Source organism: Centroberyx affinis, unplaced genomic scaffold (assembly GCF_046629955.1).
Source record: "Centroberyx affinis isolate AG114_WGS23_722 - 3 ecotype Tasmania unplaced genomic scaffold, CSIRO-AGI_Caff_v1 ptg000532l_1, whole genome shotgun sequence".
NCBI classification, from domain to species: Eukaryota; Metazoa; Chordata; class Actinopteri; order Beryciformes; family Berycidae; genus Centroberyx; species Centroberyx affinis.
Window position 1 is genome coordinate 239,850 of NW_027279180.1, and position 71,384 is coordinate 311,233.

The 71,384-nt window shown below is 40.5% G+C and overlaps 4 protein-coding genes across 5 annotated transcripts in view; 1 reads left to right on the forward strand and 3 right to left on the reverse strand.

Annotated features, from left to right (window-relative positions):
• Nucleotides 1-9,694: 9,694 nt before the first annotated feature.
• micall2a (mical-like 2a) lies at nt 9,695-21,252 on the reverse strand. Its single transcript, XM_071517859.1, has 17 exons — nt 21,110-21,252; nt 20,425-20,473; nt 18,984-19,125; nt 18,644-18,810; nt 18,266-18,396; nt 17,684-18,181; nt 17,350-17,534; nt 16,378-16,438; nt 15,280-15,488; nt 14,467-14,589; nt 14,212-14,276; nt 13,913-14,036; nt 10,882-10,984; nt 10,325-10,398; nt 10,120-10,234; nt 9,876-9,922; nt 9,695-9,774 (listed from the first exon to the last, which is right to left on the reverse strand). The coding sequence occupies exons 1-17, from the start codon at nt 21,250-21,252 to the stop codon at nt 9,695-9,697; spliced, it is 2,316 nt and encodes a 771-aa protein (XP_071373960.1).
• Nucleotides 21,253-25,713: 4,461 nt separating this feature from the next.
• Nucleotides 25,714-26,991, reverse strand: LOC139642829 (visual system homeobox 2). The gene is made up of 3 exons (XM_071517861.1): nt 26,736-26,991; nt 26,254-26,411; nt 25,714-26,130 (listed from the first exon to the last, which is right to left on the reverse strand). Exons 1-3 carry the CDS (start codon nt 26,974-26,976, stop codon nt 25,714-25,716), a joined length of 816 nt encoding a protein of 271 aa, XP_071373962.1. The 5' UTR covers nt 26,977-26,991.
• A 7,033-nt stretch (nt 26,992-34,024) lies between these two features.
• Nucleotides 34,025-60,009, reverse strand: ints1 (integrator complex subunit 1). Of its 2 annotated transcripts, none has more exons than XM_071517855.1 (48): nt 59,930-60,009; nt 59,383-59,517; nt 58,970-59,260; nt 58,567-58,763; nt 57,819-57,956; nt 57,537-57,696; nt 57,333-57,438; nt 56,614-56,800; nt 55,968-56,113; nt 55,715-55,856; nt 55,310-55,486; nt 55,107-55,215; nt 54,895-55,015; nt 54,700-54,777; nt 54,424-54,581; nt 53,822-53,918; nt 53,641-53,732; nt 53,476-53,536; nt 53,194-53,391; nt 52,479-52,608; nt 51,421-51,600; nt 50,971-51,120; nt 50,711-50,890; nt 50,470-50,574; nt 49,659-49,826; nt 49,057-49,168; nt 48,804-48,962; nt 48,538-48,684; nt 48,356-48,454; nt 47,905-48,029; nt 46,453-46,707; nt 46,172-46,331; nt 45,955-46,086; nt 45,357-45,525; nt 43,666-43,789; nt 43,426-43,541; nt 43,163-43,250; nt 42,777-43,024; nt 41,056-41,185; nt 38,088-38,221; nt 37,747-37,939; nt 37,485-37,609; nt 37,223-37,332; nt 36,883-36,996; nt 36,722-36,792; nt 36,530-36,621; nt 35,944-36,053; nt 34,025-35,679 (listed from the first exon to the last, which is right to left on the reverse strand). In XM_071517855.1, exons 2-48 carry the CDS (start codon nt 59,435-59,437, stop codon nt 35,564-35,566), a joined length of 6,555 nt encoding a protein of 2,184 aa, XP_071373956.1. In that variant the 5' UTR covers nt 59,438-59,517; nt 59,930-60,009; the 3' UTR covers nt 34,025-35,563. The 2 variants fall into 2 exon arrangements, with proteins under 2 accessions (XP_071373956.1, XP_071373955.1); XM_071517854.1 differs by having other exon boundaries at nt 43,666-43,792.
• A 6,018-nt stretch (nt 60,010-66,027) lies between these two features.
• mafk (v-maf avian musculoaponeurotic fibrosarcoma oncogene homolog K) overlaps nt 66,028-71,384 on the forward strand; it is an 11,063-nt gene continuing 5,706 nt past the window's right edge. The window contains exon 1 of the mRNA XM_071517858.1: nt 66,028-66,151. The gene's annotated coding sequence lies outside the window, so the exon portion shown is untranslated. The remainder of the gene's footprint in view (nt 66,152-71,384) is intronic.

Consider the following 71,384-nt stretch of genomic DNA (forward strand, 5'->3'; position numbering starts at 1 on the left):
TTGTAAATATATGACTTCCCTTCAATAGAGCTGAAGACAACTTTGTAACATACATAGAACTGATTTATAAATTTACAGCTCATACTGTATTTAGGCCTAAACTGGTTGAATTGCACATTCAGAGCATAAAAGTCACGTCCCCATCATGGTTACAGTGTGTATTCTTACTATCAACTTTTCGCAAAGATTTCACAAAAGAATTTGAAAGAGTCGCACTCTTTCAAATTCTTTGGTCCTGAAACATTCAGCTGATCTGAAAATGTACTAGGAGACCTAGAACAGCATGCAACCGGCAACCGCTCAAAATACATAATATAGAAAGTAATGAAATGAATGCTATAAAAAACTTTTTTTTTTCCAAAATGTAATCTAAATCTATTCTTGAGTCAGTGCAAAGTTTACGCCAGTAATGAACATGCTACACACATTGTCATTATCATATGTTCATGAAAGTTATGAGCATTGCCAAGGAGAATGTTTCTCAAAAGCTGTTTATTTATTTGATTTTTATTCACGACAACTTAATTCTTTTAAAATATTGCCAATTTAATCAAGAATAAAACCCTGGGCTGGGTATGGCTTCTGATGTGTCTGTTGATGTGGAAGAGTGTAGCTGCAAATGGGAAGCCCAAGGGCATGTTTTGAATATTTTGTGCTTTTCCATGGTGTCAGTAGCTAATAGCACATTAGTGAGCTAAGTTGTGGCAAGTGCAATATTGATTTTTGCCAAGTTTAGCAAAGTGATCCAAAAAGCGATGGTTGAATGGTTCTTTATTAACTGCATTGTCTCTGATGTTGTTTGCCTATAATGCCAGTGTGTACAGTTTTACTTACTGCACTTTTAGAAACTTTGAAATCCCATTGTTGAAACGTTTGCGAGAATTTTTATAATGTTGGTATTTTGGTCTCCCAGTGTTATGTCACTTTATTTTGGATACTATCGTCTTTGTATTCAAAAACAAGCCATAGAAAAATTACCCCAACAAACACATCAGTTGTTGTGGGTTAGTAATCTGAGCAGTTGCAATGTATTAATCATAATAAAGTCATGATTTTGAAGAATTATGATTTCAAGTTCATAAATTATAACTGGCAGAATATTGGGTTTTGGTGAGTTAGTGAACATGAATTGACTGATCAAGATTTGTTACTTGCAAGGTGATCTGGCTGGAATATGCCAGTTACTTTTTCATATAATGCAAAGTTACTTGCAGAGTCACATTTCTAGACAAGAGTAATATTTTCAAATCAAATCAAGCTTATGCTGTACATTATTTCCTCACTTTGCCATGACAAAGAAACAAGAAAGAGAACAGCAGTGACATGACATTGCTTAATGTTTTCCTTTTGGGAAGTATATAATGTTACTGGAAGTGAATTGTGGGGAAACAACACAAAAATAACTAAAAAAACCAAAAACATTTTAGTCAAGTGTCCCCTACTTCTCCAAATGATGCCAACATGCCACACACTGACATACAATGGCATGGTTTCAGACTTGAAACACTTTTAACACCAGTAGTACAATGCACATTTTTTCTCTTAAGCCATGAGATTGTTAAGTCAGTTGTTAAAGTCAGCTCTCCCCACTTGAGTCTTGGGCACTTTGCCCAATACATGTTAGTCTTTTTGAAGTCAGACACATACTGTATTGTTTGATTCTGCATTACTGGTAAGTGGGTCATATTATAGGCATCGCCGTGCTTATGCGGTAAAGCCTTCTTGATATTCAAATAGAAGATTATGTCACTGCATGTGATAAATGTCAAGTTACTACATCATTATGTATTTAGACTGATTGTTGAGGACCCAGGGGATCTCACACACACACACACACACACACACCTCCATTCAACACTTCTCACAAGTTGCAGGTAGAAAGCTTGTTCCCAGATTCAGCTTAATGAATTACAGCATCAGTTTAACAGTGATCACTATTTGGCGATATAAAGTTTATTTACCCAATGAGTCTACTGTAAACTAAAGACGATGTAGTGGCTGAGCCAAATATCATCCGTACTGCTAGAGCAGATTTTCCCACTAGCTCTGAAACTTATGTCTCTCTTGCACTGTTGATGCAGATATTCATCCATTACAAGACGGCCACTCTTATGGACTTCTTACAGTCAGTAAAGATGACCGACAAGCACTGGGAACATTAGTTCTGTGCCACAAGTCCCATACATCAACTGTCTAGTGCCGAGTAAGGGAGGGGATCAACATACTCTAAATGAGCAGACATAATCCCACTGAATGTGGAGTTAAGCCATTTCATAATTAGCAGATTTTCTAATGTATGCCAGGCTTTAATGACCTTTGCAAATGAGAATGGTTGTTTGAATTTCCATCCTTCACATCGTTTTATCCCTGCCATATCTGGCTGATAGAATGAGTGCACCAGCTGATGATATGCATAAGCTTAATGAACAAGTGCACACGCTTCTGAATGGAAACTGATGGGCTCAAGCCAGCGAGATTGGGAATGCATTTCCACACCTTGCATATCATCATGACCATAAGTGGTGTTGCTCTGACCCATTAACAATGCATTTCAAGCCTTTTCCTTCAATTAGGCACACTTCTCACTCAAATTTCTCTCATCAAATGGCTATTACCATACTGAAGCATATACATATAGCATATAGGCTACTATAGCACAGCATGGTAACTATGGCAAATTACTAAAAATGTGTATTCTTTCAACAGTGCAGATGGCAATCCAGGAACAGCAGATGAGGGTATTGCCTTCATAGCCAGCTCATATGTTACAGGAAGATGTGAGAGATGTGTTACTTCAAATCAGCTGAAACTATCATACAAAACCAGTACAAGCTCCGACTGGGAACAAGTTGCCACTAACTATTAACAGTGAATATATCTGTTAACCCTGGTTTGAGAAGTGAATTTGAGTTTGGTATAAGATACACAGTCAGTAAGTGTGTCAGGAAGAGTAACACTGGTTTCTTCTGGAAGTTTTACAGTATGCATCTCTGCGGCTGACTAAAAAGAAAGTTTCAATAATTGACAACATGGATGGATTTAATGTTCCGCAGTCACGCTGCCTAAGTCTGCCGTCGTCAGATGCCTGGTAAGAAGCCACGTGGTGGGCTCTGCTAAAAGCCACAGACATTCATCGTGGCTTTAATGCTATCAAACTCTAATCTGTCTGGGATTTCATGTGTGTTAACACAGCTACAAATGCAGAGAGCAAACACTTCAACAACACTACATAAATGTCTCAATATATTAACTAGACAATAAACAACCTATTCAATTCCAGGGATTTGCATGAGAAATGTGAGCATTAGCGAACAGAGACAAGTCTTCTCTCTTTCTGAATCTACTTTGAGGGGAAGGATGGCTTCAAACATGATCCTTTGTGAGAGGGGATAGGGAAGAGGAGTACAGCCCAACACAGACAGACAAGCCTCTCCGTTTTGGCATATCTGGGCTCACAATGCCATAGATTAGTAACAGCCTGACCACAGAGCTGAAATAAGCTAATTGCTTAATTAGCTGACCCAATTCGATAAGCTTCTTTTAGCATATTAACAAGAGCTATGTAACAAATAGTTGTGATTCACAGAGACAGTGTTTATTTATGGAATTACAATAATGAGGATCAAATACAAAACATACGGTCAATGATACTCCTTTTATGGAACCTCCGCTTTAGAAAATGAAAGCATTCTTTTATTTCAGCAATAGTTTGTGGTCCACAAATTTTGTATTCATTTAAAATGGCATGCAGTCTTTGTCCGATCCACATGCAAATGATCCCGGTGCTTATTTGTAATTGACATCAATTTTACGTCCGCTATTCTTCCATGTTTTTGTAGTTCTTTTAAACAATTAGGCTGCTTCGGGGAATGGTTTGACCGCCCTCTCAATAATTCTGGACATTTGAGCAACGAGGGACAAACGAGAGAAGGAAAAAAAAATCTTATTAGATTGAATGATGATTGAAATGGATTAATTTACATTTTCTGCATGCATACTTTACATACATGATCTTTGCTCAGCACAGGGAGTTCTGGGCAAAAGAGCACTATTTGTATGAGATGAACTCATCTATATGCTAATTCATTGGCATGTAGACCTGCTTCATTTCTTCCATTCAGGACTGTTTACCTATTAGCTCTTATAGATGCAAAGGGAATTGGAATATTAAAACCAAAAAGCTAAGGAATACAGAGCATTAGCAGTACATCACCTGTTATTATATTTATATTAGGGTGGCATTCCTGCCCTTTGTTTAAGCTGTAACCAAAAGCCAACTTCCAAGACACTTATTACAAATAAAATAAGCCATCTCTTTCACTTAAGTGAGACTTGTTGCCCCTGACAAAGGCATTGCGGGTTTTCAGAAGTCCTTTAAAGGACCGGGCTAGACTGTTCCCTGCTGAAAACCATCTCAGGTTTAAATGAGGAGCAATCTGAGGCTGAAAGACTGAAAACAACCTTCATTTTTAGGCATTTCACATGCATTTCCCAGGTTTTGAAGCACTATAATATTCTTTTGTACCATACGCTACACAGAGTACGATTCATTGCTGAGTAAAAAAAGAAATGAGTGAAATGTTGCACGGAAACACTAACATGGCCTTATAAGGAGATGTTTGACAGATCGCATTACAAGTGAGGCCTAAATGCTAATGTAATTTCATATGAACCAGGCTGAAAGAGATGCAATCGACCATTCCTGATTCAGACGACTGTTGTGTTTAAGAGGATGACAACCCCTTTCTTATTGTCTATGTAATTCACCAAAATTGCCACTTACAGCCGCTAAGAGTAGGACGTTTCATCTCCAAGCTTCCTCTGGTCTTTGCTACTCATCCCATTTCTACTTCCTCCAAAAGTGCCACCACTTCATTAACCTTGCCAGGCATGAGATAAGAGAGGCAGTGCATCAAAGCTGCCTGCCCACAGAGAGAACAGAGCCCAGTCTCCACTACACAGCAGCCATCACACACACTGGCAGACATACAGTCCACAACCCATCCAACACTCAGAAAGGACCTTTTGTGTTCCAAAACTGTCATTCATAAACGGATTTGTGAGTAGTAGATCATTATGTTTTAAATATGATTCGAAGTGGGGCGAAAACATTTAGTTGTTCCCGAGGTTTTTTATGGGAGGGCTTGATTGGGAAAGAATGCAGAATAATTGGTTTGGGTCAGACTAAATGCAAAACTGTGATGTACTTCTATGTGGTTTCTCATGACACTGTTGTAAGGGGAGTTCAGGTATACAGCTTTGTCATCACTGTGACCTATACACTTAATACCTTGCATAAAAAAAAACACTCAGAGCATCAGAGACAACTTCAGCCAGATGAGTAACAACTTCTGACTTTCTCAAAGCACGAAAGTAGATGGTAGGAAATGTATTAACTGAGTCACAATATTGTTTTACTTGCACCACATACAAATCTCTCTGGTGCATTTAATCCCTCTACCCACAGTTTCTCAGAAAGGAGGATATAAATTATTTTCCTTTGGTGGAAACTGCAAATCCCTGTCTGGATTCTGTTAAAAGGCTTAAAATGTCACTAAATGCCAAGGCTGAGACTCCTGCTAACACGTAGGTCTTTAAGACAAGATGTTAAAGCGTTGAAAGTTACCTGAAATTGATGAGGTTAATATTCTTATCGCAAACTGAAGCTTCTGTGAAAGTGGATATTGAAAATAGCCAGGTAACCCTTCATATTAGAGGCTATCACAGGGATTAACAGTATAAACACCAATTATACATTTAATTGTTTATTGTCATAGTATTTAGAAAACATGTTACAATGCATAAATTAAAAGGATTGGAACACGCAGAGGGAGGCTTGCCACAATATAGTATCACGATAAGTATAAATATCAATGAAGAAGCCGCCTAGGAAACTGTAAAATACCACCGAATGAGAAAACGTCCCCAAAAATAACAAGTCAAACTGCTGAATGCTGTGCTGTAAATGAGTAATTTACCATGAATATCCCTCTCTATCCCTTTACCGCCATATGAATTTCCAAACGACGTTATAGTAGCATGGAGGGGTCTGTCACTGAAATTTGAAATAGAGGACAAAGGGCCACCAAGCAAATAGGTTTTTTAGACGCCAGCCTCTGAGTTCTCTGCCAATGTGAATCAGAGGTAAAATACAGTGCATTAAGTCGACCTCTGAGGCAGCACAGAGGAGGGTAGAGTGAGACATTCTGCTATCTATTAAGACTTGCGTTATGTATATATTGTGTTTGGAAGGAATTTTACTGATCCACAAAACCAGCAGGAACGGATAAGAGTGAGTCCCTAAGACCATGTGGTAAGCAACTGCAGTGCAGAATCTCAGGCAAGTTAAAAGTTGCTGTGCCGTTAAGGAGAAAGTCTGGCAGAATCCTGCATGCCCGCTGATAACATGGTTGGATTAAGGATGTTTAAGGGAAGTGAAAATTATTCATTTGAGATGGATGAAAGCTGCACTTGTCAAGTCTACCAGTCATGCACTTTATACATTTCATTTCCACTAGCCAGCATGCATAATTTCTCCTCAATGCAAATTTCTACACACTGAAATTGTGAGCATATTTACCCCGCTCCCTTAACACATTCTCTGACACAGAAAATGGATCATCTCTATTGAACAGGGAACAAAACAATGCAATTTTGTTTGCAGAGGTGTGAGAATCTAATTTTGTGCAGCGAGATAAAGTCACAAGACTTGGTAGAATACAAACAATAATAACTTTCATTTGAAATCATGCTTAAATCAAAGATCAGAATAAAGGGGCGTCGCTTCGTGCCCTGCTCATCAGAATGACATCTATGGAAATAATTTTAGCACATGCCCAATTATCTCTACAGTCTCCATGTCAGTCCACTATTAGGAGGGTAATTACTGGATTTAAGTCACAAAAGTCTCCTCTCGGCCTCAGTGTTGGTCTAAGAGCCTAGTAACTGAGTATATATATCTGTCTCTCTATACAAATATTATGATCTCTCTGATGAGAATTAAGTCTCCAGCCTGGATGGCCAATAAATTAGAGGCACGCTTCTCGTTTACTCATCAGAGCTAATGAGCCTGATAAAATTACCTCGAGGATCATAATTACAGGCTAGTGGCAGAGAGACTCTGGCACTCGGAATAAGATGACACACACACACACACACACACACACACACACACACACACACACACACACACAGAGAATTTAGATTGTGCAGCAAGTTTCAACACACAACAGCTAACCTACAAGATCACCAAGCGCTCCTGATGTCTTAATAGAATAACAGAAACAATATCAATGTGCACAAGCAAAGATGCATTGTACATTTTCATTTAGATATAAACAATAACAATTTATTCATTTAATCAGAGCTATAGGTTCTACATTGTTTGGCGTCATTACATAAAAAAATTAAAAAAAGACCAGAAATGTTATACTGTGAGGTGCTGAACGATATTACAATTTCCACCTTTCTGTCAGAGCAGTTCAAACAGATTTTTACCACCCTTTCATAAAGATTAAGCACTTCATGGGTAATGGCATATTTTAATGAACGATGGCAGCCTGGACACAAGAGCTCACCTCAGAGGATTCCATTTCATCACACATTCACAGGATGAATTGTTTTACTTATGAATATTAATGTCCCTCTAATTTGAGGCTGTTGTTAATGCTTGTCGCTAGGAGCTTGGCAAATCAGGTCCCATTCCTGTTAAAACCATGTATTAGACACCCCCCTGACACTAAGCCCTCGCCTTTGATTCTTAATTGCAGAAGTGCAAGCATTTGCAGTAGATGGGGCGCAAAGCTTTAATTAACTCTAATATCACACATATTCAGTCTTGACTGTCACCCACATCACGCATGGCATTCTGTACCAATATCATCCCCAGCTCTGCTCAGCTAGAAAGATTGTGTTCCAAGTTCATGATCACAATTTCATGCATCTCAAAATGAGGGATATGTAGTTTATAAGTAGCTGCAATATATTGACGCGAGTAAATTATCTTGATGCCGTCCTTAAAAACCCACATTAAATGCATATATTGATGCAGCTCCGTGAATGATCACTACACGGCTTTGATGCTACGGAGTCCCAACATCGTTGGTCTCTTGCTCAAAGTAAAGTCTGATCTCGGCTGTTGTTGCATCAACAGTCATTGGTGAAGCTTGTAATGTGGTTTATGCAATGATAAAAAGTTCAGAGGCATGTTTAAATTGAAGGAAGTGTGTCAAATGAAACCGTTATTAAGTAAATAATTCAACCTCTCAAACACACTAATCTTCAAAGGATTTATTGGACGACAGAGTATAAGTTTAAAAATATTATAAATAGATACATTAAGTACACACCATTCATTATCACTTCTAAAACGCAATATTACAGTACATTCCTTACAAATAGGGGGAATACCACTTTCACAGATGAGTGACTACGCACGTCAACAATGTTAAATTTAAACATTATAATAGCCCAGGTATGGAGCAATTCTTTAGCAGATATTAGTAAAGAGTAATGTTTAATTAAACCAGGTTCGAAGATAAAGAGCTCAATACAACCTATAGTTTATAAGCCTTCCCTGGCCATAAGCTACTGCTCTACCTAATCCTCTTTCACATAACATTATTGCATCAGCACAGCTGAACATTTTGCAGCATTTATAAAATTAGCAAAGAAATTAACTGTCTGTACTGTGGCAAATTGGATTTTCAAGTTCTTGCCTTCTGATACTGCATACCCAGGCTGCCACCTACAGTACAGCAGGAGAGGAACTACAGTCTGCAACAAGGGAGCTCAACATGTGTGGCTCTGGTATCCATTTTACACTAAAGCCATTCAAACTTAATTGTCAAGGTTTTTTCTCCTGTTAATATCCTTCAAGTAATTTTGTTAAAATCCATTATTAAATAAATATTGAAATAATTTAATTTTGGATCAACAGTATCAAAGGATTACATTGCTAGTGTTTCCCCTGTATATTTTATGACAGTGGTGGTCGAGGGCACTTTCAGATTTTGGCTCCACATCCTTTCTGTTTTTTGACCCAGTGCATGTTGGTTTGCTCAAACTATTAATTCAATGCGTCACTACGATGAAAACAATTCTTCTAAATATTCGCCCCACAATCTTTAAACATTTCCATCAGTAGCGGCAATTTTTCTTGTGGCATGAGCCCACTGCTGTCTAATGAATAAAAGGGAAACACTTGCAGATGCATTTCATTTCTATAATTTTAAACACCTTTTTTTAAACAGTGAAAAACCATGATGTGAAGAAAAAAAAAAGACCTCTGCCAAAAAAGAAATGAAATTAAACATAAGCACAGATGATTGAATCACAACTCCCCATATAACAAATTCTCACTTCACTTAAATAACACCAAACTAAGAATTCAAGGTGAATCTTTAAACCATAACATATTTTACCTAAACATTTATTCAGTCTTAAACATTCTGAAACAATAACCAGAAACAAAGATTTTAAATGAAACACATGATTTGATCCATTACAGTTTGCTTCCTAATTTGACATCTCTCTCCTTGCCATAAAAAGACTTTTCTCGTTAGCACAATATGTACTGCTGTCCTTCCAGATAAAAAGCATTAAAAATGGAAAAAAATAAGATCCACTGTGAATGAGAACATGATTCTCAGGTCCTGCAGCGAGGCGCGGCGGCTCAGTCAAATTCCCCCGAGGATCATTCCACTAGTCTTTTACTTCTTCGCCTGAACAGTTTTGAGATGGAGGATTTCCTCTTATTTTTGGCTCTCTTTACTCCTATTCATAACAAAAAAAAAAGGTTTTTAACAAAGTATTAGAAAGGTTCATCTAATGGGAAAAACTCATCTCAAAAGAAAAGCATTTTAAACAACACTTACCAAGATTCCTCATCATTTCATTCAACTGCTGATCCTCTTCCACCTCCCTGAAATTGATAAAAAAAATAAAATAAACTGTATTCTCACCACAATTAAGCCTTTAGTCTTGTTTTCATCTCAAACTGTTCAAGTGAATAGGGTTAATTGTGCAATCCAAAACTATAGGCTACACATGAATGACTGTTTTGCATTAGCTATCACTCCAGTAATGTAAAAAATGAATTATGAAACGGCACTGTGTTACCTTAACCTGTCTTCATCCAACCCCTCCACAATGGCATTTCTACCATCCACAATCTCCACCAGTCTCTCCATCAGCCTCTTCTCCCGCTGCTGCTCCTCTCTGGACTTTAAATGATCTGTCGCACCAAGTTGACACAGACTTCAGTGTGGGACAAGGAAGTAACGGAGCTGATGGTGCAGGAGCAGGAGAGCCTGTGATCCCTTACCTGGCGTCTCCAGCAGCCTGCGAAGTTCCCCCTCCACACCTGGCTGCTGCTGCTCCAGGTCCTGAGTCCTGGCTCTGCATTCATTAATCATTCATTAATCACGGCTACTTTATGCACTTAAAAACCAGGCACAAAAAAAAGCAAACCCGATTTATTATGTGCATCACGTGAGACATATCCCAAAACTGTAAACAGTCTTGCACAAATCGATTTGGTTTGAGAGTTAATGAATTTGAATTTGTCCAAGTGATGTCACACCGAGGACAATTGCGTGCTGTTAAATATACTTTATTGGAATAATGACAATTGATAGAATGGCCTCCATTCTACTATTGGAAAACATTTCAAGGTAGGAAGTTGTTTATTGTCTATTTTTAATGTTAGGAATAAAAAATCTATCCAATCTAAAGACCATAGTAAATATCTTTCTGGGAGAATCAATTACGCTGGAGGAAGAAACAAAGGAGTTCAGATGTATTACAGATGAAGTGTCCATTTAATAATCTCATTATATATCTGGAATTCAGGTAATAAGCTATAGAGCAAGTAGAACTCACATGTAGACAAGCTCAGATTCCTTCCTAACGTACATCTGCTTCTTTTGGATGAGGTTGAACCAGTCAACCATCAGTGGGTCCATCAATACGTCCCCTTCTCCCTCTGAAACACACACCACCAAGTTTTAAAAAGCAATTAGTGATACATTATTAATGAGATAAGTGATTGCACATAAGGTTTTATTATGGTCAAGTTTGAACATGTGAGCATTGATGTATAGTACACACACTGGATGCTCTGATGGAGATTTAATGAATCAATTGTGATCAGTCTATTTATATTATTATAAATATATTTATATATTTTAGCCAATAACCCTCTGATACCTGTAGATCTTCTACAATTTTCTGAATAAAAGTGCCTTTATTAACCTTACGATGGTTTCTACTCTCTAATGCGACTCAAAAAAATAGACTAACTGCTTTGACTTGTGAGTATATCAGATCCTGTAGTGACACATTAAGCTCCAAGAATGTATTTGAATAGCAATAAAAAAAAAACATAAATACAAATATTTTGGCTCTGTGCTCTTAGGACTTTGGATGATGTTAAAGAACAAGTTGTAGAATAATGTTCAGGGTTTTTTCATCCACGTTAGATAAGGTTAGTTAAGAAAAACAAAATCATTTTACTTAGTACTTCATTTTACTTTCACAAGATTTTTGTCATCACCAGACTGCATTACTTACATGATGATGAAGTTGAATGTGATATCAAATGAAGTTGTTGGCTGATTGGGCTTGTACTGTATGCAGCAGGTTGATGGCAGCCCAGGTTTGTTGAGACAGAGGGTGAGCTCACCTCCTGGGACCCTGTCAAGACTTCACCTAGAGCGCTGCACTTTAATGTAGCCCCAAAACTACTCATCTAAATTATTAACTTTGGGGTAACTTTAACCAGATGGTAAAGCAGCGGTTTAATCCATCTTATTATAAATAAATCACAGAGCCAACATATTGTAGATGGAGACTGTAGGTTATCAATGTTGAAAAATATTGCCTCTTCATTGATAAGTCTGGTTAATTATTAGTTTCACTCACTGCTGAGGAATGTTCAAATAATGTTGCATGCATTTCCAATAGAGAACATGGCAACATTCCTTTATTTTCCCTGAAAGCTCCTGACAATATTTTATTTTGCACTGGGTTCAGTTCAGCATGAGACATATTATTACAGAGAAAACAGAGGAGCTCCAGTATCCATTCCTTATCTAGGGGAGAACAAATTAAGATCAAACAGTTTTGACAAGTTAAATGGCCCCCAAATGTTGTCTAAATATGCAGTTATTAACTAGGACAGAGGCTGTAGAGCAGCTCAGGCTTCAGAACCAAGTGCAGATTGTCATCACAACTTATTTAACGACGACTTAGAGAAACTCCAACAGGGGTTAACTTTACCCTTAACACTTCTTGCACTCTGAAAGGGCAAAGACCATGTCCAAAAAGTACTGTCATTTTTCACTTGATATTGAACACCCAAAGCACAGTGAAGCCGTCTGTACTTTATTTGCCACCCAAAGTAACTAATATATAGATCTAAAATATCAAAAGAGGGCTGCTGTGTAAATATTTTCCTAACTCAGTGTAGATGGTAGTGACTTTTTTGCCCACTACTATGGTATGCACTGCAACACAGTGCTTGTCAGACCCAGGACTCACATGGGTAGTCATGCCAACGGCTTAATTTTCTGCTTCACCAAGTCAGCTCAGAATACCTGAGTAGGTGGATCAATTGATTTTTAGAGTGAATACTTGCCGATACCAATTATTGATAAAAACATCAATAAACACTAACACACACCCAAAACACATTTACAGTGAAGAATGGGTTGGACAGGGACTCAGGACGAGACTGTCCCATCACCAGAAGAAACATCACTTCTTTCTGAATTGAACCCGAGTGCCAAGGTTTAGTTTTACCACTGCAAATTCCAGCTCAGAAGCATTTGATCTCCTAGGTGGTGTGGAATTGATGTCAAATTCTTGGCCAAAAAGACGGTGCGCTCAGGCTTCCAGGGCGGCGCGTGGAAAAGGAGCAAGCAATCGAGCAGAATATATATTACTACGCCCAAGCCATGTTGACCTTGAGCAAAGCAATCAGAGCCCCGACTCCCACTTCCTCAAAAGAGGAAGCAGCATCCCTGTGGGTTGCCTATGCCTCTCACCTCATTTGCTGATAGAAACAGTAATAGAAATAGCTGGTCAACCCCCCCCCCCCCCCCACTCCCCTACCCACCCACCTACCCAACCTCAGGCTGTAGTTGACTGTGTGTATGTGTGTGTGTCCAGGTGAAGTAACCATTTTGCCATGAGAACAACTCGACACCAGAGATACACACAGAAAAATAAAGGTCTGAACTGGAACCGAAAATGCTTCTTAGGAGCGATGCCATAGAAGAACCTTTTCTGGTTCCACAAAGAACCTTTCGGACCAAGGTTCTTTATGCTTGATGTTTTGCCCTCTAGTCTTGTTCACCTGCATTGTGTTTTTGTTTATCTGCCCTGGTATAGCCTCATTTGCAATTGCACAATATATACTATGGAGGCATTTGGTCATTTTCCACCATCCAATAACTGAGAATTAAGAACCTTTTAATATCCCAAAGAACCATATATTCTTTAAAAGGTTCTTGAAAGGTTCTTTGCGGAGCCAGAAATGGTTCTTCTATGGCGTCACTCCAAAGAACCACTTTCGGTTCAAGTTCACACCTTTATTTTTCTGTGTGTACTCGCACTAAAGTAGTAGAGGGACTCAGCTGTTTATACAAATACAATAAAATACTGACAAAGAAGTTTGCGTGGAAGTTGTTCACTGCGTGTCGCCAGGCACAGAGAGGAAAATTAACCATCAAACTCATATTCTGCCTCAGCATCAGTCAGGTTCATTTTCAAAATAGCACGACTTGTTTTTTGACACGTTATGATTCATTTTCTTTGCCCGTTTTGAACGAGGAGGGAGGGAGGAAGAGAGGGGAAAATGGGGAGTTGTGGGGGAGGAGCGATGATGACGCAGAGAGCGCAGGGAAAGTACCTTCCTCACAGCTGCGAAGTTTCTTCTCCAGCTCCACGCCTTCTTTTTCCAAGTCGCTCAAGTTTGTCTCAATATCGCTCAGCTCCTTCACAATCTGATCCGCCGGGATGTGATGAGCCTTAATCTGATTTAAAACAAAAAGAACCGAAGAGTCACAACACATGATAGAGAATTTTTTTTTTTGTTTAACTCCGCTTTGACTTCGGCCACCGAAAAACGTAAAGAAGGTCGAATGTAATGAAAGCATATTTGTATAGCTGTTAATTAATCTCTTAAGAGACTTAATGGAGGGAACTTACAGAGGGTGACCTCATTTCAGTCCTGGAGGCGTTGGTGGGTGACAAATACTTTCCCTTTTTAGCACCTAAGAGGTAGATAAAATAGGATTAGATAGACCTTTTATGGCAGCTTTTCAGCACAGCATTGTCACATATGACTTCACCTGATTTATTTTCAGTTAACGCATTGCTCATAGGAAGAAACTAAAATATCAACAAGAAGACTGAGACCGCGTATCCGGCTTCGGTGATGAATGTAAAAAGCCGAGAGCCAACCTGAGGGACCGCCAGTCAACGGATTCCCATGATTGGCTGGAGCAGTCGTCGAAGAGCCAATAGGCTCCACAGCTGGCCGTCTGGGTGGGGATTTTATAGGCGTGTAACCCGCAGGCTTCAAACCTAAAGCAAGGAAAGGAAAGTTAACATGCTCTAGGTCTGGAATACGTTTAACCTGCAAAGCCCTCTTTGTTTTTTCCCAGTAAAAACAGAATTCAGACAATCACAGAAACACATTTATCACCATTGTGACCTGTCAGGGCAGCATGTGAATCTATATGTGTGTGTTTGTGTGTGTGTGTGTGTGTGTGTGTGTGTGTGTGTGTGTGTGTGTGACATGTGTTAACACCATCATGTTTGTGTGACCCTTTCCTTTGAAACAGCTGCATGATGCTGCTTCATATATTTCTGGTGTTTACAATGTTTTGGCTGGACAAAATTCAGGACTTGATATTTGCTATATTCTTAATTATTTCCACCTCCTCTTGTCATACTGGTGGTTTGGTTCCAATGTAGTCATTCAACATATAGATATGTATAGAGTTCAAGAAGTTGACTTTTACGAGGTTTGGTTGCCTAGACAAGATCACAGGGCAAGTTAAAAAAAAATATTTTAAGCACTATGCACTATACTAGCTAGATCCAACAGTAACGAGGAGTGTAAACCCCAAACACCGGGCTCTTTGGTACCTAAAATGTGTTAAGGAATCACTGATGGGTACATTTTACCCATGTATCAGTCAACATTTGACTGATACAAACTGACTGTATTGGTATAAAAATGTCTCTTTACCATGTAGAGAAAGAACTCACCCAGGTTTCCAGAGGCAGGGAGAGGTTTCTGGGGAGAGACTTCCCTGAACTGTGCAGGATCAAACGGAGGAGAGCCAACTGGAGATGCTACAGGTGTTGGAGCCGAGGGAGACTTTGTTGTACTGAAGGAGACATTAGAGGAAGGCGTGGAGATGAACACGGGGTTATGCTGCTCAGTAGTGGCTGGTCCATCTCCAGCTTCAGGGTTTCTGTAAGAATGACATAATCAAACATAAAGACATAATCAAAGAATGACATGATTGAATTGTTTTTAAACGTGACCATTTAAAAACAGTCTGTATGAATGTTTAGTGTACATCTGACATAATGCACCATTAGGCTGAACATACTACACTACTAGTCAAAAGTTTGGACACACCTGATTGAATGCACTATGTTTTTCATTATCTTAAAGCCATTTTTGATCTAAAGGCTTATGCTTAAATGCTTGAAATTTGCTTTTTAGACAAATGAAGTTGTGACAGTGAAGTTGATGCCTACGTATGAGTTTCTTTCCAAAGCCTTTGCCTTTCCATCAAGGCAAAGGGCAGCTACTTTAAAGAATCTAAAATATAAGAGTTTTGATTTGTTTAACACTTTTTTGGTCACTGCATAATTTCATTTGTGTTATTTCATAGTTTTGATGTCTTTGCTATTATTCTAAAATGTGGAAAATAGTAAAGAAAGAAAAATGTGGTGTGTCCAAACTTTTGGCTAGTAATGTTAATAGAACGCAAATGTACGAAAAGGCCTCACCTTATATTTTGCAATGATAAAAAGGTGGTGAAAACAATGGAGGAATCACCAGGAGGGATTAGAAATTAAGAATCTAGAGTAGGACTAGTTCAGGCGTGGCACTCCTTGGGACTTGTTAAGATGGGGGACAGAGACAGCGGCTGCACTCTGAGCCAGTCAACAATAACAGAGATGGGCGAAGCAGGATGAATCGGCATTCTGGAGAGTGAATAAGCTGAATGGTCAGGGTCTTAAAAAAGCAAACGTTTCAAGCCATTTTCTCCACCTGTGTGACATTGCCCGCTTCCAGTTTAGTGAGTCAGAAAGTGACGGTGATTATAAAGATGGCTGAGCAGACTTTACCTCAGGCCCGGTGCAGTTTGGACAGGTTTGAGCTTCGATCTCCAGTCGTGACGGACTGGATCTGCAGCCAAGGACAAACACATTTAGACAAGTGCTCCAAACAACTGACTGCATGACTAACGAAAATTAAAAGCATGATGGCAACGCTGACTCATTACCATTTCATCTCCTTTACATGCATTCCCCAATTTAAAACCAATGGGAAGCGAGTGCATTCATTTTTATGTCTTGTCCTCTTTAGGGATGAGCTGTGCACTCAAAGCAGTTCTAGGCAGATCAGACATCTGACTGCATGCTAAACACAAAATAAACTCCCTTGACTCTTCTCCTTGCCAATTCCACATACTCACACGAACAGCTGATAATGTGTCCAACTATTGGTTCTGCTGAGACCGTTGTTCATTATTTAACGTCACTCATAACGCTTCACTGTGTAACTCAATTTGAGCTCCACAGCTGCATAAAAAACCCAGAATGATGGCCTAATCCAAGCACTAGACAAATATTTCCTTCAACCCCACAAATACACAACTCCATCTGTACTGACAAGAAGTGATTCTGTTTTCAAAGACATGATAGGTAAAACATTCTGCAAGAGAAGGCTTGCATAAGAATACACTCACATGGTGATAGGAGATTTCTTTCAGAGCCGCTAATGAAGCTGTTTAACACTCAGATTTTAAACCAACAGTTTAGCAGAATTTGTTTCTGTCTGCAAAGCTGCAGCCTGACAGGACATTATACCCAGTGCATGCACATCACTCCCCAAGACGGTGACAGAAGTGAAACTACAAAAGTTTGAAGGGGAAATTAAAATGTCAGTTGCAAGTACAATATCCAACCACTGGCTAACTGCATGCTAGATGCTTTGACAGTAGAAATAGGGCCAACATGACAAAAGTGCTCTGCTTTCTATGAATGCTTGTTAAGGAGCAAAGGAGGAAAAACTGAAATCAATTCAATCACGCTTGCCTTTGGCATTTGTGTATACAGTTGTTGGCCTTGTGCCATCTTTGTTGATGGCCTTCAGACATGGCGGTTCCGTATTGTTGGTCTGGCCGGTGGAGGGCCGTCCTGCCCGGTTTCCTGCTGGGCCTTGGCTGCATTTATCCTGTCTCAAACTGGGGCTGCCAGCTGAATTTGGCTCGTCTCCAAACCTGGGGAGAGAGAAAACCCTCACCATCAGCCTTAATAATGTAATCAACAAAAGTCATTCCAAACCTCGCAGATAGGTGTTAAGACTAGATATATGAAAAAAGGACGATCTATTCAAGGCCACAAAAAGTAGACAACGTGCTACACTCACCTTCTCTCTGCTGATCGGATGGTGAACGGGCGGCTGTTGTTATTGTTGCAGTTTTCCTCTGCTAGTCTCTTGCCAATCGTGGCCCTGGTGCTGCTCTTCTCTTCAGGACGTGGCCTCCCAGACACATCCGAGGGCTCAGAGGGCTTCCTGTTGCCGGTCGGGGCCGGTGCGACCGGAGCAGCGGCCTGGAAGAACCTCTGCCGGGCCGCCTGCGTCTTCTGGGCCGAGGTCGTCCAGGACTTGGAGGTCGGGGTGGGACTGACCGGCTTCAGGAGAATATTCAGCGGGGTTGACAGCGCAGAAGAGGGGAGTAGAGGCGCAGGTTGGGTTTGGCTGGCACCATTTGGCCGCACAACCAAACTGCCAGGTCCGTTTTTGATCACAGCCTCAGAGGAGGAAGGTTTGCAACCGTTCTGGTGGCCGTTACAGATGAAAGTGTCCGGCTCCTTCCCGGCTTTATAGGCTCCAGCATGGAGCGCACCGGAGCATTCACTGCATCTGGTAGTCAAATTTTAACATGCAATTACTAGCACAATATATAACCTGAAAGGAGGACTCATCAAGAGAAGATTAAACTCTTACTTGAAGCAGCTTCTGTGATAGAGCTTCCCATCCACAAAATGCCTCTGAACCAGATGAACGTGGTTCTTGCATGCAACACATTTATTGTTGAGAGTCCCACTTTTATTGGAGTTTTCAGCCAGAACCGCCTTCTGCGAATGGAAGAAAACTCAAACTCAGGTGACCCTCTGTATGAAGGCATATTCTTACATTTTCTTTACCTACTAAAATGAGCCAAAACCTGCTCAGTCTTAAAAAACAACAATTCAGCCACAAATATTGATCAGATGTTACAGTGCAAAACAAATGGGATGTATTGTAAACACAGCCACAGCTATACCTTCAGATGCTGTGATAATATGTGTGATAATATTATGTGCTCTGACATCTAATACTAACCTGAACCGCAGCTCTGGCCAGTTTGGGTGAGGTCTGAGCTCTGAGAGTGGGAGGTAAACGATTCTCAATGGCTGTTTTAGACACAAAGGTTTTGGCAACCACCGGGAGATTCTTCTTCTCTGATGGCTCCTCCTTGGAGCCCTCTGCTGGCCTTTTTACACCTCCCACTGAGGGGGGAAAGTAATATTACTATCAAAACATCACACAGCAGCACAAGAGAGAAACAATAGAACTTCCCTAAACCAGAAATACTTAAGGAAATCACTGAGTAAAATAAGGATGAGGGACTCAGACTAATCTACAAAGTAGCTTAAGACATTTGAGCCAGTCATATTCTCACTGGGAGAGCGTCCGTTGAAGTAATTGTAGTACTGGGAGACGTAGGTAAGAATGCTCAGTCTGTCTGGGATCCTCAAAGCGACCATGTCTTCTGCATCTAGTAAGGCTGGTATCCCCAACTTCTCCTCTGCAACACGAAACGCCTGGGCAGAAGAAGAAAACAAGACATTTAATAGCAGAGTATGATGGACCAAGTAAACCCATTTCAAAGTTGTTTCACTCTAAATAAATATGGAATTCACTGGTCACAGTAACGTTTGCTCCTACAATTACAGTATGTGTAAAAACGTCAGACAATACAACTTCCTATAAATAGAAAAGCAGCACTGCAGTAAGTCTGGACGGCTGTATAACGAATAGCATGTTTCCTGTGCTCTCACACTCAGTGATAAGAAAGAGGATGGAGGGAGCAGGATATCAGGGCATTGTTTAGGATCAGCCTGGACATACTCATTAAAATCACCAGCAAAGCCTTGCTGAATACCAAGTCTGCCAATGTGACAGAAGAGGACAAAAAATAAAGAAGTGTCTGGATTTGTGAGGCGGGACCCTGTCTGAAAGCTAAAGAGGGTTTTTGCTGCAAACATACAAAGAAACAAATTCTTATTTGACAACAACTGAAAGAACCACCTGTAAGAAATATGACACCGTTCATGAAATATAGATGGGTGGGATTGTGGATAATATTACTGCTCACCGCTCACACATGTCTCAGTATAGGGAACATAACAGTTGATTAAAAGTTAAACCCAATCAAACACACTATGCCCTTATGTGTTCTCTTACGACACAAATGCGGTGTAAAATTCCTCTTCTTACATAACCTTCCACATGTATACCATGACACCGTCTAAAAGTGAACCTTTATCATGAGGATCGAGTGGCCGATGACAGTAAGCCTCATTCAAAATGAATAGCCTAGAGAGCCTCTCCTGAGCTCAGGTTCGTCGCCGGCACTGTCAGGATCATCCAGACAACTGGCAAGTACCGGCCTTTCATAGCATTGTGCTGCAGCGCGCTGTGGGGCCTGTAATCCTCAGAGGAAGCCAGGAAAATGGAGGAGGACTAAATAATGGAAAGGTCCCAGCTGTGCTGTTTGGGTCATTTCGGGGTTAACAAAATAAATTAGGTCAAATGGACAGGGGCGGTGTGAAGATTCTGAATATTTCAATTTGAAGAGTCTAGAATTCATTGTGTGAGATGGAGTTTCTTCTTCCTAGACTGCTGTGCTATTAATAATTCAACCAGTCTACTGTATAAAAGCAAGAAAACTTCAGACTTCTTAACAGCAAGTTATCCTGTCCTGAATTTGCCTTCATGCGTCAGTGGTTACTGGACAGGATGTGTTATGCTACATCATTATTTACAGGTGGAGGCTGTTGGCGCTCCACTCAAAATACAACAAGGGTGAAGGTGAAGGGTTCAGCAACTTGCCATCTTACCAAACTGTTGTTCTCAAACACATCCTCTTTACTGAGTGAGTCATAGTCTCTGGGAAGACAAAGAAACACAACAGACATTAGAGAAAATAAGTCAGATAGGCTATATATATATATATTTATAGGTGAAAATTTAATCCCCAAACTGTGTAGATCAGAACTCTTCTGGTGAGCCCAACTATCTGGAAAAAGGTTCAGCTGGCATTAACCAAAACCAGCTACATTTCCTTAGGCATCTTTTTTTTTTTTACATATTTTGCATAAGAAGATGGCAATTAATTTTTTAATTAACTACAGAGGCTTGCCACCGTACTACACAGAAATAGCTACAGTAGGTAATCCTGAAATTGAATTAGAAGGATACTACACACATAACACAGCAAAACTTTAAAATATCATGCTGCTTTTACACGTCAAAAACGATACCACAGAAAAACGTATAGTAATACTATAGGAGATTAGAAAACACAACACACAACAAAAATACGATGAGATCCCTATTGTGCATCACTATAAATCCGAGTAGGAGTAGCCCATTATAGGAATATTATAGTCATTTCTCGTTCGGGACAGCCTGCTGCAACACATTTCACTGTTTATTCGCGATGCCAATCACGTACTAAATCCCAGCAAAACCCCCCCACATAGCTACACTGTGGTAACCAGTCCTCTACGGTTAAACGCTTACATGAGGTCCGGTCTGTACTTGTGGATAAGCGCGCAGAAAGCCAGTCCGCTCCTGAATGAAGTAGTCATGTTGGTGACGGCGACGTCTCGGTAGCCCTCGCACTGCAGTTTGCACCACTGCTCCAAAGCCTTGATGGCAGCCATGCTCCTTCCCGGTGCGACAAATACACACAGCGACCGCCAGCAGACCTACAGTGTGGACGAGCCGGAGGAAAGAGTGATAAAAAAAAAACCAAAAAAAAAAAACCCGTCCGTCTGTCTTCTGGGTTTGACCGTGAACTGCGGCGCTGCCTGCAGCTGCGTCCTGTTTCCTCCTTCCACCTGAAAATGACCAGTGGGCTGCAGGACGCGCTAGCTGCTGGTGTCGTGTGGGTTTCTCGGCTCATTAGACTAATTGACAGTGAGTGCCGATTCGTCATTCACAACAGTTGATTAAAAGTCACCGATCAGCGAGGCGAATGATGTTGGGCGGTGTTCAAAGTTCAGTGTTTAATCCCATAAAGTGAATCCTGCAAAGTTACATCAGCCCAGTCCAGAGTTTCAATGGGGATGGATAGGGTCAAATAATACTCCGTGGTGTTGAGTTTACTGTTACAGCTTGTATGTGGGAAATAGGCATCAAGGGTGTAATCCACCTCAACTCAGTTTAAACTCAGTTTGTAGATTGATATGAACCTTTATGATGTGAAATTCAGAGTATGCACGATAGTAGCCCAACTGGTATCAGACTGGTGTAATTTATAAGAGTATACAGTCCTGAAAAGAAAGAAAAAATGCTTCTCTGAAAATATAATTGATTTCTGTGGTTGGTGGTTGTTTGCCTTATAATGATCAGGGCCTGGAGGTCATATAGTTTACCTGCCTTTTTATTCACCACATCACTGGAAAGAGGCCTATGCTTTAAGCTTACAGCTTTTAGATCTCATCATCTTGAAGTATAAGCATACTCTATTGTACAAATATGTGAAATTGGGATGAACACCCTTCCAAGGATCATAGGCTATGTGAATGCTCATCTTACATTTTAGATCTTATTTGAATTTTTGATCCGTTTCTGTTTGCATTCCGTTAGCAAACATGAAAGATCTATGGAGCAGAAATGACATTAGACTTTAATTGGTCAGAGTTTGGGATTGAAGCTCTGGTATAAATGAGACTAATGTGACCATAATTCTGTATCAGTTCATTACATTATCAAATCCCAATATGGAGGGCAAAACCCTTCACAGGCCTCGAACTGCACACAGTGCCATAAGTGTGCGGGTTTCTCACTCAGCAGCCCCACTATGAAATGTTAATGTCTCTTTAAATTGTCCCTGATTGATTTGATTGATTGATTTGATTGCTCCTTAATTTTTGCTTCTGATTATTAATTACCCCCCCCCCCCCCCCCACACACACACACACACACACACACACACACCCCTCCATGCACACCGCTTTAACCTAGAGCCATCTGGATTTCCTGAAAATGAAATGTAAGTGACTTGTGGCATCCATATGGCCACAGTCAATCAATTTGAGAGTGAAAAATGTCTCTATAATCCTATGTTGTTGTTTTTTTTTACCTCTTTGTTCATGCTGATATTCCAGACTAGGGCTTATTCAATAGAATAGATAGGCTATAGGCCGCTAATGAGCCGCTGTATTGTATTCTGACAAAGGATGTTGCTGTCCTTTTTTTTCTCTCATTTGCATTGTGTGTTGGAATCTCATCTCAGGACAAAAGCTCCAACCACCATTTCCATGGGTTATGGAACATTTACAATAATGTTTAAGTAAAAGCCTCATGTAGCTCATCTGCTTGGGGTACACAGCAACCAAACTGAAGATGTTCTCACTATAGATGGAAGACACTTAAGTTGTCTGGTAGTTTATTGGTAGTTTAGTCTGTTTATTGATGTAACTAAACACCAAAGTTGTCGTCCCAGCCACTGTATCAAGGTCAGTGTGCTCCAGGAAGGATATGCGAACAAATGACAGAATCTATGACATCCGTTTTCACCTCACTCTTCTTTGTGTGGGGCCTAATTGAGGCCTAATTGAGGCCAGCTATTGTGAAATAAAGTCTTTGACCTAATTAGCCCCAATTAGGCTGTCCCGCAAAATTTTTAGAAGAAACTTGTACCACTGTTTTTGTCAGCAACTTTCATAGTAACCTGATCATGAAGAGTTAGACAACTTTGCTAAATTAGTTCAAGAAATCCGTCAGAAAACTTGCAGAGTCCCTTCCACCTTAACAGGAAACACCGCTAATCTTCAAAAGTGCTTCACTGACCCATTTTGAAAAGCAGTTTCAAATTTGACCCACAGACCCAATCAGCGAGCCTTCAAACCCCTGACATGGGGAATGTAATTAGTGCGAGACTGGAGTTGAACTTGATCGTCTCTCTGAAATGCGAGTGTGACCCGCGCTGACCTCATTCACTGAAATGGGGCACAAATAAGACATGAATTGTTTATTTGTCACCACCAGTGGGCCTGAGAGAAATGACACAAAGCAACATCATTCTGAAAGTTTCACACAACAAATGAGTGATGTGTGTTCATACATTGGAATAAGAAATGGAACGTGCATTAGAAAACTCATATATTGTCCTCTCTGAACTTTAGGAGGGCGTCTTCATGTCCAGAGGGGGGCACTGTCAGACTGCACTGCTAAAAGACTGTCTCACCACTCCATGTCTGGGGTCAAATTCATAAACAATACAAGCACACAAGCAGTATTAGTATATCCTTGTTTTCCATGCAGAACATCGGGGGAAAAAAACTTGATTTAGAACTTTACAACGAAATGAAATCAGTCATTTTGTATGGAATTTGGACAAAGTAGAGATTGAAGATGTTGTCATGGAAATAAGCAATTTTCATGAGAATTTTCATCAGAAGGCTGATTTGTTGCCATTATTTCTATTTCCTTATGATGAGATGATTTGTATTGTTTGTTGTTATATTTGTATATGAATAAAGATTTCAGTGAATTGTTGGCAATTCCCTTTTCTACTCTGATTTTCTTTTCACTATTTTCTGAGACACAAAAAAATGAAAACTTTTCTGTAAAACATTTGCAGCTAAGAGTTCTGTGTGTTGAATTATGCTAATGGATTTAAAACTCTTAAAAACTAAATATTGTAAAATATTGTGTACAGTATTTTGAGACACAAACATGGGGTTTTGAGACGCTTCCACACTCCAAGTTTAAAGTTTAAACTTGATTAACCTCTAGACCTGAAGTATGTTTTTGAGACCAATTTTCACCTGTCAGGGAGCACTGACTGTGCGTTCTGAATGATAAAAGTAAACTTTAACACTTGAAAATCACTAAGCATTTACTTCCAAATTAGTTCTTATTCATGGTGTCTGGTGTTTCAAGACCTAGAGGATAGAGTAGAGAATTTTAAAGAGTTTTCATACCCCAAATTCAGTATAGTTACTGTGATTGATGGGCTTCGGTGCGCTACCTTTGTTTTTTCAGAATCAGATAAAGGGTGTTTCGAAACACTTTACTGTATATCTAAGTAACATTTCCTTTCCTCCCCATTTATATACCCAGGTATACAGCAGTACCATAGCTAATTTGCTGTATTTGCAGATAATTTAAGTCACTTCAGCCATAAAAATCACAACTCCAATTTCTTGTCTTTAGTTTTACAACTTTCTTTATAGAATCCACGCCAATATCAGTTGGGCAAATTTATTCTTTTTCAATAAGTAATATGGTTTCTTTGATTATGCATACAGTATTAAGTTGTGCAGTATTAGGAAAAAAAATCAGCAAGACATATTTATCATGTAATCTTTATAGACTCACTGTTTGTGATTTCATTTTTCAGCTATTTCCATTGTTTCCTGTGAGGACTTGTTGCTGCATGCCGACATCCTGCTTCTGTCTGTGGAGGTACAGTAGCAGGATAGGTCAGGGATAAACGTGTCATCAGTGAAATCATTGGGAAATTATCTGAGTGTATCTCATTTCCCATCCCAGTTCTGCCCTGATGTAATAGTGAAGCAGACCGCATTTGTTACAAGACGAACATGAGAATGCTGACTATGAAAGACCAGCATATCCATTCAGTGGAGTGGACAAACTCAGTCGCATTACATTGTGTTAAAAATTGTATTCAAAACATATACATATCAGACTATCAACCAGTTGTTAAAGGAAAGAAAGTAGGCTATAGAAATTTTTTAACTGTGACGTATTTGTACTGACACCGATAAAAAAACATAATGATGCACATTTTGACCACTTCATAATCTTCAACAAGAAAATTCCATTTAAAGCAAAATGTTTCCCAGAAGCTGTCATGAAAGAATTTAATTGAAATGTACGACAGAATATTTTAAAACACTGTGACTATAGATAACTCCTCGTTTTTCATTTGATAGAAAACTGTACAGGAAATGAAAGGCATCTCAACACACTCTGCTTATTACAACATATTACAAAAAATGTTAAAATAATGATAGCTACATAATTCAGTATGATAATGAAGCTCCTCTTAGTTCCCCAAAGAACATTCAAAAAGTATGTTGTTCCATATTGATAATGCTTCTGCTATTTTTTTGTGTTATTCTCTGTATAAACAGGAAGAAGGAAACCTATCAGTCATTCTGTGTGGCATCGGCTTCCTGTGTTTGCGTCTGTGTGTCCCCTCCTGACTTGTTTACGGTGCTGTGGATCTCGGCCTCGTGCTCCCTGGCTTTGGCCCGCAGCTTGGCGATGCTGCAGGAGCGGAGTTCCTCTGAGCTCGGCCCCTCTGGCCGCTCCCACTTCCCCGACCCCTGGATCACAGGCTGCGGACGCTGGGTCAACGTGGCGCTCGGAGCTTTTGTCCACGGATAGTTTTCTCCTTCCTGCCGCCTCTCCCAGTGTTCGCTGTCGGAGCCGTCCGCCTGCTGTAAACTCCTGTTTGCTTTCTCCGCTGTTTCGTCACTGTCCTTTTTCACATAAGGCCCCGCCAGCTGGCCTTGGAGCTTCAGCTGTCGCCGCATCTTGGCGCGGCGGTTTTGAAACCACACCTGGCAAAAAAACAAAACAACAAAAAAATATAGAAGACAGCAATATACCTTAATTTGTACAATCAATATTAGTTGCATGAGTGAAAGGTGAATATTTCCAGAAGGAGCAGGTGTGTAAATGACCTGTACTCGGGCCTCAATGAGGTCCAGTCTGAGGGCCAGGGCCTCCCTCATGAAGATGTCTGGGTAGTGTGTGGTCTCGAAGGCCTTCTCCAGCTCCTCCAGCTGCCAGCTGCTGTAGTTGGCCCGGGCGCGACGCTGCTTCACTGGCCTCTGTTCATCTGGAAAGCACAGCACAAGCACCAATTATACAATCGCCAACGGGTGACAAGGAACTAATGGCTCTAGATTGGATAATTAGCGCAGCGTTCATTAGGCCCACTTTAACATTGCTTGGTAATTGATTGTTAGTTACGAGCTGTTAGCCAATCTTTTGTAAACATTTGTACTGCAATCAGATGGCACTCACCGACTGTCTTAGAGACTGTTGGTCCAGCAGTATCAGTCTGGTTGTTACACATGCACTATCTGCACTAGACGCTAGTTTTCTGTTGTAGGAACTGACCCTCCTAGGCTACAGTAGCTGTGGTTTGAATTTGACTCACCTATGCCCTCTGTGAGCTGCCCCATCCCTGCTGCCTGTGTGGCGAGGAGCAAAGCCTCCTTGCATGGTTCTGGCTGCAGATAATTCCTCAAGGATTCATAGCTGATAAAAGGCCCTGGGATCACAATCTGTTGGAGAGTTGGAGAGCCCAGTCTTGTTGGGAATGCAGGGAAAAAGTGAGCTGCAGGTGAGTGGAAAACCGCTGGCAAGAGAGTAGATACCAGTTGCCCGGGGCCAAACATGTCCAAGCTATTAGAGTCCAGTCTTAAGCTTCAGTCCTCTGAAAAAGGGCCAGGTGGAGCCCTACAGGGATGATGAGGGAATGGCGAAATGCATCACAACGTCCGAAGGGAAAAAAATAAAAATGAAAAGCATTATAATAAAACCACTCGTCCACTAGATATACACAGGGGGAGCAGTTATCAGCCCCGACGCCAATCAATCCAGCTGGTTGCCTGAAGAGTTAGAGCTGCTGTATGCGGCGGAGGAGCTCAGCTGAGGTGCAAGGTGTTGGCTGGAGAGTCAAGGTAAGACTTCAGTGGTGGAGGTGGTCTCACCTTAGCCTGCTGTGACTCTCCTCCCATCCCCCTCGACCCCCCCTCCCTATCTTCCCAGTCACATGACTTCCAAGCCTTTCAGACACACAGCAGGGCTTGGCTTACAGGACGAAGGTGAAAATCCAACCGGTGATTCATCCTCTTGGTGGGGTATCGATCCGTGCTGTTATTCCATCAGTGTTCGCTGAATGCATCATTATTTTCCCAAACACATATATATCGGAAATGTTCTACAATCGAATTTTCAGTTGGCCTACATTATAGTGACATGGTATATTTCCTCTCAATTTCTCTCTCTGCTTACCTTGGACAAGTTAAGACACCTTTGGCTCCTGAAATTTCAATCAGTGAGATGGATGTGTGGAAACTGAAATGCGAAGATGTGAATGTTCAGTTAGACACGTACACCTTCAAAAGGTTAAAGACTCCTGTCTGACTTTTTTTTTTAAAACAGTTGTCAAGTATGATAACAACAAATTATTCCAGTAGAGACATAATGAAAACAGAGGTTGTTCAGTCCTGTGGGAGTGAGAGGAGGGATGAAAACAGACGCTGAGCCACTGGTTCCAGGATAAACACATTTTTCTTGATAACAAAGTGACAAACTTGAAAGCTCATTTGCTGAATGTTTTCTTTCTTCTCATTCCCTGTAACCCTGTATGGTTACCCTGTTTAATTTACTCCACTGTTGATTTAATTTTATTGTTTTTAAAACGGGGATGTTTTATTTTCTATTTCACCAAGACAGGATGTGTATAAAGTATGATGGAAATGCTGTCAAAACTTAAAGCAATCAGCTTGACAAGTAGAGGCAGAATAAGTACACAAATCTTTTCCTTAAGTAAAAGTACCCTAATAGAATATTAATCTGTTAGAAGCACTGCAATCAAAACTCTATACCAGTAAAATAATGAAGCAACTGTAGTTAAATGTACTTCAAAATTAAAAAAAATATGCCATCTTGTCTTTTTTCAATCTTGTATTCTTGTATTTCAGACTTTGGGAGTATTCAGTCCTTGATGTATTATTTTCTTAGGCTCATGTTAAGCTTTGAAGGTGGTATTGATTGATATTGATTTGCATGGCGTGGGTCTATTGTCATGAAACTGAATTATAATTATTACGATGTGACTCGTGGTTTACAGGTGTGACACGTGTGCTACCGGATGTGATGTAAAGTTGAACTATCACGTTCATAACACCCTAAAGAAGGCATATTGTCAAAAACATGTGGGTGAGATAATAAACATTCTTTATTTATACAGCGAGAAAACTGCATTTTTCATTATTTCTTTTATGTTTTATGAATGGAAAAATTGCACATTTTTTGGGCTGTGTGTGCTGTTTTGAGAGATTATCAAACTTTGAAAGGGCATCACATTCAAAATGTCAAATATTTTCTACTAAGTAGCCTGTAACAGTAGTTGTCAGATGTGATTGAGTTAAAACGACAGAATCAACTACCATAAACAGAAATTGAACCACAAAAGTACATGAGTAAATGTTCTTACACTGCAGAAAAGTACCATCTAAATGAAACTTTCATTACATTTAAATACTGAAGTAATATAATATTCAGTCAATTCAAATGTATTGAACTTAGTTAAGTTATTTAAAATTTAGATTATTTTGGCTATGAGTGGCGTATAATTCATAGTATACTTTGGTGCAGACAAATCGTCCAAAGTAACACTTTGTGAAGGCTAGCTAACATGCTAACTAGTGAGGTTGTCACACAGACTTAATCTCAATGGGACAAGGTAGTTTATGACTAGATAACTAGTCATAGATAGATAGATAAACATTCATACTGTAAGATGCTTCTACTTATAATTCATTTTAAGTTATATGTTTTGTTTTATGAGTGCTGACAGAATACATCAGTTAGCATTATGCATTCTTATAGTCATGAGATATTTTGAGTGCATTCAAATTCCTTATAATGCACTATAGATATGGTCATAGAAAGTGTTACCAAACCTTCTGCACAGGACTTCAGTGTCTCAAAATGTCTAACCCTAACCCTACACATTAAGATCCGAGACAGGAAGATTATTAACACTTTTTTTTTTTTTTTTGAACAAAGCAGCTGTAGCTTAGTGGTGACGGATCGCTGATGAGATGATCATGAGCAGTGTCTCCGTGAATGAAGCCCAGGTGTGTCAATTAATCCGAAGATACATATCACCTAACAACACTTCTCGCTAACTGCTCGTCAGTTCAGACGGCGGCAAAAACAAGCCGCTGTCAGTGTTGTCACCGCTGAACCGGCGGGCTGAGGCGGCTTTGATCAGCCCAGGACCGCAGCAGGAGCCAGCTGGTCAGAGATGTTGCTCAGACCTGAGTGAATCACAGGCTGGTCATTCCGCCGCAGCAGCGAGGACAGCAACCGCCTCACCTGTGGCCCTTTCATCTGCACCTGTTCAAACACTAAATTAATGCCGTTGTCGAGGTAATAAAGAGGTCAGGTTTAGGGTTCGACCGATATGGGCTTTTGAAAGCCGACGCCGGGACTGATACCTCTGGAATGAAGCTGCTGATGGCCGACATTTTGTGACGATATTCAGTATACAATGTTTGTAAATTTGACCATTTTCATGCCAAAAATTACAAGTGTAAAGCCTCTGAAACAGCATTTAGACCATGTGACACTAAAACTCCATTGAAACTCATACTTTTAGGGTTAGCAGCTCTTAAGGCAGGGTGACCCACCCCACCCATTCAGTGGTAAGTGAACTTGAAATGAAGAATTAATTTACAAAAAAATGTATGCTCCATTAATTGAATAAATGAAATGTGCAAAGACAATAAAATGTAATTGCAGCTTTTACAAACTGTTTTTCTATAGCTGTGTCGTATCAGAGGTGAACGACATGACTGACCGATAACTGATATTTAATAAAAGGCCAATATCAGCCTGATTGCAAATCCATATATTGGTCTAATCCCAGTCAGGATGCAATCATGTTTGTGTGTATGCATGTGTGTGTGATAGAGACAAAAAGAGAGAGAGAGAGACAGAGAGAGAGAGAAATCATTTCTTGGCTTTGGTAGCTCTGCAGGAAACAGGGAAATAGATTAAAAGTGTCTCGTTTGAGCGGTGGCTAAATAAACAGTGTGTGTGGTGGGACTGACGACTGAATAGCCATCTCCGTTTGTCCCTGGCACACAGGTAGACACAGGGATTTCTGGCATGTCTGAAAGTAGACCGCCCACACACACACACACACACACACCCTGCTGTGTTTGTCTGTGCCTGGGTCCTTTAATGCCCATTGATCCAGATAATCAGGGCCGAAATTGGTGAAAAACCGGTGGGGGCGGTTCTGACATTAGTTGCAGACCCTTGTTCAAAAGAGCTGCTTGTGGATAATTGAAGGGGGCATTAAGACAACAATAGTAATGGATAATGCCAGGCCTTATTGGCCTCTCAGGTATTTCTAGCTCCCTGGATGACAAGGCAACATTTGAGATCCTCAGCTTAAATGACAATCATAGTATCATTAGCAGACCTTAAACTGGAGGAACAAAATGCACATTATCCTTGGGTTTAACAAGCCACCAGTGGGCTGCCCTTTATCCATTACTGGCTTTAGCTTGAAATGGACTTGTTTGAGCTTGTATTCGTTCATTAAGAACTAGAGGGAAAGGGACATCTGAAATCCCCCTGGAATAGGATGTGACATGTTGTCGGATCTCAGGTAACATAATGATTCTCAAGTTTGAAAACACCTAACAGGAAAAAAAAGGTAATTACTTCTCATAAGAGTTAAAGCTAGATCTAACCTCATTTGTACAGGATAAACTATTAGAAGATTATAGTGCCACATTTCTGCACTAAAACATAGTTGGTGATGCCCTGATAATTTCCCAAACTGTTACCAAGTTTCATGTAATTATGTAGAAATCCTTTGCTCTTGTAAAATTCTTGCAGGACAAACACTTTGAATGAGTTGAAATTTGAATTATATTCTAATGTATATGTATGATGAGAGATATTTTACCCCCTTTTCTCCTTGAAGCACATGGCTGAAGTGTCTTAACTATCACGTTCTACCTTGGATTTGTTCAGATACGACCTGACATAATACAGGTGGTGAGCAGTGCACAGTATCGTTCTTACTCATCCACTAGACTGGCACTTGAGCTCATAAAACAAGAGTTCTGCCAAATGTCACGCGAAGATGGATGATTATCGTTAGTTCCACTGTCATGGGAATATATCTATCTGGTGTAATTTGCAGGCTGCAACAGCAATGAGCACAGATAAGATCAATATTTAATGAAAGTATAAGTGAAGCTTAAGGGTTGTCACTTGTGCCTCTGCTGTTAATGACATGTCACATTATCATACTTATCAGATTGGGTCAATCTCAACTGCAATTACTAGCCTCATTTCTTTTTAATTCATTACAAATGTTGAGCACTTTCAGTCTTCCACCTCTGTGCAAACACACCAGGAATACTCTCTGGCTGCTTGCACATGTATTTTAGTGTCAATGGCCAGCACAAACTTCACACTAAAATCTATTAATGGTTTCATGAATCGGTATAATTCAATCATCACATCTGAAATGTGTTTGTAACTCGGGCAAGACAAAGAATAGTGTATTTCATGGCTGAGGAAGCCCCTATGCTTGGTGCCTCACTCTCCCTGGTAATAGTATCCCACAGTGAGCAGGCTGATTGTTTTAGTCCTGGATCACTGGCCATGGGATAAACCTGAGAGCCCAGCCTGCTTTTCATGTCAAAACCTTCAAGGGAAAGCGGCCACAATCCAAGAGCAATCACACTTCAGACATCAAAGTGCCAGGGAGAAGAGAGGCGAGAGACGGTCCACATTTTTTCCACGCAAGCCAAGTGCAACTCAAGCGTGGAGGAAGAGGAGATGATCTAAGGCGAGGGTGCCATTGAGAGGAAGACGGAGAGCAGACAGATGTGCGCGGGCAGGTAGCAGCACATCGGGGCCCCTCCTATAGCTGAGCGAGACACCAGGAACCCTCCGCTGGTCGCATTCCTACTCACTCCGCATTCATTGTCCACTTTTACATGAGCAGGAAGACCAGGATAAAGCAGTGGGAACCGTGCACCGGCCCTTCAAGTATTTCAGAAACAGGATTTTACAAACCAACAAACCCATGGCTGCCTCAAAAGGTTGTACCATGAAGATAACTGATAGAAAGAGTACATGACGGAAAAAATGGCCGATCGAGGTGGAGGCTCTTGGCAGCTGCCTTTGTGGGCATCCAAACTGGTATGATGAATCAAGGCAGAGGTTGTTAACTTGTCAGTGGTCCATCAGACCGCTCAGCGACAGCCTGCCCCCCTCCCACCACTTCCTCGTTAGCTGTCACTCATCTCTGTTCCGCCTCACTGCTGCCCAGCCAATGGGATGCTGGCGCCTGACCAAGAGCCCAGGCTGCTAGGACTTGTGTAGTAAGTTGATGGATAACCATAAACAGAGCTTTCAGCTAGTTATAGGACACCTTACAGGTGCAATTAACACATCGCCCAGAAACAGCAGTTGGAGGCTGTTGACGGTTAGGGCAGGATGTATCATATTGGATTTACACATGACAAAATTAAACATACAAATGAATGTATGAATAAATATTTATTAAAGGAGTTTTGGGGTCATCATGGGATATCATGGTTTTGAATCCCTCTCATGACCGTTGTCATGTCATTCCTCCTCTCTCCCATCATTCTTCCTGACAAACTAATAGAGCAGAAACACCTGAAACTAATGTTATTCGTACTTTCTGTTGCTTAAACAGGTGAAAGGCGGTTTTCATTTTTGCATTCTTATACTTCACAAAGAAGCAGGCAGCGAACAGGCAGTTTTTCAAAGTTTTGAAGCATTTCCCACTTCTAGCCTCAGTTACTGTATGGCATTTTAAAAGGAAGGAGAGCTGCAGAGAGGCAGCGCTGCCCTCGCTGAGACAGACTGCTCTCAATGGTCCAGTCAGCGCAGCTTATTGAGTGCCTGTTAGTCCTGAATGACAGATTCCACTGACCCACCAGTGTGGGCATGTCTCACCCTCACTGAGGATCCAACCTTCACCATACAGCGGCTTCATCTCCACATTCTCTCATGTAACAAAACACCACCAACAGTCTCTGTGCTGTAAAATGGCCTGCCCACATCACGTCTTCAAAGGGCCCTTTGGTCTGTGTGATTGAACAATTACCGCCATGGTTAATTTACCATAAATAGGAACGTCCACTTTCCTGGTTTACCAGCATGCCTGCACATTGTTTAACTTATCCCTTTGACTCCATCAAGAGGTTTTCAGATGAAGTCAGTGGCACTGGGCAAAACAACTCACACTTTCATGGCAAAATGGTTTCCATCACAGCATGCGCATCATGCCTTTAATTTGTCTGCTACACCCCAGTGAAAAGCAAGCGCACCTATGACAGCTGTTTCCAGTTTTATCAGGATCCAAGAATTATTGGAATGAAATGAAAGGGCACAAGGCCTTGCTCCATTTATTTTTTCCCCATCCGTCTTGTTTGAGGTGCTGAAATATTAATATGAAGGGTAATAATTGGTTCTTGTGAAATTTCCGTGCTTTTACTATACAATTTCAACACTAAACTGCTTTCGAAATTAAGCAGTGATAAAACTTCCACAGTGAATCATTGAGCTACAATAATGCTACAATAATTTGTAGCATCATTCACTTTATAAATAATGAACATAAAATAAAAAAAACTTCCAAAAGCTTTTTTTTATTCAATGCATATCACAGTTGTTTACAGGTGGTATTCAGGTTACGGTGAACAATATGACTGTATTGCACAAGGCTCAAGTAACTTCCATTTCAGCCGTTGAAGGAATTCACAAATACATACAGTGAGTTTCATACGTTATTAGCACAGCAACACATTTTTGTTTTGGCTTCAGACTCTTAATTATTTGAATGTTAAATAAAAAACTGACTCTGAACTTTAAATGCCAATTGTCAATTTCAATTTGAGGGAATTCACAGCCATATAGGATGAACAGTTAAAAAATTACAGCCCTTTGTTTATGGCACACCATTTAGGTGTGCCAATGGTATTATTTTTTATATTTAGGTGAATTCTTAGTGTATTGACTTCTGAAAGTCATAAACATTAGAGACAATTATTGGAGAACAAAAGTGCTACCCTACTGATACCAGAACCTCTACCATGAGATGGGATGATCAAAAACATTTAGATGTTCCAATTAAACTAAAAATGAATTGCACAATTTGCCCTTTAATGATGTCATTTCACATCCAAAATATGAAGCCAAATCTAAAGATTGTGCCACTGTCCAAATACACATGGAGCTCTTTAGCAACTGACAATGTAATTACTTCAAAGTAATGTAATAACTTGTACAAATGTAATTAAAATTTCCCTCTAAAAAGGTTGAAAACGTATTAAAAGTCAATTCATTTTAGGTTCTGCATTCCCCTTTTTTTTTGTTGATACATGTGTAAGTGGATATGTATGCATATAGATGTGTGTCTAAATGCACGTATATGTGCATTAAACTGAATGTTGTACTCGTGTTTCTTTTTATATGCTGTTGCTTTTGTTTGCTTTCTTTTGTACGTCTGCTAACTTTTTGTTTGTTTTGGGTCTTTGGTTTATTTGGACTTTTATCTTTATAAGTATACAAATATATACTCAAAAAGGAGAAAAAGTCACACTGAAGGGAAAATACATGGCTGAAAATGAATGACTGTCCTCTAGCTGTGGGTGCCTCAATGTGACAACAAAGTATATAAAAAAAGTTTATGTAATAAATTAATGATCACATTACATTAACCAGCAACTATTACTCCAAAAGGGGTATAACATTTTTAACTGGTGATGTTATGTATAATAATTATGTGTAATAATGTTGACTAATGTACCAAATGATCAGTTAAAAATATGTTACACCCCTTATGAAGTTATAAATGCTGTAATAATGTGATGTTACTGCATTATCCAGCAATTTACTACATCAACAGGTTTTTATTTGATTTTCAACTAATTTAGAGGGACATTTTATTACATTCTTACAAGTTATTAAATTATCCAGCAGTTATTACACCATCAGTTGCTACAGGCTCAGTGGAGGGTCCTTCAATCAATACAATTTAAGAGCCACAGTTTCCATCAATCTGCCATGATAAAATTACAGAACAGGCTGAGCTAAAGGCATTTAAAAAAAAAAAAGTCTTTCTCTGGAATGCAAAAAATGTAATGACACCGCTTCTAGTCAGATGTGGAGTTGTACTCTTCTTGTTTATGTTGTTGCTTCCATATGAAGGACCTTCATCGACTCTGAGATCATTGAACTGGTGTCAATTTGTCCATAGATGCCCACTAAAAACGCCTTGTGGAGCAAGATGTCTGCATGTTCTGGAGAAAAACAAAAAACGCAGTTACAACACACAGGTATGGATGTGTAACCTACTTTGATTATGGTTACTCAATATACTTCAACAAAACACACATACACCCACAGTTAGGTTGCATGTTTCGCTAAAACGCATTTACCTGCTGAACAATAAGGGGTTGTTGTCTGACTATAATGTAGGATAAGCATAGCAGCTGCTTGCTACCAGTGTCTGTTTCCTACCAAAGCACTGTCACCCAGTATGTGATTAAAGAGTCTATTCCTACCTTGACAGAGAAGCACATATTCTGGAAGATTCCTGAGAGCAGTCTGCACCACGTCAAAGTTACCGCTGCCCATACAGTACATGAAAGTGGGCAGGAAGTCTGTTGCCAGGCTGCGCCAGAGAAAACACACAGTATTACTTACCGACAATACAGTGAAAGGTAGCAAACGAAAGTAGTGCGGTGGCTTCTGGTCAGACAGCCGGAGATCTGTTCCAACCAGCAACTTTCCAAACATGCCTCTTTTTGAAAAACAGAAGTTGACTATTTTTGGCGCATTACTCTAATGTGGAAATTACCTAGACCAGATGCACAAAATCTGAAAAAAACATAATATTTTCATTCATTTCCTATGCCAGTTCTGGTCGGTTAGTTTGGAAAGCTTAGAGTCTCCTTTTTTTCCTTTGGCATTTCACATTACAACATATCACTGAAGCATTAATACCAAAAAACAAAAAACACCAGCAAGATGAAAATCTGTGTCTTTTTCTCTCTCTTTTCTCTCCGCACATGCCGTCGTAGTTCCAGCATGCCTTCCGTAGGTGGCGTGTCTCAAATTGAGAACAGCGTCAGAGTGCTGTGAACTTACCAGGGATTGTTCTGGATACAGCGCAGCGCCAGGCTGAAGGCCATGTTCCGACACAGCTCCTCAGAGGAAGCCATTAGTCTCTGGAGATCGTTCTACAAACAGTAACAAAGGGTGGTGTTAGACATGTTACACAACACAGAGGTACTATACTTGACCTTTTTTTTTTTTTTTTTGCTGTTGTTCATGACTCACAATGAAGTACTGGATGATCTCTGGACTCCTCCTAGACTTCTCATCCACCTCCGTCAACACCTCCAGCACATCTATAGCAGATGGCAGATAAAAATCAGCATAGTGCTCATCGTCATTCTGGATTTGTACATGTGAAATTGCAGAGGCGGTGTGTTAGTTACCCTCGACTGCCTCTCCTCTGGACATCTTTTTCAGGTACAAAGTCATGTCAGCTGCAGTCAGTGACACAGACGCCGATATGTTGACGAGGGGCAGCGAGCCAGCGGACGAGTCGTCTGACAAAAAGGAAAAAACATAAAGAATCATTGAGCAAAATATATGCTTCTGTAGAAATTGTAGTGTTTGTGGAGCCCACAAAGGACATTACAGCAGACGCTCTGTGGGTTTAATGTTTACATACCCAAAATGTAACCATGTAACACGCTTTAAATGTTCTGATGTTTCAGCTACACATGTGCGCACAAGCTTTCAACGCGCTGATTTGGGAGCGGCGCTGCTTACCATCTCTGTCTTCAGCAGTAATCTCCGCAGAAGAGCTCTTCACTGGTAAAGTGAGTCCAGCCAGCAGAGACTTCAGCTGGACCAGGTCTGGGTTTTCTGAGCACAGAGCCCTGGTAGCAGAAACAGCAAAACAAAAGCTCATGTCACCTCTTGAAATTTGTTGCAGTAAGTAATATAAAAAGTAACTCATTCATGGATTCATTTTTTAATTTCGCAAAATGTATCAGTCAAAACATGCATATTGCTGCACTGATAAACTTACTGCAAGATGTCAGAGTGCTTCTGTAGATAGGGAATGGCGGCAGCTGCATCATGGGTAATGTACTTTTGCGTGAACTGGAGAAACTTATTGATGAAGACCAGTGGAGAACGACTCCTCTGAAAGTTCTGCAAGAAGCATGTGGCACAAACATCAATCTTACTGTAGACCTCTGATTTGAAAAACTCATAGAAACAGATATCCATGTCTAAATTCAACCCTAAATCCTCCGGAGTCAGTTTGAAATTATGTGTGAGCCACCCACCTGAAGGACCTTCATGAAGGAGAGAAGGCAGTCTTGCAGTGCCCTCTGGTGGTCGCTGTGGAAAACAAGCGGCTGCAGCAGCTCCAGGATGGCCAGCGCGTTGGTGAAGAACGTCAGGTGGTTTTGCTGCCTAAACTCCCGCAGGTTGAGGTGAATGCGACCGTGTAGGAGACCCGCAATCATGGGCAGGTGTCTGAAAGAACAGAAAGGCAAAAGAGTCAGCAGGCTGAACCCCGCCACTAAGGCAAAAAACATGACTAAGTTTGTAGATTGAACCACAAAAACTGAAAAAATAGGAACATAAATGCCTACTACCTAGTTTTCATTTCTATCTAATTCACCTGAGCAGAAGGACAGGGTGGGACACAGCCAGCTTCCTGCAGGCGAGGTTGGCGTCAGACATTCGGCTCTCAGCAGACTTTGAGTCTCCTGTATCAGCAAGCAATGTGACCAGGCGATGGACCAGGACGTCAAGCTGAGAAAACAAACATAAAGCAAGTAAAGACTCTGTAAAGCCCCACGGCGCATTCATGGTCTTAAGTAATGCATTTCCAATAGTATAAAAAAAAGTTTAAAACACACAAGGGAGATTGTGTTTTCTTTATGTAGTCAGAGATACAGCAGATGGAATAGTTCTTTCTGAATACGAGAAGCGGATTGTGACAGTTGTGTGAAAATTCAAAGCCAAGGTGTGAAGAATCATAGTTGAGGTTAAATTTCCACTAGAACAAAACATTTACTTTCTTTTATTAAGTTGATACGGCACAATAAACATCACACATGATTTGTAGTAAATGATTTTCTCCAGTGCTGTAAATCGTGAACTTCGACACAGCCCAGGTACAGAGGGGTGACGTGTTTGACAACTGATGGACTGGGCTGGATTTGCATCTTGATGCCCATGGTGCCATAGCGACAGTACTGAGGTAAAAAAGACAATAATTTACCACCACCATTAAAGCCACTGGAAAGATGATTAGTAAATGGCCTGTTTTAATATCAGCTGAGTATCTTGTTAACATTCCACCAAGGTAAGAATGACAAAAAGGCCGATTAAAAACGTATATAAAAACGTGATTTCTGAAGTATAAAGGTTTTTTGTTTTTAATCCGTCTAACCTTTTCATTAACCTGTTCCTGATCTGACATGGAAAACCCTCATGGTTACAGTTGCTGGAGACTTAATCTAAAAAAGACTCAACAGTGTGGGGTCAGAAGTGATTTTAAGCATTCTGTGATTCAGTTGCTGCACTATCTTTGTTGCCAAGCAATATTAGCCAAAACTTTCTTTATTGCAGGAACTCTACTGTACACCGGCAGAGTTCAGCAACACCAGCAACAACAGAATATTCTATCAGGAAGTAGAACTGCACAGTATCTACAAATAAATATCACTTTGTGATTATTTGGATACATTTTGTGCAGATCATAAAGAATTATGTATCAGTCTATCAACTAGGCTATGGCCTATTTTTAAAGGTTCCCTCACTGGCTGAAGCATTTAAACTAATACAACTAAACAATACAGAATTAGAAATACCATTTATTGAGCTGGAAATATACACCAACTTTTGTGCCAATATGACTGACTGTGGATGATACGGCCTTTTAAATTTTTCTTTTACCCTCATTAATACCCTCTTCAGGATGAGTGATGTACTCAACAAGAACCAGGGAGGTAGGCCACTATCTTCTGTTGTCTCTAGCATGTTGTGTCTCACAGGAAATTGAGCAAACATGTTTGGTTTAAAAAAAAAAAAAAAAACACACACTTATATCAATTTGCACAAAACCTAAGATACGGATTAATACTTGCTCCAATAGCATACTTTCTAGAAACTTAGCACACTATGTTCTTCCACATTGCCTCTTATTGTTCTTCCACCCACGTTTTATCCTCTATCTACTTCTGCATACTTAACACTCAAAACATTCAAACAAAAGAATCTAAGCAAATCTAAGCCATAACTTTTATACTATACTTATATTTCAAATTATTTTGCAATACACACTAATAGTGGAATGTTCAGAGCAGGTGATGTCTTTAACAGCCACAGAACACTGGCCCCGGTGTGCTGTGCACATACACTGGCACACAAACACTAGGTCTCTCTCTCTCTCTCCCTTCATCTCCTACTACTCCTCCTACTAATGCTACTGCTACTATTACAACTGCTACTACTTTTACTGCTACTATAACTACTACCACTGCAATCACTTCTTCAACTACAACAGCTACTTGAAAACATCTAGGCTACTACTGCAACTACGACTACAAGCACTACTGCAGCTACTATCACTCCTGTGGCAAATACTTCAACCACTACTGTACTACTACTACTAAAAACTACTACCACCTACTTTCACCAAAACAACCACCACTAAACACTTAGCAACCACCTTGTCACCCCTAGCAACCACCTAGCAACACCTCAACAACCATCTAGTAACACCTAGCAGTAGTAACCGTAGCAAATACCTAGCAACACGCTAGCAAACACCTAGCAACCACCTAGTAACACCCTAGCAACCACTAGAATTCGTCTACCAACCGCCTACTCAAAGAGGCCATTGCTTTGTCAGCAAGTACACATGTTTTCTTCACACAACTAATCTGATTTTAGATAGATATTTTCTAATGTTAAACCAAATTCAAAAATATATTATATTATTTATTTTATTTTCTCTGTGTCAAAGTAATTTCGGTAATTTGGCAATTTTAGTAATTTGTAATTATCCAGTATATCATGCCAGTAAAATTAGGGCGAAAAAAAATCAGTTCCAGTTATGGATAAGAATTCCTGGGGCAGCTGGATATAGACTGTCCATAAACTCACTGAGGTATGCATGTTTAAACAAGAGGCACTTGAGCTGCCTAATGTCTTGCCATAATTACCATGATATATTAAACATAACAACTTATGCTAATTAGGTAATTAATTAGGCTAATTAAAGCATTAATTATCAAATATTTCTATGTCAACATACTTGTCCTCACATAACACACAGGCGGTATTATTATAGTACCTTCAAGAAAATCAGTTTTTCCTCATTAATATGCAAATGTATGCATCAAGGAGCTCCAATATCAGATCATCTACTCTATAGGGGGAACCTGTGGTGTGAGCCTGAAGTTTCGTTCATGTATTGTTCTTGAATTATTGTGTTCACACGAATGAGTCTACACACAGACAGACGGACAGACAGATGCCATCGTACCGTGGTGGAGGGACATAAAAATGCAGATGTCACTTTCATTCTGGAGTTGGCAAGAACTATGTAGTCTGTGAAACATGCAAGAAAGCTTTACCTTGCAGCTGCTGCCGTCTGCAGCCCCCCCGCTGCTGAAGGTGGTGTCAGGCAGGGTCACATGCTGGATGACCTCAGGGAAGTGCAGGTAGATCTGGAGCAGCAGGTTCTGGCACCGCTTACTCATTGCACTGAAAGAAAACACAAAAGTAGATGCTATAGTTTAGGGAGAAGCCACCAACTACAGGAATTTAACACTCACTTTAACAATTTACATGTTATTAGCTTAGGACTGTTCAATTGTTATTTGTGAATATGACCTATTCCCGCGTAAAGCTAGCAGCTTAGTAACAAAATAATCAAGACTCTAATCCCTGATGTCATTGAGTTGTGTAGCCTGGAGCCGTTTTATTGACAGTGACTGGTTGGCTGATTTTGTGGACCCACAGAAAGTTTGTTAGAGCTTTTACACCCAAGTGAGCTTTACTGCATAGCGGTACTAATGTTGTAAAGCAGATAATGTTCCCACGTTCCCAGAAAATTACCCTGGGTATTGTCACAATCACTTCCTCCATCTCTTCCAACTGATTATCAATAGAGCAGTATATTGATATGAGATCACAGATTAGGGAGCATGACAAAGCATTTCACTATCGTCTATAAAGGGACAGTAGTTGATGTTCATTAATCCAAACTGAGCACATTGAATAACGTATTTGAATAATGAAATTCAGAGGTATTCCCTTTCAAGTCACTGCGGTTTCATAAAATCCTCTTACTAGCTAAGGCTCTTGTCAGGCTCAAATGATGCACCCTCTACAAACTAAAGAGTTTATTACAGCAATGCCTTAAGCAAATCACAACGACCTTGACCAAGAGTAAAGATTCCACTCCTTGTTCAATAGTTGATGTGTAATTGGAATAAACACCAGCTTATCTGGCAGTGAGCTTTTGTAAGAAGAATGCTTAACATACAATCGAGTGTTTATTCAACACAAGGCCAAACCCTTTACTTTCAACATGTTTTTTATCCAACCATGTTTTCAGTAGCAACCATTTTACCAGACAGCTTAGCTGTACTTAAAATATTGTAATTCGGAAGCTAATTTTGCTTGACCTTGGCCAAAGTTTCCTCATTAAAGTGGTTTAATAACCAGAGACATATTCATGAAAGGAGGTTTTGCCTCCACAAAGAGTTGCACCCTGATCTCTGACAGCTAAGTCAGAGCAGGAATTCACAACACAGGCAAGTTTAGAGCTTCAGCCTTAATCCTCTTGGCTTCATTATAATACACTGAGCTTTTAAAGAGATCACAGTACAGACGACTTCTGCTGGTTTTAATTTCACACCAATAGACCTAATTATCGAGTTTTCCCTGGTCCACAGCATTGTGGCTGACAGAGGAAGTCTGAAAAGTTCATCTGCACTGAGAAGGAAAATCTAGTGTGATTTACCCCAAGTTTATCAGCGCACCATAACAGGAAAAAAAGACATTCAGTATTCGGGCTAATTAGAAAGAACAAAACAATGTGTCGGACTGGATGGCCTGTGGGCATTTTGGTGAACTTTGTAGGACAAGATATGTTGAGCGTATGTGTCTTTAACTATGGAGGGACGGGACAGAGGAGAGAGAAGTGGAAAAAAAAGAGACAGCAATACAAAGGTGTCTGTCTAGGATTAGTTAAAACGATGAATTTATGGATATCTATACTCGGTGAGCCACCGGAGCGCCCCCGAATGTATGTATTGTTATACTACCCGACAACTAGTATACAGCTTACCTGTCCTCCCATTTCTTTGTGCAATTGATGAGGTACTCTGAGAGTTTCTTGATGTTTTCCAGGTCTCCGTTGCAGCAGGAGTGAAGCAGGGGAAGCCTGGACTGGATGAGGGAGCAGGAGGCCTGGTCCAGGGTGCTTTTGTCGAGGGGCGAGTCGCGACCATTCAGCTCCGACTCTGATAAAATCAGGTCCACCAGGCTGATGAGCTCCTCCGGGTTCAGCCGCAGCACAAACTTCTCTGTTTTCTTCTGCGGAGACGAAAAGGGAAATGCATGAGGCATCGGCTTCATTAGAATGAACTCCCTCTGACTCTAGATTTATGTCTCATTAAAAATGCAGGGGAAAGTGTGACAACTTGAACTTTGTGTGTGGGCTTTTCATCCTACTTGAGGGATCTTCTGGTCACGTCCTTGCCAGATACGCGGAATGTGGCTGCAAGCCCACAGGAAATCCAGGGCTGATGACGGGTCCAGTCTGACAAACGTTACACATTAAAAAGTACCCATTAAAAAGTAATCTCTCACAGTAGCAAATATTATGCTCAATAAAGTCTCATCAGAACCAGAACAAACTATTGCTGAGTAATTACGTTAATCTATTAAAAGCACACAAGACAGCGACTATGAGAGGTTTTGATAAAATGATCCACCTCTGGTCTCTGCGCTTGCTGAGAAGAGCGCTGATGCACTGCAGGAGGGTCGTCCAGTTCGACTGATGGGTAAGCAAGGCTAACAGGTAGGGTCTGTAGGCAGGGGAGCCTCGTCCCTGAAATGAAGAAACGATGTAAGAAATGATGCATGATCACATTACCAACACCACGCAAACACCGACTTCAGTGTGATAAGGCAAGAGACCTACATCATCTGCTAAGTATCAATGCTTATCCTACCTTGTTGAGGGCAAACAGCAGTTTCTGTTGAAGGTCTGGACACACCGAAGTGACCTCAGGGTCGAGATGTTCCAGCCAATCAACCAGCAACCCAGAACTCAGTCCTGTCTTCGTCACCTCAGAGCTGCTGAAAAAGGTGAAACTGAAAGGTTACCAATGTACAACTTTTAACTATATCTATTGAATTCCTACAGCAAAAAAGATATTGTGCAATACGTCCACTATACATAAGAGCCATAGACCTTCTGCACACTTAGAAATGCTTGGACAAAATTTTTTTTTGGGTTCTTTAAAACCAGAGAATCCACACTTCAAGGGGTTGCAAAAACAATTTACTTTGTGCCACCTCAAACCTGGTTTGGTTGTTTTTCCATCTGCTGTTAGCCCTTCATAATAACTTGTCTGTAACACCATGATACAAATGATCAATTTGAAGTTACTGTTGTGATATGCTTCAGCTCAGACAATAGTAGAATGTTTTCTGCAGTTACAGTAAGATACCAAGATACACCATTTTCTCACAATGCACAGACATAAACAAGAGACTTCATGCATAATTTGTAAACATCTGACAAACAATATTAACAAAAAAATATTTGACCATCCTAACATACAGTAGGTATAGCTGCCCATGTTAATGACTTGTGAGCTTGAGCATAACAAAAGCACACTACAGTAGGCCTATAAGCCAAGTATTCTCATGTGCTATGTTCATGACCATTAAATGGAAAGTCAAAAAATAAAAAATAAACACTGAGGACTGGGACTTCCTGGTCATCTAATTGTGATGGGGTTCTTATTTGCTTTTAGCCGTTATGAACCGTTATGTGAAATCCTTGCTTTCCAAATGCTAGTGTCTATGTTTCCTGCCCAACTCCTTTCCACGCGATATAACCTGAATAATGCAAATATACATTTAATTTAAACTGTGCACTCCCCTGGTAAAGAAGCTTTAGAGATACCCTGCGTGAAATGACACTGTTCTCCGCACAAAAAATAGCACTATTCAGTCCATCTACTTGTACAATGAGATGCCAACCAACAGTGGCCTACATTTGTCAAAGTTCACCTGAACAGTGTTGTTTATGATGATTTTTTGGTGGCTGTGTTGCTGAGATTTTTTTTTACATTTTTTGGTTCTTCTGTTCAGAACAGTACAACTGGGAAATTATTTTTGTTCTTCAGCCCTGGTTTCAGCTGAGGCTGTACACAGTCAATGGTTGCTGAAATATTACACTGTCTATTATGTCATGTGGGCTCACACAGTGCATGAAAACAATCTATCTCTGAAAGAGTAAGTTAATCGGGTGTGTTTAGCCTATTCAGCTATGCTATCAAATCACTTAAATGTGTGAAGTTTTCGAATTGTTTTCAAACTGAGTTAAGAGTGTCCTATTTACAGTAGCTCTCAGTAAGTACTTGCCTCGTTGACAACGTTGCTGTGATTTCATTGTCAAAGTATGTATGATTTTTCCCAACGTGTGAATGTGTGTACAGTCAGTGGAAAGTCGCAAAACCAATCAAAGATTTCCAAGCCAAATCTAATACGAGTCTACAAGCAGGTACAAGGCCACAGACAACAAATGCCGTTTTGCTATTTTTGTCACGGCCAGCCATGTTTGTCATTTAGTCCTTTCAAATATAAATGTTTCTTGCATGACTTGAGAGGGAAATAGAATTGCGGTACTCACTTGTTAGAATCGACTTCCTTTTTCACAGCTCTCTCCTCACTCTCCTGAAGCAGCAGTGAAATCACCATGGCAACAGGGCCAGCTGTCCCATTCTGTGTACCAATAGTCATCAGCAGAGACAGCAGCTCCTCCAAGTAAGGCGACTTCACCTCCATCAGCCCCTGTAACACTGAGAAACAAACAACATGCTTAATAATAGGTTTTGGACTCCGTTATTGCATCCTTGTGTCACCAAGTCAAAAGTTAAATGTGGCAACATCTTTTCTGGCTTAGTGGCAGAATACTGCACATAATGGACATATATGCAAGTTCAAAGAGGTCAAAGCCAGTCACTGCTAAGGCTGGTCTCGTTTGGTATCAAGGAAGACTTCTAAAATGTTATGGTATAATATACAAAAGGGAAAAAAATACAGGGACAGTAAAGAGGCAGAAACAACATAAGCAGGTCTGAGGCTACTGTGCCATACCAGCCACCAGTTCAAAAAGACAACAATACTACGGCTACTGTTATTGCTACAGAGAGTTTTGACACTCAGTTCATACTGAATCAAGGCACATTCACATACACACCATGACACATGTAATAAAGACTTAATACCTTTGCCAATGAGCTCAGCCTCTGCATTACATCTCTCTCCAGCCTTTAGCATTGCAATGACGGCTCTCACTGGCACCTCAGTGTCCCTGCGATACGCCAGAGCCTCAGCCAGGTGGAGGAAACCTGTACGCACTGCAGGACAGAGACGCTCATCACTCATCCTTGAGATACAGTGAATTAATCAGCATCTAAAAAGCTAAGTGGTAGGGCTACTCACCGTCACTGAGCCTGTGTTTGTGAGAATACTGGCCAGCAAAGGATTTGAGCAGCGTCTTTAGTGGCCCTGCCTCCACAGGTGGGTTCTCTAACCAGGTCAACATCTCCACAATGACTTTGAGGAACAGTGAGGAGAAAGCAATGTCCTGGGACACGAGACGCTGATAAGCACAGAAATCAAGCAGGAGAAAGGGGAGGAAGGAAGAAAGAAAGATAAATATTACAATCCAATCATATCTCTGTTTGATGAAATGTAAGTTTCAGATTATCACTATGCCATACCTGGTAGAGATGAAGTTGGCGCATCAGAGGACAGGAGAGGGCGTGGTTGCGGTGCATTGCCATGACGATGGGACCTGCATGGGCAGAGGTGAGCAGGGCTGCTATGGCCTGTAGGAGGCGAATTGCCAACCCGCCCTGCTGAATGTGGCCCTGCTTGGCCCGGATCAGCTCTTTAGCCAGGGCCTGCTGCAAGGCCAGGGAGAGCTGGTTGGGAGGAGGGCCGTGCCAGCGAGCGTCCACCTTTAAGGGGAATATCTGTGGAAGCAGAGGCAACATACAGAGGTCACTCACTGCAAGACCTTAAATCAGTTAGGGAAACAAATCAGTTAACCAGTTAAAGTGATAAGCCACAACATTTTCATATAAATTAATGTCCGTTTGCTACTCTCTATCGCTGATTGAGACATGCAATAGTGATTCAACCTACAGCCAGTTCATGAAAGCTTTTACATTTGATGTTCAAAACACCCAGTGTCAGGTCGGTCTTTTCCAGGAAAAACCCTTTGCTGCACAGGATGTGATACTTTTTTTGTTTCCGGTTTGTTTGGACTAAACAGAAGAACTGGGCAGTTAGCATGAGCAGCGATATTCACTATGGCTGAACAGACAAAGAAAAGAGCGCCACCTACAGAAACTCAAACTTCATCAACAGAAAATCCAAGGAAAAAGTCGTCACAATATTGGAAACACTGTTTGATTGATCAGTGATCTATGGGAAGGGCAGACCAGAAACACCACAGTAGTGATCGCTTAGCACCAAAGATGTTGCCATAATAAGACTACAGGATCTCACGGATTACCCTTTAAGGAGGAAAAAAAATGTTTGCTTTCAAAGCAGATCAAGGGAAATTGAATATTTCAGTTTTTTTAATCTAATCTCGTGTTACCAGTCACTGCTCTCAGAAAGCCTTAACAGGATTGCATTTTCATAGTAATATTCAACTTTCTGACAATTTGTGGCAATTCTCAAATTCTCTCAAATTATCAGCACTGTGTGCATAATATTCAACTTGGTATTATAATGCACAATACAATATTATAATACAGCGCTATATATGTTACAGTTCAGCATTACTTTCACTGTTAAATGACACAAGCTTTAGATGACAGCAGACACAGTGAATTTTGATGTTTCAGCTTTATCTTTCTTGTGCCGTGTTGTGAAATATTTGGAGATGTAACTAAACCTTAACAGCAACCACTCTCTGTCTTTCTATTGCCACTTTCTATTTAGCCGTATTAACCCAGCCTTTAGTCAGGGGGGTGAAAAATACAATAACTTAAATATCTTGTAATTAAAACATGGGATTTTGAACAAAAGATTTCTAACAAGAATGTCAGCACAATGCTGATATATTTTCTAATCACAGATCAATTCAAGCTTTTTACACCATGTTATCAAATCAAGCTAAAAAGAGAAAAAATAAAGAAAAAAGAGCTAAAAGTTCCAACCTGAAGCATCATGCCAGTGAGGTCATCTTCAGGCCCGATCACAGGAATCTGATTGGCTGCCCTCATCTTCACAGAGCTATGGGGGGTTTCCACGGTAACTTTGGACTTACTCACTTCAGAAGAATCTTTAATGGGAGACACAGTTAACACATACAGACTGAGGTGAAGTATTACATAAGACATGCAGGTATAGAAACTACTAAAACTAGCAAATTTAGACTATTTACATAATTTTTGGAGAGATTTTTTTGTCAGCTGTCTTTTGCACACCCCATCCCATGTCAAATTATGTCTAATCATAAACAAATATGTGTTGTTATTGTAAAAAGACATTTGTAAAACCATTATAAGGTTTAGATTACTCAACATAAAGGCAATTCATTAAATGTCTAGTGTCATATATTGGTTTATGTGGCACACAGTCCACCTCTTGGGGGATAAAGACACTGACCTCTGCGTGGAGGCAGAGAGGAACTGAGTAGTGTGTGGAAAGTGTGCCCCCCAGTGGCACCTCGCTCATGCTGCACCTCAACCAGATGGGCCATGTAGTCTGTTGCAGAAGAAACACAAAATGAGATTATACAATTTAAAAAAATTTGTGACAGCAGCAGAATATCTTCAGCAGACTCTTACGCTTGTCCATGATGTTCTGTTCCAGTGTCTGTGGATCATGGGAGACAGCCTGGTCCAGGTACTGCAGTAGTTTACTCATGCTGGATACTGGGATGCCAAAGGACTGCACAAACAGTAGCAGCTGCTGAGGCTCCAGGTCTTGCAAAGCTAGGGGAAATATATAAATTGTATCATAAATAAACAAAAAATCATATATATATATAGATTATATAGCGAGCAACACATTGTCTGTGCATTGTGAAAGTTTTGTACTGTGAAGGTTGTACCTGCATCGACCAATCGTGAAACCTCTGATCGGATCATCCTCAGTTTCAACCAATCAGGCAGCAGAAGAGCCTCCTCTGAGGTGTCAACCAGGAAGGCGGTGGGGAGAGGCTTCTTGTCGGGAAACCAAATGTCCAAAAGAGAGTAGAAGTCACTCTCTCCTGGAAATGACACAGAAATACATAGTACTAAAACGTGTTCTCGCAATCACCTTAAACAATGTAAACGTTGAACTGTAGCAGTAAGCAGGTCTACCTTTGGGCGGCCCCAGAGTCAGCAGGATGACCATGGCATGGACTACCAGGATGTGCATCGTGGCTGTCTCTCCTGTAGTCCAGCGCAGAAACACCTGGTCCTGAGATTCTGACTGGAAAAAAAAAAAGTATTTTTACAATAAACAAACTTTTCATCATGGTTACATTTCCCCATTAAATTTACCATAGTCTTTAAACACAGATTAATCTTCAGTCGCAAAAGAAACTTCCGTTGTAGACTGAAAACATCTTAAAACGTACCACACGATGCCCTCATCGCACTGAATGATTTACCCTCTCTACTCACCACTCACTTTCTTGTTAAAACAAAAAACCCTTCTATCCTCCTTCACTCTTATTCCATTTTTTTTCCTCCTGCAGTCACTCAAACCAGATTGTTTTATGGTCACGGGGGACTAAGGCTCTGATCCTTGCACTAATTTTTGGTTTCTTGTACTTTTGGGGGATATAGGACTTGAAGCTTATTGAACTGTTCCACTCATTGTGAGTCACTCTGGATAAGAGCATCAGCTACATACCTAGCTGTAATGTAAATGATAATGTAGATCAGTTAGTAACGTAAAGTAACTATCCAGTGCTCACCCAGCTGTAGAGGTCCTCTCCCTCCTTGGTCTTCCTCATCCTCCTGATGTAGGAAGAGAAGATGGTGAGGAAAGCAGAGAGCACAGCGTCAGACTCAGGCCTGCAGGAGTGCTTGGAGAACAGGTTGTTCATGATGGTGGAACGCTCCACGATTAGCCGAGCCACATCCTGCAGAGTGCAAAAGAAAAAAAACAGATCAGTCTCAGCTAGGGATGTTCATGAACAATCGATACACAAATGTTTGTTGTTGTGTAATAATCTAGATCAAGTTTGTCGAATGAAACAAATTGACCTATCAGTATATGGTGTGGTGATGAACTCATCTCTAGCAGGCCTTTATTGAAGGGTAACTGCTATATTTCAAATGGCCACAAGAGGGAGACACAGGCTATAGCTAACTGAGGGGGATGTACGTATAGGTCTAAATAAACATTGGAGAAAATGAAGCGAACAAGCTTAATTTCTGTCTGGATGTTCAACATATATCGCTGCGGTCAGTGTCTTATTCTCTTAGGCTCAACTTTTGAAAATATCAGCAATATACAATACTAGACATTCAATTTGTATTATGCTGAATTTCTTCTGTTTCAATTTCTAAGGCTACACATGCCAACTCAATGGGGGAAATCAAGTTTTTTTGTTTGTTTGTTTTTTTATTGTGAAGTAGTTGCACATTTATAACAGATTTGGGTCCAGCAAACATCAATCATTTGTTCATTAACTTGAGTATAAGTCGATGAAGAAAAATCTTTTAAATGTGCATCCCTCGTCTCAGCATTGCTCCATGAAGGTGATGAAAACTTTAGCCTACCAGAGCCAGATCATTATGCGCAGCCTGCTCTTCCACTGGTGCATGCTGGGATAGATAGATGAGATAGGCACTGATCGTCTGTGGATCTGTCTCCATGTGAATAGCCTAGAGACCAACAAACAGACAACACACATGCTTTATATGCAAAGTAACAAATACTTGCTCACTAAAACGTATTAAATAAGTTCACATTTAATGCCAAATACTGACAGGGCAGTTCAGTGTTGGGACAGACACTGACCTGCTGCAGGGCGGTGGACGTCATGCCCCTGACGCTGTCAAACAGGGGAAGCTTCGGCAGGTCTTGCAGCAGCCACTGGTAACCTGGTAAGAGCTCAGCATCTGCAGAGTCTTCCTCCATGGGCTGGTCCCGCTCCTCTCCATCCTTCAGACCTCCTTCACTCAGCACCAAAGACAAACCCTGCACACAAAAGCACAACATAAACACAATGCTAATGCTAATAGAGTTCGTAATGGCGTTTCCAGCTTCCCATACGGTACCTTCATAGCCAGGACTCTCGATGCCACCTGAGAAGAGCTGAGACGACGCAGAAAGTAGTCCAGCACTTCGCATGTTGTCTGTTCGTCAGCCTTAGGACCCAACAACAGATCCTGGAGCCGTCCAAGAAGCTGCCTTTGCTTTTGCTGTCTCTAACAGGAGGAGAAAAAAATATTGATTGATTGATTGGTCAAGACTTAGTTCTCTTTTTTAACCAGCTGCAAATAGCTCAAATGTCCCTAGCCAATAATGAATAGAACTGTAATGCTGGAGCATCAGAATGAAGATGCATTTAGTCACTAATTACGACCTGGTTTGTCTTGATCAAATACTAAAACAAAACTTTAATATAAAAAAAAACTAAAATAAGATCATGGCAGGACAATTTTGTCAAATGCTGTCCATCTAAATAATCAGTTGAACAGTAAGCTATGACGCTTAAACCAACATACTTGTCTTTTCTTGGCCTTCTGCTCTTTGCTCTCTCCTTCGTCTTCATCCTCAATAGGCAGGCTGTCATCCGCAGCATCGTGGAGAAGGAATTCACACAGGCACTGCACGGGCAGCACATCCAAGGACCCCTCGCTGGACTGGACCAAGTCAGCCAGCCATGGCATGGACTGAGAGGACGCCTGTGGAGGAGAGAGAATGCACCGCAGCTGTAGAACCTAACCTGAGCCTGTTTCACAAAGAACAGTGTAATAGTTTTTGTGATCTGAGACAGAATCCCCATGTTGAAGCCAACTCGGAGAACACGGCTGTCACCAAAGCTTGTTAAGTTTGAGTGGGTCAGAGTCAGTCTTTGAGCCGTCTCAGACATCCAGCGATTTTCAAACGCGTTTGATTTTGTCTGCAACGCTCTTGTAGTGTGATGTGTAAAGACAAGTTTTGAGAACAGTGAGCAGCAATATCCAAAGAGAGGTCGCTATGAACATCAAACAATGCAGTGTCTAGCTATTTTGATTGGACTTTGATTAGACTCTCTCTACAGAAAAAGACAACCCATGGTGCCCACATTTAATCAAGCCATTCCCCCGGCATTTAACCTTCTTTTTTCCTTTTTCCACATACCTGATTGTACACACATTAAGTGATGTGAGCTGCTCTTCCCTCCCAAAATCCATTTTAGCACAATCAGGTGAAAAACAAAGTCACATTTTGCATTTGTTTTCTCTAGACAGCAAGGTATCCGTCACAACCAAATCCAAGAGCAGAACCTTTTAATATGTGACCAATCCTCTGTGCCACATCATTTAGTGAGCACACCGCTATGTCTATGAGACAAGAAACTACATGAAAGAAGGTTGTATATATAAAAGCTATTGTAATCTTGCATGAAGCCAGTTCTTCTGCAGAAAAACTCAGGTCTTTGTTGCCAATAAAGATCTTCATATTATACCATTGAGAAAAGATTCTTTTGTCTCCTGGGGAAACCACGACATGAGCAGCAAAGAGATCGTTTTTAGGTTTTTGGGTTTTTGACAGTCGTGTAGAGTGCGCCCGACAGTACCTGTCTCTGGATGATGTTGAGCAGGAAGTCTGGGTTGCGGCTGCGGCAGAGGAGATGGCCCAGGCGCAGAGACTGGTTGAGGGTTTTCACCTGCTCCTGGACCGCAGGTGGAGGTCGACGAGGAGGCCCCCTGGAACACAAGACAAAAACACATGAGTCCACCTTAAAGTCACGCGACAAAACAATTTAATAGTGTTTCAAGATTTTAAAAGCTCAAGTGCTGATATAAGATTAGTGACCAGGCACCCTTGATCACTTTCTACATTATGGTCTCAACTTTATTTTATAGTTGTACTAGTTTCACATAACTGTATGCTGCATAAAAATTAGAATGGACTCAAACTGAGATCTCACAAGTTAGTAGTGTTTTTCTACATAATACTACTAGTCTCTCTCAACTTATTACAGGGTGATCTAACTAAATTAAATCAAACAGGATGAAAATATTACTTATTAGCCTATTTTTCATTCACATAGTAGGCTGGCGGGCATATTGTTTAAAATCTTGCAAAATGAAAAGACTGTCAAAAGAGACAGAGAAAATGAAGGCTCCATTGGTCAATTTTGCACATATAAATACTGTTTTCCAGCCAAGTAAACAATTCAAAAATGTCTGCTTTATAATCACAAATTCATCACACTAAGATAGATTTACGTTAAATCATGTGCATAAGGTAATTCCCCTTAGAGGCACAGTGTGCCCCAAGTCTCTTACTGTGGGTCCAGACTGGTGAGCTGGGACAACAGCAAGCTGTTGCTTTCTGTGATGGTCTGTTTGGTGGAAGCTGCTGCCAAGTGGCTCTCAAAGGCCAAGATTTCTTGTTTCTCCCTTTGGGAGATCTGCAGCTCCCGGTTGATCATCTCCGTCTTTGTGTCCTCATCCGCAATGGTGCAAGGAGGGTAGGAATAGTTACTATAAGGCACAGAGATATGTAGGTTAGTTGTTAAGTCTTATAACTTTGGAATTAGTTTATCGCATGTGATAATCTTTACTTACTTTGTCATAACCATCTCCATGAGCATTTTCAGTGTGGGATAGCCATCCCACGCAGCCAAACCTAAAGGAAAAAAATGTCAGACATTAGTTGTTGAAAATATTTTGTGGCTTTGAATATAGACAATTACTGTTATGTAGGTATGCATAGAAAACCGACTGTCATACCTATCTTCTGTGGATTGAATGCAGCCACCACAAGCAACAGAAGCCATGCCTTCCAATACAGCGTGGATATAGCCAAATTTGGCGGCTGATACCTTCAACAGGAACAGTTATTTGTTATTTTAAAATACCAACTGCATAGTCTATACATGTTTTAAAATACCAGTAGAGACATGTGAAGTACCCTGCAGGCAGCTGAATGTTCTCTGGGTGGTGGTATGTACACAGGTTCAGCACTGCGTCGATGAGCTGGATCCTCTCCACTCTCAAAACATCTAGATCTGTTGAACAAGAAAGAGTCGGTCAGCTCTACAGCTTCCTCTTCACTTTATAGAACATTTTCACTTTTCTTCATTTGGAGCCCAATACCAGCTTGTGAAGAGTCAACTGCTAACTACTGGCTGCTCCAGCTATCCGTATTGATGTTGTGAACTTCCTTTCATTTTGAAAATGTAGTACAAATCATTAAAAAAAACATATATACTACCAGTCAAAAGTTTCGAGACACCTCATTGAATGTACTATGTTTTTCATTATCTTAAAGCCATTTTGATCTAAAGGCATATTTAAAGAATCTAAAATAAAAGATAGTTTCGATTTGTTTAACACTTTTTTGGTCACTGCAGAATTCCATTTGTGTTATTTCACAGTTTTGATGTCTAAATAAAGAAAAATGTGTCTCAAAACTTGAAAGTTGATTGCTCATTATAGGGAGTCACACATATATAGCTTTATATGAGAACACAAACAGTTCACATTTAAGAGCCCAAGTAGCTCTTCACACACCATCAGATTGAACTCCAGCTGCCCTCTTAACCAGGTGATCTGCAAGCTCCATGGCATCAGCTGGGCCCAGGGGCAAATCACGCGACAGCCCAATCACCAGAATGCGCATCAGCGTGTCCTCCAGCAGGGGCACCTCAGAGCAGAGGCGAAGGAAGAAACTGGGGAAATTAAAAAACATCTTTGTAAAACTCAAAATGCCACAGGCAGTCAGACAATCAGAGCAAAAAAAATGTCAATTCTTTTTTTTTTTTTTTATATATATTGGGGTAGGCTTACTTTCTGTCGCTCTCAGGTGGCCAGTTGTCCCACTTGTAATAGGTCTCAGGTTGCTCTGTGAAAAGCACTTTGTGAAGGCTAGGGACATGGGAAAAGAGAGATGAGATACATCATGCATAATGTGAGTAGCTCATAATATGATTACCTCATGCAATTTGAATTATAGAAACTGCTCAGATACGGGCTGATACTCACCAGTGGACGTAGTCTTTTGCGCCAACTTTGCTGATAGTGGGAACCACGGTGTGAAGCCACCACACAGCGTCTCTCTGGATGGCAGCTATCTGATTCTGAAACGACCTCAGGACCTCCAGATCTGAAACAAACCAGGCAGATGTTCAAGGCAACTGTACACATCCACTCTATGGTTAACAAATATGGCATGTGAATAAATACAAAGCACTCACTCTTCTTCTCTCCTTTGTCCCATGCAATGCCAGCTTCTTTGACCTGGGCAGTGATGCCCAGCATCATGGAGACAGTTAGCAAATCTGTCACCTGGATAACAAAACGCTCCTATGGGAGAGACAAGGAAAACAGTTCAGACCCAAATGTAAATACCTTAAGATTACAGCTGAAATGGGTCTGAGAGATTTCCGTATGCACTTACTTTGAACTCCATGTCCACATAGGTGGCCTCCTTTCTCTCCTGCATTAAACCCAAGCAGAAGGACTGGAAGTTGATCTCATGCTTGGTCTGTTTGATGATCTCTCTCAGCAGCGCTCGGGAGGCACGGAGGTAATCATCTTTATTTGTTAGTAGGTCCTGGAACACCATGGCCAAGAACTGGAGAGAGGGCGGGAGAAGGGAACAACACTGAATTTGAGTAAACAATGTAAGCAAAGTATGGAATAGCAAAAAAAAAAACACAACAAAAACAAAAACAAACTAGCATCTTTTCTAGACTTCTCATGATAAAAAGGTAATATTATCTCCAAATGACTATCTGTATAAGCAATTCTAAGATGTCTTCTTTTCCCCAGACACAAATGTCAGAGTAGAGACTAGTTTCACCTTTGGAGCCTGCTCTGGGCTGTGCTGCAGCACTGTGTGGAGGACTTGCATGTTGTTGGGATTCCTGGCATTGGACAGCTCATTGAAGATCACCAGCTTCACCATGGTGCCCAAGTTGTCTCTGTGTGCATTTAGCAGCTCCCTGGAGAATCACACCCAAGGTAACAGTTACTGCAAGTCACTGAGTGTAACATTAAGATAGAAAAAAAAAAAAAAATCATTGATGACTACACACAAAAGGGACTTGACACACCTGACACAGAGCATGTAGTGATTAAGGAGGACTTTGGGTTTTAGCCGGATCTTGATCAGGTTGGAGATCACCTCCATGTCATCTGCCCCATGGGTGTTGCAGTTCATACACAGAGACATGAGAAGGTCTTGAGCTGGTCGAGTCAGCTGTAGACACAGAAACGAAGGAACCAATGAAACAATCTCATTCCTATCCTAATACTTCAAATTAATTATAACGATCAAACTATTCATGCTCATTTTACATTTTTCAGCAAGAAAACACAGATTTAGGAGAGAGGTAAAAGAAACGACAAAGGAGTTACACTGGACATATTTAACTGTTAGCTTAAGATGCTAACAAAGCAACATGTTTATCAGAACAGAATACACTGACTAAGGTATCATTTTCATGGGAAATATTAAAATTGACCTATGTTTAGTGAAACCGTTTCTGAAAATTTTGATTTGCATATGTTTTATTTTAATACAATTTGCAGACAGAAAATAGCACCTGAAGAAACACTATGGTTGAAACACCAGTTCCAAAGAACAGTTTCTTAAAAGCAGTACCTCAGAACACTAGTTTAAAGTGAGATATGAAGTAAGACATTGCAGGTGTTTGTGTTTATCTAAAGAGGTTATCCCCTGTGTGTTACGCCTCTCACCTTTGGGTTCTGGAGCCACATCTCAAGCCTCTGCACAGCCATGAGTCGTGCCTCCTTGTAGCCGCAGGTGGCTGTGAGCAGACGCAGAAGGTTTCGGGACACGTTGTCCATCGGCTGCCTGCGGTTCAGCTGATCCCTGAGGACGTCCAGCACATAGTCTTCCACGCTCTCAGCCAGTTCCTCATACCTACAGTGTACCAGAGGGTAAGACAAAAGAGAAAATGATCCATCATTTGCTAGGAATGAAAATATTCCAATAACGCAAATGTGTGACTCATCTGCTGTAAGATAAAGGATTAGAGCCGCTCTGACTGAGGTTATAAAGAACAGCTTTCATGTGTTTCAGTTCGCCTTTTGTATTGTTATTTAAAGATTACTCTTGCAGGATCTTGATATCATTGTGAAATTAATTCAGTGCTGTGATCTACAGCCCCTTTGAACAGGGGAACACACAGGAAAATCAAATGAAAGCATAAAAAGCAAGTAATCAGGATTTGTAACAGCGGGTCACAATTTTTTTGCTAACTTTAGCATGTTTTATCATAGCTATTTTCATAATGATAGATTAATTAAAAATCTAAATCCTATATCTGGGATAAAAATGAAAATCTGATTTATAGTCTCAATTATATCTAGGACTAAAATGGCAAATCTGGCAACTTCAGTCAGTGTTCATTCGCCTCCAGCATCCCTCACATCTATATGGGTCATTTTTATACCTCGGCATAACCTGCCCATCGTCCTCAGGACTCAGTTTCTCCTCTGCTATCAGCAATTCAGTCTGGCTGTCATCCTCGTCTGGGGTTGAGGGATGAGGGCTGCTTCCTGGAAACCAAACATTTAAGGCAGCATAATCAATCACCATTCATCTCCTGTATGAACTAACTTTTGCCCCACTAAGCCAGAGTGCCTTGTCAATGTACCTGCACTGAGATCTCCACCAGAGCGCCCAGTGTCAGCCTGCAGTAGCATACTCTTTGGGGGCATCTTGGTGCCAAAAGCAGTCTGGATGTTGTCAACAAAATTCTTACAATGAGAACTGTCCACCCAGATTCTTTCCCCCAGAGAGTCCTCAATGTACACCTGGAAATACAACATTTTACATTGAGACAAATTTCACACAGTTCATTATATATGGCTAAAATGCAGCATCACAAAAAGGAATAACCAAAAATGTATTTGTATTTTTTTAGGCAGGTTCTCACTTTGACAAAGATCTCAGGCCAGTTCTCGTCCTCCTCGTAGGCGGCCATCAGCAGATTGCAAGCAAGTACAGAAACGAGGCTGTTGCCCTTTGCTTTGAAGTTGATAGAAGCATCCCGACGCAGGAGGCTGCACAAGGCCTGGTGACAGAGGGTGACAGGAAGAAAGTCATTAAAAATCAACTTCCAAAATCTGTGAGGTTCACCATAAGACATTATGACAGTGATGCTCAAAGTTGGAAACTGCTGAAAGAGTTTTTAGTTTCTGTGGGAAACATTTAATTGCAAAGCACATTTCCTTAGCAGGGTCAACAACATCTGTAGTCGATACCAAAAGTGTAATTGGAAGAGTTTGAGAGTTGAAATTCAACAACTCCAACCACTATTTCATTTTTTATTCTAGGGATTCTGTTTTTAACAAACTCTCCAATTAGTTCTCAAGGATGCAGAATTAAATCTATACAAGCATATTGACCCAAGACGTTTTTAAGTTTCTGCTGATTAACCATTAACAAATTGAAATCAAAGCATGGTGGAATGCAAATTATTAAATCAATGACTAATACATGGCTAGTTCGATATTTTCCTTGTTTGCATATTTCAAAACTATCCAACTCTGCCATTTTGTGAATAAAAATTAGTATTTAAAACAAATCCCCAAAAAATAGTATATTACATTTATTGGATCCCTGTCATTTTCCCCCTAGGCTAAACTATTTGAGCATCACTGCATTGTAGTGTTAATTCTTACCTCAATAATTCCTTCAGTGGCAAATACATTGGGCTTGATTTTGGCCAGGAACATGAGACTGAGGTACAGTGTGATGTCAGGCTTGGCCCGGTTCATCTTGAGCTGTTTGACTGCTCCACACAGCAGTCCCTCAATGCGATCATCATTTCCTTCAGACTCTGCAGCCTCAATCTCATCCAGCAGCACTGCAGGTGGAACTATCATAAAAAAAGAGAGATTTTTAACTCTCCTTGCAAACCACAAGCTTGTAGATTAGACAGCATAGCATTCTTCCTATCTTTAAAAAGATCTGAGGTAGTATTTCAATATGCCAAAGCAACTCCACATTCAGATAAACAGAGTTCTGGTGCATTTAAACCTTTTATTGTCTTTCACAAAAGTAGACAAAAAGCCATGGATTTACCTTCAATAGGTACCACTGATGGCTCCTTAATGGAGGGTGATATTGCCCTCTTGTCCACAGCTGCAACATCAGCGAGTCGTCCCAGGGCGCTCACTGGAGGGGTGGAGGACAGTTTGGGACGCTTGGTTAGGCTGGACAGACCCGATGAGGAGGGCAGAGCGGAGGAAGTCTCTCTCTTACGGTCAGCAGGTAAACCTGTGGATGCTGGCTTCAGGAGGACCGCAGGTGCTTTGGACTCTCCACCTTGACTTTTTGATCCTAGAGCTATGAAATCTCCTGGGGGAGGATGGCCTGGCAAGAGGACATTACAGTTAATTATGATTTTCTTATGCTTAGTTCGCGACTATTATCAATATGATCTGACTGAAATGACATCAAGACGTATCTAGGATTGTCTAATTAACGATACATACCTGATGGTTTGGCAGCACTAGGGCGCCTGAGTGTTGTTGGCTTTGGACGATTCATCGTTACTAAGTGGCACAACTCAAAATCAGACTCAGGACAAGTTGAGCAGGTGACATTACCAGGCTTAGACAACTCTGTGCCTGAGGAAAAGACGGAGAAACATTAGCTAGCAGAATTAGCAAACGTAAACACACAAACTGAGCGTAACATAGCTAGCTAACAGCTAAAGCTAATATGTCGAACTAAACATTATGGCTAGTAGATTGAGATATCTTGTTAGCAAAAGTAAAATGGCATTAAGCGTTACAACACAAAAGTAGCAAGAACACTGTGTTCTATCTCAAGTGACAGACTACGGCAGCCAAAACATGTCGTTACTGAAATGTGTGCTACAATCAATGAATAAGGATAGCTAACAACTCTAACATGAACAATGATAACGTTAGCGATTAAACGTCTTAGTGATAGCAACTTTAGCTAATGCTACCAAGCGTTAGCACTGACAATGAACTCATTAGCCATAAAATAAATAAACGATTCAAGGTGGCTTACGTGTTTTTTCAGTTTCATAAAACTAATTGTGGTTAGCCTGAATGCTGCACTTCAAATTAGCTATCAAAGCTAACAGATTGTGCCATGACGGCTTCTTCTTCTTTGAGTTTGAAGGGTTCGCCAATCAAAATGAAAGTGCATACCGCCACCTACTGTCACTAGGTAACAGTTACAGAAATACAAAATTAAAAGTCTGCCTTTCTTCTTCTTCTTCTTCTTCTAATGATAATAATGATTAAAAAAAATAGATAATTTACACCCCACTCCTTCAGACTAATCCAGTCTACTGACCATCCTTGAGCCTAAAATGAGAAGAATGCCTGCTCTGCTTCAGTTTAGCCCCCTTCTCCCGTATTTAACCGCTCTCTCCTTATTCATGTGTGGACACTGTTGATTTGATCTATGATTTGCCACTGTAGACACTTTGGTTGTTCTTCCCTTGGATGACAATTCTTCACTCTATCTCTTCCACATCTATCAGAAATAGTAGAAGCAACAAGTCCATATTCCTGACACCTATAGTGGAGATCTTACATACAATGTTATCCTACTCACAGACCCCAGCTCTCCAGTCACTTTTACAGGGCTGGAAGGTGTGTGTATGACCACTCTGTACGCAAAAACTTTTAATAATACATGGTGTAATAAGCCTGTAATTAACAGAATAATAGATGAATAATATATGGGTGATATGCAAACATTTGGTTCCAAAAGATGCCCTTTACACAGATTACCATCCATGAGATTAATTATTTGCACCACTCATCCATTTTCTAATTATTCCATTATCCATTTTCTATTTTAGATATTTATAGTTAAGGCTTGAGGCAACTTGCAAAGTACAAGCTAGCTTTACTACTTAAATCTAAAATTGAATGAAAAAAAATAGAAAAATCAAACTGGTATAGGAAAATAATGCAGACAGTATTGTGTCTTGTATCTGAAGTCAAATTTGTGTCAGCCTTACACTGAATGAAAATGTAGGACAGTCTCATCAAGTAATATGTTTCTAATATCCTCCACAAAATAATCATTCCTGAAGACAGTAAAAGATTATAAATCCAGTATGGGTGTTGTTTATCTTACTGCATACTTCAACCCATTTAGATTTAAAGATGAATCACTTGCTGTGCTCCTGTTTGACAAAATAAAAGCACAAAGAGGAGCAATAAAAAGAGATTAAAAAATGACGACAAGCCTCATACATCAAAGAAGGGTATAAGTTAGTTATCAGAGAAAACCCAATGCCAATAACAACTCAACAAATTGCATGCCGGCTTACAAGATTCAATTCCAGTGATTTAACACAGGGGGGCAGTAGTCTACATCTACTGCACTGAGCTGACAAAGTTATCACTATCTCCCCAAGGTAGCTTCTCAATTAATGGACATAAATTAACATGAATTAATGATAGAGTAAAGTCAATGCCCAGGCAAAGTGTGGCCTCATGGGAAATAGCCAGCTTTCTGGACAGGATTAACATACAGTAGGTATTATATACCTGGGTGCATCTATTCTTTAATGCATGTGTGTTTGTGTTTGTTAATGTATGTGTACTGTCAGTGACCCATAGGAAGTTGTGTCCTCTTTGTTTTCAGTGGGTTTATCATTTGTGCAAGTGAAATAGCAAAACAAAGACTAAACCTTACAAAGCAAGACCTAAACCTAAAGGAAATCATCAGCTGTGATAAAGGTACGATTTGCAGTGCTGGCTTCGTTAAAGCCCGCTCAGCAGAACAGGAATAAGACCGGACAGACACAGGGACAGCAACTTTATCATTTAACGTTGCACATACAGTACATTTCCATACAGCCCATAACACAGTAAATTGAAAGTCCATTCAATCGTGACACAAAAGTACACCATCAAATCTAAACCAAAAGGAGGAAGACGCAAAATTTCCTTAGTCATATTTCCTCAGACAATTTCTAAAGTCTGGGGACTATCATGGTGATTAAAAAATTTTACACACTTAAAAAATGCAGAAGCGCAAGTTTGGACACTGTCATGCTTCAAAAAATTCCATGTGTTGAGGAGAACAAAGTGGGGCCTTCAAACCTTTGCCATCTTTAATGATGTCCACATTTAGTCCGGTTCATGGAGTATGGCAGTGTTGGGACTTGTTATCTGGTATAGAAATGGGATATTCTTTACTATTAGGTTTAAATGAAATGTCCCATCAGGGTAGCAGTATTATTGCTTGCTAGTGTCCAACAGCAAAAAAAACCCCAAAATGACTATGGTAGAGAATCTTACAGAGCGCTGGTGAATATCAGCCTTTAAAAACTTCCACTACTACTACTACTACAGTAACCTCACTATGTATGTTTCCATGCAATGTTAACCTGCCAACTTGTTACGTAAAGTGTTTTCATATGAAACACATTTTGGTGAAGTCAGTGGAATGTTCAGTCAGTCCTCCAAATTAAATCCTGTGTCATATGGGAAGTCCGCAAATCTGCAAAAACAATTGTGTTTCTTTTGAAATGACGTACGGCCAACGCTACGCCAGAAGGAACTGTCTAGTGTGTTCAGGCATTTTCAGTTAGCTCTCCCTAAATATCGTAACAGCATTTGGAAAGAAATTGTGATTCATGATTTATATGAATGTTTATCCATATACTTGACTCATTCGTGGGCCTATTATTTCAGTAAAACGAAAAAAAAAAAGTAAAAGAAATGAATTAAGTCTGTGTTGTCAATATCAACCTTTTACTCACTAATATTTTTGAGTCTTTGGAGGGAAAAAAAAGATCCTTTATAACGGGGGGCCCCTTTGTGCCAGATCACATTTCTGGGTACAACAGTCTGAGTCAGAAAGGAGCAAGATTAGTGACTCAATTTTACTTCCTGTAACCCAAAACCGGCTGTAGGAACCCAGACCCCACAACTAGTTGATTTAATGAAAACCCTGACAAGTCTGCAGCACATGGTTTCTGTTTTTGTTTTGTTGGACACAAAGGGTTTATTTCAGGTCACCTACGCCACATGGACAATGGTGTGTGGTATGCCATTGACTGAGCAACTGGAGATCTGACTGATCGAAAACATCATCGGTAGACCTGCAGAAACTTTCTCTCTCCTATTCTGCCTTTCTTGTTTACTGTGACCGACGGCTGATATTGTGTCCCGAGAGACTCTGCAGGACACTGATGACGTGATTGGCTTCAGTGTCACACGCTTATCCAGGCACTGTGAGATCCGGAAGATGATGTGCTAATGTACATTTTGCATTGTTATTGTGCATTGCTATATTCTTAATATTCTATTTTTCTGTTTATATTCTATTTTGTTCTGTGCTGTATCCTGTTACTATCTCATCTCATCTCATCTCATCTCATCTCATCTCATCTCATCTCATCTCATCTCATCTCATCTCATCTCAAAATTGTGACTTGGTACACTACCTAGAGTTGCAAGGCTTACAATAGCATGTCCTTCCCTGCAAAGTGCCAGTGTTTTCGTTAAAATATCTAGTAGCAAATTGATTCACAAACACAAATACTCATAGCATTTAATAACAGATTCTATAACAGATTAGGGTATAGAAATAGGCATTATTACACAAATATTTTAAATAAAAAAATGACCTTACAGTGAGTAAAGACACAGGGAGTGACAAGCAGTGGAAGCAGAACACAAGACCAAAATGCCCGTCTGCCAGACAGCGGTCGGCCAACGAGCCCTGTCGGCCAGTTGGAACAATTCGGCAAGTTGCCTTGGTGACCAACTGGGGGGGTGAGGATCAGATACTATGAAAACATCAAATAAAGCAACTCGTAAAGGTACAGAGTTGAAGATAACTCAGTTGAACACAAGCTGAGTATAATCCAGTAGGCTTACCTTACATCACAGCACATCAATTATGCGTGCATTTAACTCATTAGAGGAAGACTACACAGAGGAAATGATATGCTGCTGCTTGTGGTCAAGACAAAGGTGGAACAAGCAAACCAGACCACAAAGTTAAATGATTACTCATCTGATGAAGTTTATTTGCTTTCAACTCCAAACACACTCCAGTGCAGATGAAAGAATCTAACACATCACCAGCGTTCAATTGATCCCACATGCGGTTCAAAGGAAGAAGTTCATCTGTTGAGTCACTGGCGGTAATGCATGAGCATTGTAACTGAAACTCCACACCGACCTGGCACAGAACCCAGGTAAATCACATGAATTCCTACAAATTTGTCCGTTTAGTTGGAAGTAAAACTGTGTCCATTGTGTAAGGGTGTGTTTCTGTAATTGAATTAAAAGAATATCCATTGTTCATGTTTTTTGTCTGACATCTATTGATCTATTAAACTGGAAATCTGTATGAAGGTAGAAACTTCAAATAAAAGAGAAATCTCTAAGTAAGTATTCACCACTTTGTTTCTTTTAGGCTAAATTGTCACACTAGCAATCTTACTAAGAGTTATACTTTATACTATGGTTGACATTAAATCTTACGTCTGAGGTGATGTGCATGTCTGTATTTGTGTGCCTGTGTTTTCTCTGTTGTCCATCCATCGACTTTTCTTTACAACCGTTCAACACGGAGCTATGAAACAAAAACCAGAATCGTCTGTGGAACAAAAATTATTCTATTAAGTTGCTTCTTTTGGCCTGAAGGGATAAATAAACATGGCATTACTGGACAGATGTCCATGACTGATCTATAGACTGACCTAACTATACTCATCAAGAAACTTGGAACCTAAATATCAAAATGTATACCCTCCATCTGGCCAATCTGATTTAATCAGTTTGGTACACAGGTTCCAGGGTCAAGTAGGTTATTAATCAAAATGTCAAGTTTGGCTTTACTTGGTGCATGCCGACATGGTCTATCACATAATGGTGTATACAACTTGGTATACCACAACCTCTTATAAACATGCTTACCAACTCCATGCATGAGTTATAAAGGTTTTGGTGTTTGTGAGTATCTTGTTACAGTCCTCCGATTGTTTGGTGTTTTGAACAACATTGTTTTTTTTTTTTTTTAACTTGCACTTCTTCCTTTCTACAAATCTGACCTCAGGTCCCCTCAGCACATCTCAAAGCCTGCTTCAGCATAGCTGAGCACAAGTGTGGACTAATTGATTCACTTATGGATAACATTATTATCCATACTTTTTTGAGCTGCTAAATAGATTGATGTGGGCCTAGCTTAGACAACATATTCAACAAGAAACGTATGGTTTGTTTCGTTGCTTATTTTCAGTTTTTATAAATCTGCTCTTTAATCCACTGCTTGTTCCGTCAGAAGAAAAATGGAAACAAGTAAGCATGTTTTCTCTTCTTTTTCTACCATGTCTGTGTGAGCTGTGTAGGCTGCAGTGTTGTAGTGTAAATATGCTGCATCGGCCTTTAAAACGCACTATAAGCTACAAACACGTGAGACAGCTACAGCCTTTTGACATCTGATCAGTTTACAGGGAAACCCATATTGAGGGTGGTTATCCTTACAGGCTCCTGACTTAATACATTTTCTTTCAGTAGTTAATTACCCAGAATAGCCTGTGACGTGCATCCTAAAATAAGAGAAATCCTGTGACTGCTGGGCTACTATGCCACATACTTTCCTCTGCAGTGGAATGCTGCTGCTGCTTGGCTCCCAAGTCAGATGGAGGGAGGAGGTCGCTGCTCTCTCTGAGTTAATGCACATTTTTGAATTCCTTGTAGTGTAGACCCGGCCATAAAGCGAGACTACTTATGGAGGAGGGGGGTTGTGAACAGTTGTGGTAGTTTCAGTAGGCCTAGGGTTATCTCCACCACAGTTGCCCAACAGAGAGCTAGCTAAGCTGATTTTGACACTTGACTCTTTTCATCTTGGGAGTATGTTGGGTAATCCTGCCTACGGTTGGTAACATCAACTGAGTTTGTTTTAGACATTAGTTTTGTAAAGTAAGCAAAAGCATTCGCCAGCTGTAACTATCTTCTATTTCTGGCCTCCCCCGGCCCCCCTCCCCAGACTGACGTCAGCACAAAGTTATTTTCATGAATGGAGGGGGCGGTCACGAGGAATCGGTGACGTGAGTGCTTGCGGAAGCAGAGCGTGGAATGTTGGTACATTGTTGTTGTTTTGTAGTTAATTTAGTACGGGGATACACTGCTGTTCGTGCGCCGGACGCTTTTTCACCAATTGTGTCAAGTTACTTCAAGCCCCTCTGTCGGAAATCTGCTCCGCAAGATTTTACGCATTCCCGCCACAGATATCCGCGTTCAAGAGGTGAGGTTGTTTTTTTGGGAATAATGTTTTGACATTCCTTTCTAGATTGCTCAAGTTCTCACGGTGACATATTCACGCATGCAGACGGACGTATGTACACACGCCCTACATGTAGGATAAGTTTTGATCCTGGTTATCTAAACATATGGTTGTGTTGACTTATTAGATTGTTTTAGCTGTGTGGACACGTGTTGGATGTGTTGGAGTAACCTAACATAATGCCAGAAATAAGTGGCTTAGCGCTCCGCTAGTCGCCAGAGGACGTGAAAATTAAGTAGAAACTTAGAAAAACATTTAGAGTAACTATTTTCTTACTAATTGATCTGCTAAAACCCAGTCATTTAAATAGTCATCGCTCCTGATAATTTGGCAAATTAATCTATGTGGGTGAACTGGGACAGCGAATCAATATTCCCAGGTATCCCTTTACGAAGAACACTAATCAATTATATAGCCTATATATATTTAGAGAGTTAGGCTACTATGTAAAAAGCGCTGGAAAAGTTAAAATATCATCCAGCATCTGTAGGTAAAAGAAATTATACAGAGAATATCCCATAGTAATAATAGGGGGGGAAATACCATAATGTACGATATAGTCACTATAAACTAATTATTGAGCAACACATAAACATTTTAAATCGTAATAGGAATATTATAGTTATTTTTCGTCGGGATTGTCTACTTTCAGCACTGGAACTCAATTGGTTCTGAAAAAAATTGGGAGTGAAATATACTGACTGGCGTATTGATACAAATTCCGATAGAAGTGTTTTCCAATCAACTTTAATTAGGAGCCTATTTGAAAGCGCGCGTTTAATGTAGGCTGCTATAACGCAAACTATCGGTCTACTTTTGACATTGGAAACAACACGTGGTCTGCATTTTAGACTTGTGGGACAAAGGGCACGGTGTGAAGTCAGACCACCAGGAGGACACAGGGCAGGACCCGCACACAAGAAACAAGCCGTAACCAAACAACACGTTTCCACAATAACATTAGCTACATGTCTAGGATAACAAAACGCTTTCTAGGCTGTGTTTCATTAGACAACAAAGGGCCTGTATGCTTTCAAAGCATCCAAAAGTAACCCCGATATCAAGCTAGAACAATAAGAAATTGTTTTGTTTTTTTCAACAAATAATAAAACAAAGTATGCCATTGCAAGTGCCAATGTTGCTACTCAGCAAAGTGGCTGGACTGAGAGACAAATTTAGGCTATGCAATGCTGTAGCCAAGTTCTTGTGTTGCTGTTTTTGTGCTGATTTGACAATAAAAGCAGTTAAAACTTTGAAGTTTTAACTGCTGAAGTTTGGAAATTGAATGAAAAAAAGCTGCTATGTTGCTCAAAATATCTCTCTGCCCTGGTAGATTTGGGACTTCATTATATTTGTATTATTTTGATGCTTGACATGACATGTAGTGGAGGGTAAACCCAGTTGAACTTGGTTTACCTGTTGTGGAGTTAACTCACCTTTTTAAGTGAACATAACTCTTTATAATGTAAATTCACACATCACAGTGAGAACCAAACTTTGGTGAGGATAGGGAAACAGCTGAAATGAATGTCTTCATCAAAATGTGATTGACTTTTGTTTTTGTTTGATTATCACTGATTGGGGGTCATTGTTTGCCCTTTTTGTTTACCACATCACTGGATGAGCTATGTCTTTTTTGTTAATGACTTGGACTCATGACCTTTTATGGTCATCGTGATTTATATATGGAAAATATTTGCCTTTCGGTAACCTTTTTCACTTAGATGACCACAGAGTTTTGTCTGAGGAGTTTGTTTGAATCACTGTTGTTTCTACAGTGAAGTGCTTTAGTGTCTGCTGCTTTTAGAGAGGCGGTGGGAGCGTGTGCACCGCTCTGTCATGAGGCTAACATGTGGTTCAATCGCCAGTGTGATGATGATGATGTCTTCTTGGGACACGGGAGTAACACAGGCTGACTCATTTCACCAACTCAGTAGTGTGACGATGACGAGGCATATAGGGGAGATCTGCCCCTGAGCAGGAGCAATGTTCAGATAGCGTTTCTCATTTTGCCGGTCAGTGGTGAAGGATGAAGAAACCTGTACTTAAGTGATGTAGGATTTCAAATGTTTTTGTGGGGGAGTATTGTGAAAGTGAAATAGCTGTGGTTGGTGATGCTATGACTCACAGGGAACACGTTCCCTATGATGTGCTTTGCCCTTCTTACTGGAAAAAGATGTTGAGAATTGATTGACTTTGAAAGGCGACGATTTTATACGCAGATGAACATGGGAAGCAGACTTTATACAGGCTATAAGGCATAGTTGTGTGTATAGGACTGCTGTACATCCATCCCAAGTGTCCCACTGACATCTATGTGCTGTCTGGGGCATGAGAGAGAAACACACACTGTCATCACCACAAATAGCTTAGTATACTGCTCAGTCTGCCACCCACAGTGATTTGCATCCTGCCTTTTCCTGCTTTTCTGTCAGAATTCCTGGATCTCAAACCAGAGCTTTCACCACACTCTGGTCAAGGCTATGAGAAGACTGTCTCAAAAGGAAAGTGACTAGGTTTTTTTTTTCAGTTTTTGGTTTGTTTCTTTTCTGTGGGAGCGTGTTATTAAGATGTATAATATGCGAGAAAATACAGATACTTCTCACTTGTAATAGGGAACAGTGTTGCTCAGAGGCGGGATCAGAGGATTCAGAGGCTCAGAGGATTTTTGAGTATTTAAATTATTGGGAATTCCTCATTGATTCTTCATGGGTGGGACTTGCTGATGTGAAGATCATTTTCTTGGCAACTTTCAGACTCCACTGTTGCTATTCAGCTTTAGTGTTTGCAGCAATATAAACAAACAATTTATGCTCTCTAACCACGTTCGAAATTTGTGCTTTGCTGTCACATCCTCTCTGTCCTTGTGCCAATGCCTCAGCCAGTCAATTTGAAAGAGAAACTTGTCTTCATTTCAAGGAACTAAACATAAACAAAGCCAATAGTAGGGCCACGATGATGTCACAGGTAGTACCATAGACTAAGTCTGGATCCCGCCTTTAATGCTTGGATGGCAGGACTGGATTAATAATTGAATTTTCAACTGGAGTCGTGCATAAACAAGCCTTGCTCTCCATTGGTATTTCTTATAGGAAAATATGAGAGGTGATGTAATGTGTAATAGAAGAACTGTCATTTTTTTGGTGTTTTTTTTGGCACCATATTCATATTTCCCCCTTTTCTTCTCACATGAATGGCACCCAGGTAGTAAAAATGGGACAGGTATGTCCTTGTTTTTTGCATACTTGACATTCCTTTGAATCCCTGTGTCCCCGGTTGGGAGAATAGCTTTGCTCAGACGCTAAGCGAGCTCCTCTCCTCCCTTTCCGCACAAAAGTTCCGGTGGTCATGCCAACCATTTCCAAGGTTCTCTGTACTTTTCCTTCCTCCCTGCGAAACAACGGGATTTTCCAGGAAACGTCAGATCGGGAGGGTGTGATTCCCTGCCGCTGGTCGTCGTTTTTACCAGTAAACCGCATGACTCACCGCTCAGCTATGCTCTCCATTTCCTTCACATAATATCCCACCAAATGTGCTGCGCTGGAGAAAGAGCAGAGCGCAGCGCCCCCCCAGTCTGAAGCAAAGTCTCTCCACCTCCCTGAGAAACGCACAAGAGCAGCAGAAGGGAGTGTGAGCTTTCTCAGAGGAACCTAGCAGCTGGCTGTGAAGGGCAGCGACAAGTCTGCTCTCTGCACAGGCTGCTCCCAAATTGAAACAAAAAGAGAAGAAAAACAAATAGCCCAGACAAGCCGACACTGCATTTATCACTGGAGCATGAGTACCTGAGTCTTTGATATACTGTTTATTTTAGGAGAAGGCTGGGCCCCAAAGTGTTACCTGCCATAACTGAAGTATAGCCTTGAACTTGAGCAGATGCTTGACTTACAAAAACAGGCTGGAATCCCATTTTTTTTTTGTTAGTGGACAAACACCACATACGTTTATTGAATTGATTTTGTCTCACTTCATGAGCTCAAATATGGAGTTTGCCCATATGTTTCATAAATTTGTTTTTACAGAGCAGTTACACAATTTGAACACAGAGTTCTGTCTTTGTTTGGTTCTGCCCTTCTTAAAAATAGTCTTGAAAGGGACAATTTCTCTTCAAAGCAGTGTGCACATCCAAAGCCCAAGGAGCAGGTTTACCAGAAAAAATGCTGCTTCCCACATCAAATGGAACAGTGGCTTGACAAACATCCATTGCCATGTAATGTTGTGTGCATGGTGCTTGTAATAGTGATCGGTCAGTTAGTCTCATTTGATCGCTTGTCAGTTATCTGCGTTGTTGTGATAATGTTACAGTTGAGTTATAAATTAGTGATTACAGTGTTGTGAGAAACACAGTTTGGTTTTGATCATGGCTCATCGTTCACAAGAGACAACTCGAGGTGTGAAACATTGGTAATGTTTACGAAAAACAAAGTGAAAGATAGACAGTTTTCTTTTTAAATATCACCCACCAAGCAAGGTTGTGGTCCCTGACTTTACACGCACACGTGCATACACACTACATTTGATTTGTTTGGGCAAGTGAAAGATGTGAGACGCTTCTGAATTCCAGACATGTTAAGAATTTCACAGCAGTGGTTTTACAAGTGGGATTGTCTGAACTCCACCCCCAGAGCCGGGTGCATAGCAGGACATATTCTGACTGCATGTACCCTCTCAAATGAAGACCTGCCTGTGTGTGTGTGTGTGTGTGTGTGTGTGTGTGTGTGTGAGGGTTTGCACATGTGTGTTCACTCAGGAATGCGGTTCTGTTAACCATTCTTTATCCACCATCTGTGGCTTTTCTTTGAGGTATTTTCCCAGACTTCTTTTCTTACCATTATGAAAAGCTGAATAGGAGAAACTGTTTTCTTGAGTATAGTCAAAAGCGAAGGTTATTTGTGAAACATGCCCATCACTTTTGTGTGACAAAATGATAAAAGAACGGATTTGGCTGTGTAATGCAATTGCGATCCTTCTTTGAAGAAACTTTGGCATCTTGATCAGGAAACCTCATCCCTTGGCCAGTTGCAAAAACATAAGCACATGCTTAAAGAATTTCATGGAAACAACATGGCCTCTTGGTTTAAGTTGGAGGCCTCTTGTATTGAGAGAGGGAGGCCCCACACCACTTTTCCATAATCTTTGCAAGGAATATACCCAGGGACCCCCTCTGACGCAACACTGCTTAAATTAGGCCGTTTGG

What these genes read in the sequence shown, in the direction of transcription:
- ints1 (XM_071517854.1), bottom strand. Translation starts at nt 59,437, where the DNA reads ATGAATCGTCCAAAGCCAACAACACTCAGGCGCCCTAGTGCTGCCAAA. An exon ending in TCACTGGCATGATGCTTCAG is followed by an intron (nt 46,708 to 47,904) that starts GTTGGAACTTTT and finishes CTGCTTCCACAG; the next exon opens with ATATTCCCCTTAAAGGTGGA. An exon ending in GTGACCAGAAGATCCCTCAA is followed by an intron (nt 43,025 to 43,162) that starts GTAGGATGAAAA and finishes TCGTCTCCGCAG; the next exon opens with AAGAAAACAGAGAAGTTTGT.
- micall2a (XM_071517859.1), bottom strand. Translation starts at nt 21,252, where the DNA reads ATGGCTGCCATCAAGGCTTTGGAGCAGTGGTGCAAACTGCAGTGCGAG. An exon ending in AAGTACAGACCGGACCTCAT is followed by an intron (nt 20,474 to 21,109) that starts GTAAGCGTTTAA and finishes TTGTCTTCCCAG; the next exon opens with AGACTATGACTCACTCAGTA. An exon ending in CTGAAATGAGGTCACCCTCT is followed by an intron (nt 14,037 to 14,211) that starts GTAAGTTCCCTC and finishes GTTTTAAATCAG; the next exon opens with ATTAAGGCTCATCACATCCC.
- LOC139642829 (XM_071517861.1), bottom strand. Translation starts at nt 26,976, where the DNA reads ATGTTTGGCCCCGGGCAACTGGTATCTACTCTCTTGCCAGCGGTTTTC. An exon ending in GCAGCTCACAGAGGGCATAG is followed by an intron (nt 26,412 to 26,735) that starts GTGAGTCAAATT and finishes TGTGCTTTCCAG; the next exon opens with ATGAACAGAGGCCAGTGAAG. An exon ending in TCATTGAGGCCCGAGTACAG is followed by an intron (nt 26,131 to 26,253) that starts GTCATTTACACA and finishes TTTTTTTGCCAG; the next exon opens with GTGTGGTTTCAAAACCGCCG.